This window comes from Mytilus galloprovincialis, chromosome 8 (genome assembly GCF_965363235.1).
Source record: "Mytilus galloprovincialis chromosome 8, xbMytGall1.hap1.1, whole genome shotgun sequence".
Taxonomy (NCBI): Eukaryota; Metazoa; Mollusca; class Bivalvia; order Mytilida; family Mytilidae; genus Mytilus; species Mytilus galloprovincialis.
In genome coordinates, this window is record NC_134845.1 from 69,920,249 (window position 1) to 69,992,337 (window position 72,089).

Here is a 72,089-nt window from a genome sequence, read left to right on the forward strand (position 1 = left end):
CGCTTTTGCCATTCAAATTAAAAGTTCTTCGGTCAACGCTTTAATTTCCACCTCCATAAATTTATAAAAAGAAGCTATCAATTCTTAAATATATGTCTCTGTTTAAATGGGTTGTATTTATATTAAAAAATAAGTCAATACTCATAAAATAAGTAGATGTGATATGATTGTCATTATGGCGACTATCCAATAGATTCCAAATAAAGCGGATTTAAGCATTTAAAGGTCATCATATACGGCCTTTAACAATGCGAAAATCACATGCCCTAAAGTTAGTTATAAAAGGCCCCGTGTAACAATGGTCGGATTTATGACAAAACGATAAATGAAAAACGAATATGACAGACAGCAACATACAACTACTAAATTTCAGGCTCCTGACTAGGAACTGGCATATATATAGATTTTAATTCCTAAAAAGGAAGGTATCTATGATCTTTTAACGCGGCTAGTTGCCATTCAGTCGGAAAACAAATTGCCAAACGATAAATCTGTAAACACGAACAAGTTGTCGTATCCTAGGCCAAAATGCGATTCTCAGTACAAAATGCTGTCACTATCATAGTCTCAAAAAAAAGTTAGGAAAAAGAATAAAAACCGTCGAATACATGTGTCTGGGAAGCGGGACGTCGGAGGGCGATCAACTGCGAAATTTCTGGTTCAATGTGCACATTTTTAACGTATAGCACAACATCTCGTCTTTGTTTGATAATTGTTAAGATAAAATATAAAGCAATATCCATCTCAACATTGTTTCATTATCGGTTAATCTCATCACAACGGTATAAATGTTTTAAATTAAAGGATTCCATACCTTGAGTTTATTTTCATCTCCTTTCTCTCCGTTTCGTAGATTCTCAAATCTGCAAAGCGATCAAGGGAATATTTTGTGATAACTTTAACTAGCTAATATGCAATGTAGGGTTAATTTCGAGTAAAGTTGATTGTTCCATGTTTGATTTTTGATGTATTTTTTTGTTTGTTCATAAGGCCGAAAGTATCTTTCTATCTTAAGTCATTGGTTATTTTCGTACAAATTGAAATGACCATCAAATGACAGACTGCAATTAACAGGACCCCAAGTTCATGGCTTGAGACAGGGTTAAAAAGCCAAAATATCCATTTGTATATATTTCAAGGAAGAAATTAATTCGTAAATACCATTCTCAGTCGAATCAAGGACTTCCGAGACACGACTATTTTATGTCATTAATAAGTTGATAAACTCAGTTACTCGTTCTTTTATATAATTTGTTGTTATACTGATATTTAATAAACATCTCAATAATTTGTTATTATACTGATTATCAATAAAGGTCACAACATTCCTTTTAATTCATATATATTATGCCATAAATCGTTGTAAACTTTCATTCCTACTAGTCTGCCATCGCATGTCAATTAAAAAGTGGTATTCAGTTATTATGAACATGGAATTTTTGAACCATATATATCCAAACTTGTACTTTATATATCAATTTGAACAATTGTCTTGTGTTTGATAATCCTGCAAACAAACCCCTATTTTCATGCTTCATTGTATTTTCCTTAGCCGTTGCAACCAAGGCATCGTTATGCTAGCTGCGGACTGTAGCTCTTATATATATATATATAGATCCTATATGATATTTTTTCACTATTTGCGGATATCATAAAAAATATCATAAGGACATTAGAGCTATGGCTCGACAGCTATCGTTATGTTGACCCAAAAAAATATACAAGTTTGAGTATTTTGTTTGATTTGTTAATTAACAATTGGAAATCTCATTTTTATTTAATTCACATACCACTGTTTAAGAACAATTAAATGTGCAATTGCAATTGAAGAGTTGCTTCAAAATTACTGTGTACATGTATTTCAAACGGAGTTTTTATACACTATCCAACATAAATGATCATGATGCCTAATCATATTCCTGACAGTGTAATTTCCTTAAGGTGTAAATATGTAATACGACCAATCACAGTACGTCACATCCGAAAGAGGGTCGAAAAATACTCTTGAATCTGATATATATATAGTTGTAGGAAATTAATTCTACATTCATTGCATGAAAAAAGTCATTAACATACATCTAGCTTGGTGTTTCAAAGCACCATTTTGTTTTTATTTGGCGTTTCTATGGAATATTTTGGAAACTTGAGGTTACATGGTTACTAAAGCTTTTATACACAGGAAAACAAAAACTTAAGGTTGAACATTTGATTAGTTAACTTCCAGTGATGGTTATTTTCTTAAAGCAATGCAATGTTAACTTAGATGAAATTTTGTCTATATTACTGGACAGGATAAAACAAAACTCATACCAATTATTTCTTTATTTGAAACAAACATAAATTCTGCACAATTTTTTGAAAAATGAACATTTAACAAAGACTAATTGGGGACATCAATGGTAATAATACACCTTAAGACATGTCAATTTCTAAAGGAAAACTCCATACTAAAATTTACGATAAAATAAACGAAGAGGGATGCCCTATTTTTAATTTTCCTTTTGTTAGACGGCGATGTTGCTTTGGCTCCTTCATACAGTCTTTCATATCCCAACTCGTTCGTTATGCCCGTGTGTGAAATGAAGTCAAAGATTTAAACGAACGGAATCAGTGCATTACTGGCAAATCATTAAGTCAGGGATTTCGTTATTATGAATTACTTAAAACTTATGCAATGACTCTAATTGTATGTCCGTCTTTTATTATTATTCTGTACATGTATCCTTTAGAAAATATATTCCTCTTCGAACTGATTTCAAAGATAATTAAAATATTTACTATCAACCATAACTAACGATGAATGAATTCGGAAATGGACATCTTGTGATGATAATGAAACTGCAATATAGTGATAATGTTTATTTCAATTTTAAATTCGTTGTATCAACAGTATGATATAGTCACGATTTATTCAGATAATAAATTATATGATCAATGTTTCCCAAGTAACAAAACGATTCGAATATGTTGTTAAATCTTCGAAACTTCATATTCTTATCATAGTTAATGTAAAATACGTTTCATTTGCAAACTGCAAAACCAATAGTTAATTGTATCATAATATCAGTGAAAATTATGTCTTATATAACGACAGCAGCAACTTTTGCACTTTTTATACATTTTGTGGCAAGCTTTGAATTGATTTCACAAACATTTGACAAAGAAACAGACACACGAATTATTTCAAGTGGAGCATCAATGGTGACAACAAAAGCGAAATCTGGATTCGAATGTGCTATCACGTGTACAAATGATGATAACTGCTGTTCCTGTAGCTATAACAAAGACTTGGAACAATGTCAGCTTTCTTGTTCATGCAGTCCTTCAATGGAACTCCATAACGGAACATTTACATTTATAAAGACTCCTCAACCAGGTATTGATTTTACAAATTATTTCAATTTGAGTATATATGTTTGAAACTGCACTTTAAACTAATTCTTCTATTTATATCTATATTTATCTTTAAATCGCTTATTTGACCGTCGACAGTCTTCGTAGGTCAGCTAAATAGTTAATTTGATGGCGTCTAGACTAAACGATACACGAAAGGATGATACATATTATCGAGCCCATTTTTTGAAGAAAAAAAAATTTCGACTTTTTATAATAAGAATGAACGTTTTACTATGAAATAAATCAAATATGAGAATTTGAGTCAAATCGGTGATAATGAATTTGACAGCCAATGACCTTTAACCAAACTCAATATTAAATCAAGGGTTTCATCATTTTTTAACTATCCCCGGCAAATATTTTGTCATAACTTTTTAAATGTTTTTAACTTATTGACTTACAAAGAAAACTTAAACATGAAAAAGAAAAAGATAAGGCATACAACAAGAACTAACGATAGTTCATTTGTTTTGTCCGTTGTATTTTTGTCATGCGTAAATAAGCCTCTTTATACAAATTGTTTTGGAATTCATCAGGGTAATTTTCGGTTACTAGAAATCGATACAAGCGTGATTACCAGCATATGTTTTAATAAAGGAAATGATTAAGGAACTACAATTAAAATTTTCTCAGGCAAAGATTACCGTTGATTAAGTTATCTTTTAGATCATTTTTGGTTGTATGGTTACTAATATGTCTTTGTATTCATTCATTTATGATTTACAAATGTTCAGATTTAAGCGTTCGTGATAAAGTTAAATCAAGCATGATGTTTCAGACATTTATAAAGATCGATTTCCCTTTCAGTGCAAAATAATGCATTTATTTAAACAATTTACTGTACACAATGTTTATTCATATTTCAATTAGCTGTAAATTAAACCTTGATTGTTTTAATACCAATTCAGATTGTCTCTTTCTTGTAAAAGTTTTACTTTAATTTTGCCTTCCATAACACGGTCTTATTTATATGAAAAACAAATTAAATGAAAATACCAAACTCAAAGTCATAAACATTAATGTTTGGTACATCATACAGACAATGGTAGACTAAACCTTCCACCTGTATGAAAGTTGTTTACAGTTCCGTTATATTGGCAAAATTGGCTGAGAAACCTAAAACCTGAATTGTTTTTTTTTAGTTTTTTTTTTTATAGCAAACACGAATAAGAAAATTTATTTTTATATAGGACGTTTTTCATTCTTAACGAAAATAATTCTAGCCAAAGAAAAGAGAGTTTTAGATAACAATATATTTTACTTCTCATATTTTATAATATACTACAACGATTTATTATTTATTTTTTGATTTGGTTAAGGTTCATCATAACCTTTTGGCTAAAATGGCCGTATTTACACCCCAAATTTTACTCTGAGTACAGACTAACCTATACACCTGCAACAGTTTTAAGGGATGGCAGGAACTAGATATATAAATTTTAAATGCATTTTATGTTTCAGAAAATTATAAACTTTTCTAGATTTTGCTATCCATTTTTTTTCGTTCCTGCAGAAGGTGCAAAAATTAACTAAGTCGTGAAAACGATTGAGAAGCTCCCCTCATATAATCAATGTTGTGAGTAGTATTGATTTAAATGGACAATAGATGGACAATAGACACCTGTAAACAATAGGTGATTTAACAGGTTTAAACTGTGTAACTGAGTGGACCGTATCAAATGAAACTCGGGTGTTTGTTTATTTTGCTATCTTCTGCAGACTGGAAAAAAATGGACATCAAAATCCAGGTAAGTTTTTAATTTTCTGAAATGTAGACTTCATATAACTTTTATATATCTAGTTCCTGCCATGCCTTAAAACTTTCCTGGATGTACCAGTTTGTCTGTACTCATAGTAATTTTTTAGTTGTAAACACGGCCATATTTTTCAATTCCTTATGATGAACCTTAATTGATTGATTGACTTATTATCTGTTTGTTAATTAATTAATTTACTCGTAATTTACGTCTTGTTTTAGTAAAAGAAAAATCGGAAACAGAATTCGTTGTCAATTTTTGAATGACTTAAACGGAACAATATTTTGTCAAAATGTGATATTGTTTCAACTTTATTGGTGATGCACTATATCACATGGTCACATTTTCTAAGTTACCAGCAGTCTTTATTTACAGATGACCTTTAATTTTATTACACATTTTCATACCTATCAAGAACTTTTCCACACAAAGCAACCGCAACATGGCATGCCATCAAATGAAACTTTAGTGACACATTCGTATGCGCATTATTTATTAAATACATTGGAAATTGTGTTTAGATAGCTCTGATAACCAAATATCAACATTAAAACAAATATGTAATATGTATATACTGTTCCTAGAAACTGTCGTTGAGATGGATGTAAAAAGAGAATAAACAACAAAACAAGCGTATTATAATGCTTTAATTCCAAGAAATAGTTTTCAGTGTTCCAGTAACGGACTGTAGTGAATTGCCAGCTGGAACAAAAAGTGGAGTGTATTGTATCCAGCCTGAAAAGGGATATGAAATTGCTGTTTACTGTGACATGGACATTGATGATGGGGGATGGACTGTAAGTTATTTAAAAGTAGAATTTGGTGCGACTGTCTCATACAAGTGAGAGGTTTAGCTAGCTATAAAACAAGGTTTAATCCACCATTTTCTATTTAAAAAATGCCTGTACCAAGTCAGGAATTTGACAGTTGTTGTCCATTCGTTTGATGTGTTTGAGGTTTTGATTTGGCATTTGATGCTCCGTTTTGAATTTTCCTCGGAGATCAGTATTTTTGTGATTTTACTTTTTGTTATATCTTGCTTGAAAAGAATAGAAACCACATATAAAAAAATGTTCTGGGTTTAATTAACAGACATATTATGCACGATTGTTTTTACAATTTTGAAATATCTTATTTTTTGTTTTAGAATACCACATTTATGAAGATTTTTTTTTGCAAATTTTTAATGTTTTTTTTTTTTAATTTAAAGCAGTTACTGTAACGATTGGTGGATATTTGGTACTACGCAATTTTATGAACATGGGGGTTGTGTTTTACGTTTATTTTTCTCCCTGTTTTTTTCTACATTTTTCATAAACGTTCTCATATTCAAAAAGAATTGAGTAAGATCACAAACTTTAAGTTTAAATATTGGGTAGAAAATTATGTTTCAGTTTGATTTAACAACATATCTTTGTACTAGAGTTTATCTATTATATACACAGACTGTAAGTTAAAGAGCAAAACCAAATTGAATATAGTAATGTTTAAAAGTCAGGAAAATGGCAATTATTATCTAACAGTTCGTTTGCTTGTGTGTTGCATTGTCGTTTTTTTTTTGTTGCACTTCAGTGTATCTGTTGTTTCGTTGTTTTCCTCTTATATTTGATGTGATTCCCTCAGTTTTTGTTTGTAACCCGGATTTGTTTTCTCTCAATCGATTTATATGACTTTCGAACAGCGGTATACTACTGTTGCCTTTTTTAAAATGCTACTTGAGGCAATTATTATTATGTCAGAGGTAAATTGTATAACAAAATGAATAAAGATCTCCTAAACTGATGTCTTAGTCTGGCGTCTATTCAAAGACTAGCCTTGAAATAAAATTTCGAATTAACACAGAAATACCTGAAAACGAAAAGTTAGACTAAGCTATTCCGAAATTTCTCTCTTAAAACGTATTATAATTTGTTAATTTTCAAAACAGATTTAACTTGCATTTTCTTATTATTAATTAAACAGGTAGTATTTATTTGGTCTATGAAATATTGTTTAAATATCTTACTTTATCAGACAATCCAGAGAAGATATGACGGCACTGTGGACTTCTATCGGTATTGGGAGGATTACAGATCTGGATTTGGAGACATAGCTGGTGAACATTGGCTTGGTATGTGACTTAACATAAAATTATTACCCCTTTAACCCGAATAGTCAATGTTTGGCTATGTAGATGTCTTTTTAGCACTCAGCAGCTGCATATTTTGAGACATTTTAGATGAAACTCATGCAAACCATTGCTAAGTTAAAGCATACTGATAATATCTGATTAACAAATTTTTCCAATCCGCAATACAAAATCAAAAACAAGTCTCCAAATACATTACGTCTCAAACTATGTTTGAACTGATGATTGAGATTATATATAAAATAAAGGACTTATTATAATTAGTATACAATGTGTGTTCATTAAACCTTTTTCAGATAACAAGTGCCACAAACTGTGTGGGAAGCAATATTTACCAAAAAGACACGTTTTTGAAAAGAAATCAATAGAAATACTAAAACAAAACGAACATTAAATTCCGCCAGTATTAGGTATAATTGAGAATGGAAATGGGGAATGTGTCAAAGAGATAACAACCCGACCAAAGAGCAGATACAAAAACGAAGGTCACCAATGGGTCTTCAATGCAGCGAAAAATCTCGCACCCGGAGGCGTGCTTCAGCTGGCCCTTAAACAAAAATGTATACTAGTTCATTGATAATGGACGTCATACAAAACTCTTAACATATTTACAATGACAAGTAATGAAATAGAATCTCTCATTTCATTTAAACATCATAAGGGTTTCGAAGATTTTTCTTCATGCAAATTCTTTGATTCAAGGTATACATGTCTGTATTTTCTCTAAAAAAAATATACAGAGATGAAGTTTAATACTTATTTTAACTGAAACTTTACTTTTAATAAAAAAAAAACATAGATTGGTTTTTTAATTTCATTAAAAATAATTACTGAGAATGTCTTTCCAAACTATATAATAAACACATGAAACAAACAGCTTAATTTGGGTAAAATGGGTAACAGATTGATTGTAACACCAATTAATTAGTGTTTTGTGACAATGTAATGCTTTTCTAATATCAATCTCTTTATGCAGGAAAATGTATGAACTTAAACGAAACTAAATAAGAACTTAATCAGATATCCAGTGTTGTCATGTTCATTTATAATTGTAATTGGTCTATTTTATTAAACTCTATCTGGGGCAATTAGGCTTTATCTCTGAATTCCCTCTTGTTTAAATGTTAAAATAGATAGAAAATAGAAAATAGATATTTAAATTATAATTTTCTTAGTTAATCAACAAATTTTAAATTCATTATTAATTAAAACATCTCAAACAATCTGCTAATGACATATAGAATGTGAAAAAAGTAATGCCATGTAATGCAATAAATTACTCAACTTTTGCTCAAATAATGCATTAAATTGCAATTACATGTAATGCAAATTTACTGCATGACACATTACAACTACAATTAATTACAATCTAGCATTACCCAATGTCTGGTCTAATCTGTAGGAAATTGGTGTCCAGTTCAAAGGTACAAAGTATGTCTAGTTGCAAAGTTTTCGTAAATGAGTATCTATGCATTTTTTCAGGGAATGATAATTTGAATGTCATTCTTCGACAAGGATATTACGAAGTGCGATTTGACCTTGAAGACTTTACAGGGGATACATCGTATGCTATGTATGATACATTGCATGTTGGGGATGAGAGTACAAACTTTCGTATCTTTCTGGCGGGTTACACTAATGGAACAGCAGGTAAAACAGATTAAAACCAATACTTTCCCCTGTACAGGACTGCCCCATATACCCTTTTATCACATATCTTCCATAACTTAATACCTAGTTTTATTGTTGAATACCAAAAAACTGAAATGATCTTATACTATTTTAAATGAATCTGATAATCTATTAAAACGAAAATATGAATTAGGAAATATTTATCTCTATGTATAGAAAATATAAACCAATTTATAATTGGAGATTTAATCATTCAAGAAAAAATTAGATTTAATAACGTTTCATTTCGATTCGATGTGGTATCTATAGAAATGTAATTTTTTGTTGAAAGATTAAATGTGCAAACATTTCTAAAAAATAATGATTATACCTGTATTTTCAGCTAATGTATGAACATTTTTTCCTAAATCTGTGACATTGCTCATTTACCGTATTTCGACCGAAAGTGAGGTTACATTTAGTGTTTATTTCGTTATTATATCAACATGATTTTTCAAAAACCAAAAAAAGGCAACAGTAGTATACCGTTTATAAAAACTGTATAAGAGTATTTATACATCGGTTTCTTCTATATGTTAATAATTATCTTTTGATGTAACATGTCTTCTGATTGGCTGAACATTTTTTTTCCCATCAACTCATAGACATAATTTTGTGACCGTGACAAAACGTTTCTTTCATAATTACCTCCTTTGAAATTGAATGTATATCTTATTAAAAAAAGACTGATAATCGAATGAACCCAAAAGATGCAGCACACTTTTTAAAAAAATCGCTACGCCGGTATTAAATTTGCACCACACTTTTTTTACATTTTTTTTTCACAGACAGGAAAATTTTTACAGTCATTCGTAAAAACAAACAAAGGAAATATGGCTTTATTTTACTATAACGTGTATTTATATAAACATGATAAAGGGACGAATTCAGGCAATGCACTTAATATACAGATAAAATTGTGAATGGAAATGGGGAATGTGTCAAAGAGACAACAACTCGACCATAGAACAGACAACAGCAGAAGGTCACCAACAGGTCTTCAATGCAGCAAAAAATTCCCGCACCAGAGGCGTCCTTCAACTGGCCCCTAAACAAACATATATACTAGTTCAGTGATAATGAACGCCATATTAAACTCCAAATTATACACAAGAAACTAAAATTAAAAATCATACAAGACTAACAAAGGCCAGAGGCTCCTGATTTGGGACAGGCGCGAAAATGCGGCGGGGTTAAACATGAGATCTCAACCCTCCCCCTATACCTCTAGCCAATGTATAAAAGTAAACGCATAACAATACGCACATTAAAATTCAGTTCAAGAGAAGTCCGAGTCTAATGTCAGAAGATGTATCAAAAGAAAATAAACAAAATGACAATACTACATAAATAACAACAGAATACTAGTAGTTAACTGACATGCCAGCTCCAGACTTCAATGAAACTGATTGAAAGATTAAGTCTTCATCATATGAATATCAGGCACAATCCCTTCCGTGAGGGGTTTAGTAACATACCATGATAGCATATATGAGAAAAACATAACCCGTGTCATGCCAACAACTGATTTTTAAATAAATGTGTTTAGATCCGATGCAAAGACCCTATAAGTGAATCAATATTAAAACCAAAATATGCAGAGACTTGAATACACTAATACTGACTAATTTGAACAGAAAGAATAACCAATAATAACTTTTGAAATAAATCTTTATACAGTTACAATTACCGTTTTGATATAATGAATGTATATAAACAGTTTCAAATATATATTATACATTATTGTTGCATAAATACTTTTAAGTTAACTATACTGGAAGCCTTTACTTTCAAATATACGGTTTTGAGACTTTCCACGTTATGAGCAATCAACCTGAACGCATCAGGCACATACAAGTCTGATATAATGATTTTTATTTGTTTTTTTTTTGTTTGGCTCGTCATAATATTGCAGATTAAGTAATACAAAAAGTGTTGAATAACGATGTATCCGGTTAATCATGCTAACATGTTACTTGTTGCAAAGAATACCACTCAAGCGGATGCTAGGGGCCTTCTTAAACTTGCAGCGAGCTGAGAGTTTGTTTGCATCATGCTGAATGTCTCGATGTGATTTTGAGATAAAGAACAGCAATTTAAGCGTTGTTCCTTTGCTCTTTCTGTTTTTTTCTTCTGTTGTGTATATAGTAATGTTGTGTTCTGGTTAGTTATCCCATAACTTTGTTTTTCGATTTGCAGGTAATGCAATGGCGGATTTGAACCCTTTATTGAATCATATGTTTACAACTCGTGACAGGGACAACGATTTTAGCTCGGACTTCAACTGTGGTATTAAAACAGAAAGTGGTTGGTGGCATAATGAATGTACATCTGCCAATATCAATGGTGATTATGGAGGGATGTATAATAGTACTACGAAAATGCATTGGAAAACATGGAAACCAAATGCGCTAAAACAAACAAGAATGATGATCAAACCAAGTAGAGTTATAGGATAAAATGTTTAGCCTTCAATTTGATTGGTTAGTAATTGTGTTTTTTATTGCAGATATCTGTCATAATTATTCATTTGATATTGCATTTTTATTCAAATAGACCGATTCATATATTCAAACTTTCTCCTGACAGTGTGTGATATTTCTGTTTATAATCAAGCAATAAAACTCACTGAATTATGAATTTATGCTTTGATTTAAGAATTTATTTTTTGCAAAACTAGAACAGTGATATGGAATCATTGTTACGACTTCCTGGGAATTCGAAATTTCTTCACAAGCGATCTTTTACGGTAAATTATTGAGAAGGATTTATCTTTTTTGTATACTTATCTGACTTTTCATACTGAAGATATTCTTCGTATCTGTTTACAGATAGTTTTAGTACTTGTGTAACAGTTGTATTGTATTCTCTCTCTCTCTCTCTCTCCCCGTATGTATATTTTTTCTTTATATTGGGTATGTTGAATAACTTGCAAGAAAAGTTCACTACATGTCAATAAGACAGCAACATAACGCCAAAACAAATGATAACTAGATGTCAGTATGACTAATTTATATAGAACATATTCAATAGAGCAGTGTTGGTTCATTAAAATTATAACATGAACTCATAGAATGAGTTATATTATGTAAACGATACATCGCTCACCATTGTGTCTATTATTTGAACTCTTGTTGATACGTCTTTCCGAAGTTTTGTATACTAGTAATCAATTAAGCCCTTTTGGTATGGGCATCAAATCACCACATTACTATCTTGACAGATTGACAAGAAAAGGTCAAAAGTAAGAATTCTAGAGATAGTGGATTCAAATGATGAAATTATATCTTTAAACAAAATCGCATGCACTTCAGCATGTTCAGGATACAGGCGCTGATCACGAACTTGAAGCGGGGGGGGGGGATGTTTACTACACTACAGAACTTGAGTTTTCTTGTTATACCAAACCATATGTTGCTCAATAAATGGCACACTTTTTGTTCATCCGGCATATGGTAACTCTAAATAGACTTTTGATTAGTTTAATTGTTTAATCACAGATCGTATCTTCCCGTTTTGCAATTGCTTTATCACCCCTTGCATCTATTCCAGCGTCTTATCACGTGTGTTGGTAAAGTTTTATGATCTTAATAAAGCTGTTTGGTGGTATTTTTTGTTTGTTTGTGAGATTAACATTCACCGTTTGCTTTACACAATTCTGAACGTGTTTTTTTTTAACAAACTGTCCTGGGTTGTCGTCAGTAGCGAACAACACGCAATATTTGCACTAAATTTCGTCCTTTGAAGTTGAATAGACAATGCGTGGGAAATAGTGCAGACACGCATATTAGAAGCATCTTTATAACCCGTACATTTCACATTTATGAAAATGGAAAAGAACTAGGTGGATTCCAGTTTTCATTTAGAATGCTATACATGTGAGCACTAGGTACAGATGTGGAAATACAGTTTGCAATATCCTTAGATTCAGCAAGTGTCATTTTCTAAAAAGAAATCTTATATATGATAGGGTGAAAAAGTATTTTTCTTCAAATCAAGCTAACAAAAAACGTCGTTTTTATCATAAAACCAACAAAGTAATAGAATATAGTGATACCTGCCTTTGATTGTCTTAAGTAAATCCTTTGATCCTTTAATTATCAAGTTACCCTCATGTCTATGTCATTATGGCCGTGTTCACACCGAACGCCATGTACAGTAAACTTGTTTACAATTAGTTTAATGTACTGGACATTGGTTTCACATTAAATTTGTTCACATCTATACACCTTGTTTAATTACCTGTACATAAGATTTGTTCACACTTGTAAACTCTATGTCATTTAAATGTTCATTACGTAGAACCGAATGCAAAGTTTTCGGACATCTTTTCTAGCAGTAAGGGAACGACCATTTGACTGGGGGGGAGAGGGGGGGGGGGGGGTCGATGGAAATATTCTAAACCCCAATTGGATAAAAATGTTAAATGTTGAAAAAAAAAATTGATTACCAGCATCGAAAAAAAACCCGGAATAAAACGTTTGCGCGGAAAAATTTCTGGCTCATATAAATTAACAAAATCCCCCCCCCCCTCCCTCCCTTTTTTTTAAGTTTAGTGGTTGCTTCTTTATGAACGCCATTTTGATGATTTGAAGTAGTTTAAAAATAGTAAAGATGTCTCGATTAAGCATTAGAAAACGTAGGCTGCAGCAGCATGCTTACAGGCGAAGAATATATATTTTTATTCTCATAAAGCCAATGCATTACATCGGTACATAGAATGAAGGAGAAGAAGGAATGATATATTAGGGATCACTATATTCCTATCTTTTCTTTTTGTTTCAAATGGTATTTATTCTCCAAGGAGTATTTGGCAAAGGGAGGGGGTAATGTTTTTTTTTAGTTTTAAGGGTAATTTAACGGATCCGAGATACATGTACTAGACAAACAATACATTTACCTCACACTTTTTAAGTAATGCGTTTATGAGTGAATCGTTGTTTGAGTAAAAACCAGTGGCAAACATTTCTGTGCAAGTCAAGTCGATTCGGAAAGACCTTAATTTTCAAATGAGTTATGTGTTCGGCAATGATGCTGCTTTGAGTCTTGATAAGGGCTTAATAAAGCTACGTTAAGTTTAAAAAAAATATATATCAAGTTCAGACAAATATTTCTGTAAAGAACTTTATCAATAATTGTTATAAATATCAATTTTATTCAAACATTGTTTCTTCCTTTAATATACACGGTGAAACTAATGTTTTAAATGCCTAGTTTTGTGTACACTTAATCTACACAAGGCCTACATCGAGTATCGACTGCATGTAGACAAAACATGTTTTACACTACATGTAAGCATTGTGTTTTATCAATGGGAACGTAATTTTGTTTAGTTTACGTGTGAGTTACACTTACACAACACCGAGTTTATGTCAATGTGAACACGGCCTATGACATGTGTATATTTAAAGGAGTGTAGCGACAACACTATTCCGTGCTAGATATTCAATTAAGAATTGAATGCTTCTTTTTGTAAATTTATTGGGTGTAAAAGCGTTGACCGAAGTACATTTTGTATGAAGCGCGGAAACGCTTCATTCTAAAAATGTACGCACGGTCAACGCTTTTACAACCCTATAAAGTTACAAAAAGAAGCATTCAATACTTATAATTACATTTTTTAGCTATGATCACGAAAACACGAATTTTATATATTTTATTATTTAATTCACCTGTGCACTTTATTGTTTGAGTGTCACGGAATATAAGTTCCTGCATAATATAAGTTCCAAATGGAAAAAATATTACAGTATATGTTCCTAACGGAATAAATAGTATAAAATATTTGTTCCAACAGGAATAGGTATTCTGACATTGTTTATAACAAAGTTTCCAGTGGAACTTCTGTTAGGCGGAACAAATATACATTGACAGGAGCACGTTTTATTAGAATGAAAAGTTGTATTGAGCAATGCAACTGCTTACGGAATAATACATGATGTGCAGTTAGCCAATCAGAATAAAATATTATAATGAAACATACATCTAATGTAATTATTTTATAGTAAAGATAACATTAAAACAAGAAATGTTTAATACAAAAATTATTTTAAGATTTTCAAACCTCCCTATATCAGCTAGTGGGATAGTGTATTGAACTAAACATTCCATTTGATAACTATAAATTTGATTGTATATTATCCGTATTTAAAAAACTGAGGCACATTTGAACTTAATAAAATTGAGAATTGAGTCTTAGTAAATGAAATACGTATGTCACTAAATGTCTAGCTAGAAATCCAATTTTTACACACATATTCATTTGTTTTGAAATACCTTGAGAAGTCAATAATATATATAAAAACAAACCAAACACAAAATAAAAATCCGTACTGGTTACAAAAATATCAACAATGGTCTAATCGTCATCACGAGATGTTTGACCGTTATGGAACATTGACTTCACTTACGACGACGGATATGTTCTAATCCCCTCGAGCTCCCCTTTGGTAAAAATGTGACCAACCGACAGGTTCATACTTGCACGAGGAACATGACGGATGCCTACCCATTTATATCACGTTTCCGAGCTAACCTCTGGGTTTTTTGTTGTTGCTCAACCTTTAGTTTTCTATGTTGATTTTATGTTTACTGGCATTTTCGACTTCTAAGTTTAAATATACGTTGACATGTTTCGCCTTTCTTCAGAATACATATCAGATAAAAAGGAAAGGATAATCTACAGAAAAGATACAAAAAGAAGGAATCGACATAGCTGTATTTCTAATTATGAATCTATAACTAATTCCTCTACACCATGCGACAACCAACTTATGTCATACAAGTTTTAAATACTATATAAATGTGGAAGCCTCTATCAAGGGTCTAGTGTAGTATAAAATATGTATTTCCAAATAATTCTGTCGATAGGTGATTGCTATATTTGATTTTGTATAAATTGATAGGTTTAATACAAGATAGTTAAATAATTCTGGTAGTCATTGAAAATGTTTCTATATTGATATCGCACTTTGGTGGAATTAGAACATGATTTTTTCAAAGAATTTATACAAATATTTAGGAATTTTTGTTAATAAAAAATAACGTAACATGTGTGTTTCTTTTCTTTCATTCTTATTTAGTGTTTATGAGGTGTCAAAAACTGTCAGCTGCAAGCTTAAGCTTGTTTTAACGGGGAAACTCGAAATACAATTAAGACTTTAACTGATTATACTTTTCTATCCAGCATTCAAATCGGACTTAAACGTCACATTCGTCTCAACTTGGCCGATTCTGTACCCTCATCTAACCTCGTCCGTAATATATAGTTTTCAATTACTGATATCCTGTAAAGGAAGGGAATACAGTGTTAAAAATATTAGCACTAGCAGTAAATAGTTCAGCCTCCGGCTAAGAAATGTAAGGCGTTGACACATATCACATACCATATTACAGCCGAGGGATAGAAGGAGAGTAGCGGATTCTACCGCGGATTGCCGAATGTAAAACGTACCTTCCTGATAACTTATGATTACCAAAAAAATTTACAAACATTCGATTTTCTACGTTAAAAGATGGAAGATACAGTTATACACTTTGTGAATGTGTTTACTTCTTTATATTATGATGATCGAATTTACATAAATAGTAAAAAATCTCGCGAATTTAATATCGTGTAAGGGCAACGAAATGAAAATATGTAAAACAATTTAAAACAAATCCAACTGCTTGATTAGTATACAAAATTAAAAACAAATATGGTATCCAGCAGGAAACGACAAAGTAAACACAGAATAACAGCGACTAACTTCTTCAGAATGTGGCGGGGAAACATTTTTTGCAAGCAGACTACCTTGGAGGGTAATGGTATGGCACAACATAAAACAAACTGTAAAAAATCAATTTGAAAAGACTTGGTACAAATCACACATCAACAATTAAGAAACAACTACCTCTCTAGGGGAACCCCCAACTACAGACAGATAGTTCGACGGAAATAACAAGTAAACATAAACAAGACCAAGTATCAAATTCATATTGTAATTAAAGACGCCATAGACAATCTGTACCATAGGTGTTTACAGGTGGAATATATATTTTGTTATGATATCGAAACATTAAATGTCAGTGTTGTAAAATCAATTTTCAAAGTATTTCTTTCGACATAACATTGATAACCTCTGAAAATAAGTTTATCTTACGGATCTATATTATTTTTTCATGGCTTATATCAAAATAACGACATCAGCCTATAAATAAGGATGCGATATCTTGTTTGTTAATACAGTGTAACCTGCCAAATCCGACACATGAGTATTCCAAACATCCTGCTTTAACCGAAACATTTTATGGTCCTAAATTAGCCCCATCCTTGCAGCAAAACCTGAGTATTCAAACACCCTGCTTAATCCGTCTTTTTTTCTGATCCCCAAGTGTATCGGATAAGGCAAGTTCCACTGTTTTATTACAGATGCAGCAAAACTTCATGTTCAATTTTTTGTTAAAAAATGAGAAAAACTCTTTATAAACGAAAAACACTTATAAACCACATAAACAGACGACAATCACTGAACATCCGATTCCTGACTTAGGACAGGTGCAAACAATTGCAGCATATTATTAGCTACATATATAGTGTGTTAGTGACCTAATATGATATATACAGGGTCAGTAAATTCCATGTGGGGTGAGAGCGAAGGGAATTTACTTACCCTGTATATATCATATTAGATCACTAGCACACTACGTAACGAATTTATCTTACCGACTATCTTTATTTGTTGAATTTAGACTAAAGTTGTCTTATTTGCTATCATAACATATCTTCCTATTTCTGTATTAAAGTGTTCAAGTGTTCAATTTTAAGAACCTTCTTCAATTGGTCTGCACTAAAAAACTAATGTAAACGATAAATATCTATATTATCAACAAACTTGATATAATAATATTAAACAGAACTTTCAATACTTTTAAATAATCAAACAGTGCCTAAGTCGTAAATCTACTACTAACCGTTTATTGAAATAATCACCGCCTCCCTACTTACCTCATATGGACGAGATCGGTTTTAACCAATGATATTCCCTAGAAATGTATAGGAGGTAAGATAAATATATGAATATATATATCTGTTCTCTACAGTTCATTCATCCGGTTTTCTCTTTCAAAATACATAAAGGTAATGTTTATTGTATGTTCTTTAGTCAAATGTTGTTCTTTAAAGAATATAATTTGAGGAGGATATTATTCGGGTTATTCTGAAAATATTATTTTATATAATATCGAACACATTCATGTTTTAATAAGTATCGTTAATGACAAAAACATTGATATCACGATATCAGATTATCAATAACATCTTATCAAATATGCAATCGCACATGTTAGTCGTTACGGAGATGTATAATGCATACAGTGTTTGAATAATAGTATTTTATTTTTGTCGCATCATAAGTAATTAAAAGATGTGATGTGATATGATTGCTAATAACACAAAATCAACAAGAATTTATATAACGTAGATGTTTGCATGCGAAAGTTTCTATACGGGCTTGATTAGTAAAACACACACCGTAAGGTCATTACGATAGGCCCTGATGTAATGCAATGTGAAACAAGTCAACGAGAAAACTTCAATTTTGTTCATGTTTGGCTTTATAACTATTTGATCTGCGCGTCACTGATGAGTATTATGTGGACAATACGCGCGTTTGGCGTATTAAATCATAATCCACTTACCTTTGATAACTACTTACGATCAAATACATCACAATACAATAAAAAAAAAAAAATATGAAAGACATGAAGCGACAGCAACGAGTGAATTGCAGACTCTTGACTTAAGCACGGTAGAAATCCCGGTACAGTACGAATGTAGAAGGGTAAAACATGTTTGTGAGCTCTGAACCTTTCTTATCTAAACCAGTGGTCCAACAAGCATTAGAACTAAATTAATTTATTGGTAAGGCGCACACACAAAAACGAATACAAGCCAGTATTTACAAAGTAGCGACGTAAGAGTACTCACAGCTACTGAATCTTGTTTAAATAAAAATCCAATTATAAATTTGATGAGTTCATACTATAAGCTGTGTGATTGGCTATTATTTTATTTAATCAAAATTTTTAAAATTGCATAATGTTTTCCGATGAGACTTTAAAAAATTAAAACACAAAATTACACGAATACCTATATTTCTTTGGAATGTTAAATAAATCAACTTTTCAGCCTTTTAGAAATCAATTTGTTGTTCTACTGAAAATCGATAAAGGTCCAGGTACTGTTTCATGCCATATAACTCATACGATAAATCTCCGTAAATTGTTAATGTAAATAACAGTGTTAATAAGTTTTATAAATATAACATTTTTGTATTAATGTATTAAAACTTGTCATTCATATTAATTAAAAAAAAAACAATGTTTGGTCCATTTATTTTTTTCACTATTTTTCTTGATTAATATTTTTTCCATAGCCGTTGCACTCAATATTGTGAATCTGAGAAAGAAAAACAATGGGGTAATTGTTTTTTAATTGAGTAAATGCTTTTTTTAAATTGGAAATTTATAATCTTTTTTCAATTTATATACTACTGTTAAGAATGGCATAATAAAAAATCATGTAGGTACCACGTTCTGACTACGGAGCTGATGTAAACCATCAAATGTATCTGCAAACTACAAAATAGAAATAAAACTTTATAACTGTTCTAGGTAGAGTGGAAATTTATTCTGCACACAGTAATGGCCACTCTTTATACATGTTTTAATATCTATTTCATTTTTTTAACAATAAAACTTATGCTATTTTATATATATAAAAAAAAATGTTTTACTTTCTGTTTGTGATCTGAATCCTATGGTTATGTGTTACATAAATAATCTTATTGCACGTTCGCCTTTTGATTGTTATTCTCTACATGTGTCATTTAGACTGAAGTTGTACTGCTCTTCAAATGGATTTTATTGATATTCAATATATTTAATAGTACCAACAATAGCGATACATTATTTGGAAATGGGCATCTTGTGATGCAATATAGTTATAATCATTGGCTATTTTATTCTGAAGATGTTGTATCAATATTATATTATAATATAGACACAATTTATTCAGATAATCAATTATACGATCAATGTTTTACATGTATCTCCGTTAAAGTTTGATTCGTATCCATTGCAAACTCCATTAAATTAGTTTATCATATCGGAATTTAGATAAAAACTATGTTGTATATTACAACAATAACAGCAATTTTTGCACTTTTTATGCATTTCATAGCAAATTTTGCTTTGCAATCACAAACATTTAACAAACAAACAGACACGCGTATAGTTTCAAGTGGAGCATCAATGGTGACAACAAAAGTGGAATTTGGATTCGAATGTGCTATCATGTGTACAAATGACAATAGCTGTTGTTCCAGTAGCTTCGACAAATACTTAAAACAATGTCAGCTTTCATGTTTATGCAATCCTACAGTGGAACACCATAACGGATCATTTTCATTTATAAAGACTCTGAAATCAGGTATAGATTTGACAAATATTTTCAATTTAAGTTAGTACGTTTACAATAGTTATTAAAGGTACGAGGATTATAATTTAGTACTGCACTATAAGTTTGTAAAATTAAATTGGATTCAACATTAATTTTCATTTTGACGTGCAAACAAACTGGATTGTATTTTATCACTGTACGATGTCTGAGGCTAGAAATACAACCTAACAGGCATAAGATAATGCAAATTTGCAAATCTAATGCATCGTAACGTATTACATTTTTTCTAATAAATTGCAAGAAATGTGTAATGCAGCAATTTTTGCATTACATGTCATTGAAATTTAATGCATAACTTGAGAAAAAATTGTGTAACGTCATGCATTCCATTGCATTACATGGCATTACTTTTTTCACATACAATATATTTTTCAAAGATTATTGAAGATTCAGCTAAAGCCGAATTTAAGATTTTTGGATTAATTAAGAACATAATCATTTGGATATTTCTTTTTTTAATCTGAAAGATATAACTATATTATAGTGTTTTATTGTTGTTAACACATCAATGAATACCTTGTCATGATTAAATAACAGGTACTTGACCATTGTCATAAACACTAATTAGTTTGTTTGACAATCAATCTTTTCAACATTTTTTCAACATTTTGACACTTAAATTAAGCTGTTTGTTTATTATATAATTGGAAAATATTAAACTTCATCTATATTATTTCTGTGTTTTTTTATACCTTGAAACCCTTATGATTTTAAAATGTAATTGTTGTATTGAAAAACTCTTTACTTGATACTTAAATTTAATAGGTATACGGAACAGTTATTGTATAGGCTAGATTGTTTTGTGACTTCATGTTGTTTTTCAAAATGTTTGATTTTTTCACTTAATTAATAACATTTCCAAATGTCATGTCTAATTCAATGCATTACTTTGCAAAAGTAATTGTAATATAATGCATTCCTTTGATAAATGCATGTAATTGTAATTGTAATTTAATGCATGCTTTTGTAAAAGTAATTGTAATTTAATGCATGTTTTTGTAAAAGTGATTGTAATATGATGTATAACATTGCAATGTAGTTCGCCCCATGCCTGAAAACTAGACACTATTTTTCACGTACTCGCAAAATTATTGGCATAACAAAACATCATATCACCTGAGCTCATAATTCATACATTATCGGCCAAGAAAGAATAAGATTGAAACTCTCAGACAGTATTTTCCCGCTAGACTACGAAACGCGAAGACACTATATCATGTATATATCTTATTTGTTTTCCATTTTTTCATAACATTTGTTTTTAAGTATTTTCCACGTTTGTTGCATAACCAAACTTGATAGTTAAACAAAAGTTTCATAATTTTTAAATTATCCTCAAAAAATATTTTTTTATAACTTGTTAAAAGTGATTCTCTTATGTCTTGAAAACAAACTTAAAATGTTAAAAGGAAAAGGCATGCACCACGACCTAACGATATGTCCTTTTTTCTTGTCGTTTGTCTATATTTTTTTTGGTTGAAATAAACCTTTTTATTTCTAAATCATTTGGGAATTCAATCAATTTTCGGGTACACATAATCGATACTGATGTGATATTTCTATGTAATATTTTCTCTAAATATATTAAAATTATTGGAAAACACCGTTTATAAATTCTCTCAGGTAAAGTTTGCCGTTGATTAATTGATATTTGTATATCACTTTTGTTTCTATAGTTTTTAGAATTCTTTGTTTTTATTCATATGTGACGTACCAATGCTCAGAATTAAGCATTCGAAATAAAGGTAAATTCAGTATGATGCTTCAGACATTCATAAGGCTATACTCACATTTTAGTGCGAAACAATGCATTGATTGATTGATTGATTGATTTATGTATTTACATTAAATTTTCAATTTTTTATTTTTTATTTATCTAATCTTTTATTTATCTAATTTCTTATTTATCCATGTATATATATATATATATATATATATATATATATATATATATATATATATATATATATATATATATATATATATATATTATTTTTCTATGACTGTATCTTACATTAATTTGTAGGATCCTTTACTATAGATAATTTAGCTGATCTGTAAAAATAACATATCTTCATGCCTTATATTTCATGTACTTTAGTATGACGCTAGATTAAAACTGACGTGGAAAGGTAACACCGGGCCACATAAAGCTTCATTTTTATGAAGCCAATCTAGTCGTGTGGTCTAGAGAGACGGCTACAGTGCATGCGATTTGGTGTCATGATATCACAGTAGCATGGGTTCGAATCCCGGTGAGGGAAGAACAAACATCTGCGAAAGCAAATTTACAGATCTAACATTGTTGGGTTGATGTTTAGACGAGTTGTATATACATAATGTACACAGCAATTTACCATCACTACTGGTGATTCGATGGATAAATGTGTAGAGTTGTCACTGGCTCAGACGTACTTATATGCATACGGGGTATACATCTCCCAATTGATACGATATTCCCGTGCTTGTCACAAAAAAGCTATTTTACGACGCCATCACGAGCTAGTTGGTTGACTGTTATGAAATGACCGTTTCACAAATGATATCGGATATGTTCCTTACGTCGTAACTACAACCCCCTTCCCGTTCATGAATGTTACCTACCGAATTAGACTATTTACCGGATTTGTTATCTCATAAACAACACGACGGGTGCCAAATGTAGAGCAGGATCTGCTTACCCTTTCGGAGCACCTGAGATCACCCCTAGTTTTTTGGTGGGGTTCGTGTTGTTTATTCTTTGGTTTTCTGTGTTGTGTCGTGTGTGCCTTTGTTTGTTTGTCTTTTTTCATTTTTTGACCATGGCGTTGTCAGTCTGTTTTAGAGTTATGAGTTTGACTGTCCCTTTGGTATCATTTGTCCGTCTTTTATATATAGTGAAACCTGTAAAATAGATTTGCGACTGTAAATGGTACCTGTAATGTACTACTAGACATTTAAGACTAGTTTTTGTGAAACAAACCTTAATCATTGTTGGATTGTGTTGGATTTTGTCGGTTTTATGAAATGTTACTGGCTGTTTTCTGTTGTACTTCAGTTTTATCATGTATATCTTTTATATAGTCATTTTATAAAATTTACTGTTTGCAAAAGTATTAATTATTCTAAATAACAGGGATGTTCTGGTACAGAAAACCCTGGCCGTTTTTGGCACAACTTTTGCGAACGTTTGGTCCTCGATGCTGTTCAACTTTTGAACTTTTGTATCTGGGCGTCACTAGTAAGTCTTTCTTGTGTGGACAAAACGCACTTCTTGCGTATTAAATTTTAAACCTTGGTGCCTTTTGTTAGCTATTATTCGTGTGTTTCTTTGTCAATTATGTTCTCCTAATAATTTGTATTGTAGACCTGTTATGTTGTGTTGTCATTTTAATGTTATATTTAACATGGCCATAAAAGAGGGAGGGTTGACATGCCACAAAACCAGGTTCAATCCACCATTTTCTTTGCTTTTAAAAAAAAATGTCCTGTACCAAGTCAGGAATATGGTCATTGTTATATTTTAGTTCGTTTCTGAGTGTGTTTAATTTTGATGTTGTGTTTCTTTTGTGTCGTTTGTTTCTTCTTATATTTGATTGTGAATTTACATTATTATAAGACGTGTCACGGTACTTTTCTATCCCAAATTCATGTATTTAGTTTTGATGTTATATTTGTTATTCTCATCGGACTTTGTCTAATGCTTAGTTCGTTTCTGTGTGTATTACAATTTTATGTTCTGTCGTCATTCTCTTATATTTAATGCGTCTCCCTCGGTTTTGGTTTGTGACCCGGATTTGTTCGTTTTTTTCTATCGGTTTATGAGTTTTGAACATTGGTGAACTACTGTTGCCTTTATTAATCTTTAATGACTACAGCGGAAACGGTCTATGTCACAGTTAATATTGTTTTAACTTTATTTGTGACACTATTTAAAAAAACAGACACATTCTAAGCAACCTAGAGTCTTTTTTTCTACAATTCATTTTCATAGCTATATAATCTATTCATCTAAAGCAACTGCAAAACTTCATGCATTAAATAAAAGTATAATGAATCATTACGACATTGTTATGAACTTTATTTATAATAACAAAATAAAACATTGAGATTAGACAATTCTGAAGACCATGTATAGACAAAAACATAAAATGTACACTTCCTAGCAACTGTCTTTGAAATGGATATGTAAAATGAATACACAAACAAAACAAGCATATCGTAATATTTTAATTCCAAAATATAGTTTTCAGTATTCCAAAAAGGGACTGCACTTATACCACATCCTCTCATTTCTGCTCTCTTTACCAAAATTGAAGCAAAATATCAAAAGTCGAACTGGATGTATAAAGCAAGTTATTAATTTCTTAGCTTTTTTATTTTTTTCTAGAATACCACATGTATTCGGCGAACTTCTTGTTCTTTTCATGGGTTTATTTCTTTGCTTGAGTGATGGATGTATATTAGAAACTTCTCTAGAAAAAGTCAAATTCATATTCACTGAAATTGGGGTTGTTGATTTGAAATGTTTGGTACTTTTTCTGTTTGTTTCCTTTTGTTCTGTATATAGAGCATTTGCATACATGGTCTCAGATATAAAAAGAAAACTTAATGAAATGTCACAAAGTTCACAAATTGAGGATATATTTAAGTTTCTGTTTGAAAAAAAACCCACAGCGTTGACATTATCAAATGCGACCACTGTACGTATTTCCGTTACTAATTGTTACCAGTACATATTTAAAACTACAAAAAAATCAGAAAAAAAAAATCAATGTTTAAACTGGTATTCAATTATAAATATTTCATATATCACATGTAACTGTACTACAATAGGTATAAAGATCAATTAAATTGCCTCTAATAATTGTGGCTAGCCGAAGACTACTACTGCAATCAAAGATCGAATTAAAAAGAAATATTAGAAAAAGAATTATGTAAGATTAGGAAATTCCAAATTTTTTTTATTGATTTCTGCCTAAATTATTTGACTGTTTAAGTCACTTGTTATTGTTTGCAAATTTCTATCTCATAATACTAGTTTATGTTTCTAGTGTACAATGAACGAAAAGGTACCGGAGTAGACATACAAATCAAAGTTCAGTTTAAAATATAGATCGTTGAAAACGGAAACACATTACAATAAAAAGACACAATACAAAAATAGAACTGGTCAATGATTACATATAAATTTAAGAAATATTTTAAAAACCATTATAATTTGTTAATATTCAAAACAGAATTAATTGTTTCTATCTATATTCAATTGATCAAATACAATAACTTTGTATATAATTATTCATCTTTCATAGCTTTGCCTTTAGTTTATCATCTTGCATAGCATTGCCTATAGTTTATCCGTTGAGATATAATTATTGCCTATAGTTATAATCGCATTTTATCAGACAATCCAGAGAAGATATGACGGCACTGTGGACTTCTATCGGTATTGGGAGGATTACAAATCTGGATTCGGGGACATAGATGGTGAACACTGGCTTGGTATGTACCTAAACTTTATTATCATCTAAATGGTTAACGAATGGCTATGTTTGACATCTTCCTGCACTCAACAGTAGCATGGTCTGACAAACTTGATTTTTATGCAAACCATTGCTATGTTTTGGTAGCAAACGTACAAGGATTGATACAAACATACATGGCCGTTATTAAATATATAGTTGATTCAGCTGTATCTGCCACTTTGTTTCATTAACTGAATGATGATATTCATACCTTTTTTTACAAGCTGAAGCACAGTTGAAGGTAGTGCTAGTAACACTGTCAGTATAAATTGTTCCTGTCGTACCAGGACTTAATTAATGTACAAAGTCGTTTTCTTTAATTGAAAATGCTCATCGCAAACCAAACTATTAATGATTGCTACAATTAAAAGCATGCATGTCTAAACTGTTTTCAAATTGTTGTCCAACTCACAGGTACATACTGTATCAAGCAGCAGCAACGTTTTCATCAAGGAAATTATTTTCATTTTTTCTTCTTCAGGAAATGATAATTTGCATTTCATTTTACGACAAGGCTCCTACAGAGTCCGATTTGACCTTGAAGACTTTACAGGGGATACATCGTATGCTATTTATGATACCATATATGTTGGGGATGAGAGTACAAATTACACACTAAGCATCACTGGTTACAATGGAATCGCAGGTAATATCTGCTACAGTGGATTCATTATTATCTTACCTTCTATACATTTCTAGGAATATGATTGGTTAAAAGCGTCCTCTTCAATTTGGAAACCGTGTATGTTGAATAGTAGGTTATTTGGAAGGCGGGGCTTTTTCATACACGGTTAGTAGTGGTGTTACGGCCCTTTAGAAAAACAAAACAGTACTGAGAAAAAATCAACTAACGAAGAAAGTGATGATAAAGTGAAATTAATTCATAAAGCACATTTGAATCTAACAACTTGTCATTGTTGGTATCTGTTTTTGTAGGATCAAAAGAAGTAGTTTTTTTATCATGTTAATGCTAACTGTATTAAAGACTTGCTCCTTTTGATAGGTTTCTAGTCAAACTTTTACACGTTAAGATAGTCGGTAAAATCTACTTGTAGTTCCAATTACTGTATATTGTATACAAATTTATGTACACAGTTTCAAATATACATTAAACATTATTGTTGCTCTGAGATATCCAGGCTATGGTTAATCCACAAGAGTCCTTCGAACACATAGAATGATGACAGAATGATTTTAATATTCTTTTTTGCTCGTCCAAATTATTGCAGGTTTATTGATGTGAATAGTGTTAAATAATGGTGTTACCTATCTTTTAACATGCCTTGCAGGTCATGCAATGAAGGATTGGCATCCAAATGAATTGGATGGTATGATGTTTACTACACGTGACAGGGACAACGATATTAGCCCCACAAACTGTGGTTTTAAAAAACAAAGTGGGTGGTGGTATGCGGCATGTTCCTATTCCAATATCAATGGTGGTTATGGAGAACTGTATGATACAATCGCGAACATATATTGGAAAACATGGAAACCAAATGCACTAAAAAAGACAAGAATGATGATCAAACCAAATTAAACAGGCGAAATTGGAATATTTGGTACTAAGAAAACAAACTTGAAGCATCACACATTTTTCCAAACAGAATATGTTTAGATTTCATTTGGATATATTTGTATTGGCGTTACACATGGTAGAAGTCTGTTCATAATCTATCATTATGTGTAGAGAATTTGTTTCAGGCAAGATTGACTGAACCAAGTATTTTAACTATTCCAAATGTAATATTCTGTTAAGTATCAAATGATAGAACTCACTGACCGTTATTTTACGCAGATGTAAAAGTTAAGTTGTGATAAATGACCAAATCAGAATTGATATATGACATTTATGTTACTACGTCTTGGCGAGGGTATCACCAGCCCAGTAGTCAACACTTCGGTGTTGACATGAATATCAATAATGTGGTCATTTTTATAAATTTCCTGTTTACAAAAATTTGAATTTTTCGAAAAATTAAGGATTTTCTTATCCCAGGCATAGATTACCTCAGCCGTATTTGGCACAACTTTTTGAAATTTTGGATCCTCAATGCTCTTCAACTTTGCACTTGTTTGGCTTTATAAATATTTTGATATGAGCGTCACTGATGAGTCTTATGTAGACGAAACGCGCGTCTGGCGTACTAAATTATAATCCTGGTACCTTTGATAACTATTTGGAATAAATATATGATTTTACTAATCATATTGAGTACCATTGTTATCAATATCGATGACAAAAAAGGAAATTGCAGAGGAGAAACACTCATTTAGTTTGATAACATATAAAGTCTTTTAAGTGACATTCATATTTCGTTGATAGTAAAAAAAATCAATAATAAGTTTTTGTTAGATAATCATGGAACCTTGGAAAAAATGGACTTAACAATGCATCGTTTAGTTAAACAAATATCTTTAATTTCCACTTTTAAACAAAAGCCTGTTCAAATAATCATGATGATACTGAAAAGATTCTGAACATATTTTTATGTTTTCTTGGACAAACCCAAGTAAGAAATGACCACATAAAAGGAACATACATAGAACCATATAAATATTACATGCATGCACGTTCTCGGATACCATATCTCATACTACAATCACATCATTCAGAAATGCATCTAATGGGGTCCTCTTCTTATTTTGAGATTTTGCTGCTATCCAAGTTCAAATTTTGACTTATTTTATTGGAATAATTTGGCAATCCTTCAAATCTTTTGCTTCTTCTGTAATTCAGTGGTTGTTGTTCGTGCTGAATTACATATTTGTTTTACTTTCATTTTTTCGTACATTAATTATGCCATTAGTTTTTTTTTTATCTTAATCATGTGTTAATTGATTTAAAGTGGTCATTTCAGGCCCTTTTTAAAAGTTGGCTATACGGTATTGTCTTTGTTCATTATTTAAGATTGTCGGGTGTCCTATATTTATAAATTTGGTCTTTTTGTCTCATTGGCAATCATACCATATCTTTATACTTATTTCTAGTGACTGTATAATGAAAAGCATCATGATCCCATATGATATATATAAATTGTTGAGTTAGATTACTGACAAATGAAAAATACATTGTGTATAAAAATAATAATATAACATCTACACACGCTTAAAAAAAAAACACGTGTCTCATGTCTATCTCTAGATTAGCCTTCCGTGACAAGGTAACACTACGACTATTGAAGTTATATTTTTATATAGCGGATGTGGTCGAGTGGTCTAGAGCGCTGGACATGAGGCTAAGCGATTGGTGCTGTAGTGTATCAAAGGTGTGAGTTCGAATCCCGCTGAGGGACGAACAAAAAATTGTCAGTAGAAAATCTAACTCTAACACTGTTTGGAGTAATTTTCAGACTTATATATTAACAACAGTTTACAACACAACAAAATAGAAAACTAAAAACTGAAAAACACTCCCCCTCCCCCATTCAGAACCGTAGATGATCTATTGTGCTCAATATTATCCCATACAACGCATGGTATGATATTAATCATTCGTTACAAGAACACATGTATAATATAGTTGAATGTGTAAGTTTTTACGAACATGGTATCGGTAATCGAGTCAGATGGCATACCTTAATTGGAATATGTAATACCTATATAATATTGATATATCTTTTTTGTTATTCTACCGATCGAGATAAAAATATGAAGGATTTATATCTTTTGATTGACACATGTAAATTAATGTTTGCCATCAAATCAGGTCCTGTCAAAATTTGTAATTTAATTAATTTTTTTCAAAGGAAGTGCGTTTGGTTCATTGGTTGGACGTTTTTGTCGATAGAACAACCTTTAATTTGTCGTGTAAAATCTACTCATTTGTCTACATTCGGGTTGATTTCTATAAAGGACAGTCACCTGGTAATATTACCGAAACCGTATTAATTAAATTAACTATTATAATGATGTATTATTATGATAAACGATAAAAATGAAAAAAAAAAACCAAAAAAAAATCGTACATGAAATAGAAACCTGACGTTATAAAAACCAACATACTTCCAGAGATCGCTCAATTACGAATGAGTGTAGGTAATCCAACATATCGAACAGCAATAGTTTAAATATCTCAAACACAAACACAACAGGAACAAAATGACAACAAATAAATACATGCTCAATGGTAACATATGAACGTTGTGGATATATTGGTTTTATGCAAATTTGTCGTAAATAACTGCAAAAAATGATCAACCCTTTACGTTATAAGCAGTGTAGTTAACCAGTTATGTTTTAAACAGTAAATTATGAAACTGGTCTAACCATGAAAGGATACAAAATACAGTGATCGTAAACACTACTTTTCTTATAGCTTTATCAAAAGTCAATCTAGCTTCAAAGAAAGATTTTAAATCAAAGTTTCTAATTTGTTTCCATTTTATATCTTATCACTGTTAACGAATCAGGTTGTGATTTAACTTCAATATTACATCACTGTTTTCTGATGCAAATCAGCAGTGTTTTGACAACTCGTGATCGTGGACCCAAATTGTAAACCTTCTCCACTTATTAAAGTTTAATGTTTTATTATATTTTCGTAGAATGAAGCGGATTCATTATGGTATACACGAGGTATCCTTGTTTTTAAATAGAAAACTAAAAATGGAGTAACACTCACTAATTAGAAATGGTCTGAACTAGGTTTAGTAAGAAAATAAGATGTATGGTTTGTCTATATAGTTAAAATACATCTGTTTCGGGAAGTATTTAGGCATTACAAAAATATGGTTTGATATGATTCAATGACGTAACGATGTTTCGTTCAACTATTTGAAGAGGAGGTTAATATCCTTATCAAATTGGATCTACGTGAGCTGTACTTACTACATTTAAGTAAATTTAAATTCTATGCTCTTAATATAAAGAAATTTGCCGTTCTTCGTCTACTAATTTTTACTTTATTTTTTTATTTATGTATGTATAGTTCATAGTTTAACTTTTCGATATAGCAAAGCTTCACATTGTATGTATATGTTGTTTTGATGTATAAAAACATGTTTAAATGTATTTTTTTATAAGAACTGTTGATATTGGTTGTCATATATCATGGAAGCTGAGGATGGTATGACTCTCACGCAAAATAATAATTATATTCGGAAACATGATGGAAACATATGGGAGCAAGTTTATAGATTTTGATTTTTTCAAAGTCTTGTATTGATTTTTGCTATAAATCGTTATACAACATTCTATTCATTCAGTAAGATTTGAAGTTGCAATTGCAAATATTGATGACATGAAGGATATCTAACATGTCTATAATTAAGCATAAATTGTTTCAATACCTCACCAGGGAATTGCAACAGATAAATTAATCCTCATAAAACAATAAAATAGGAAAGTAATGCTGTATACTTTAATGTCACTCATTAACAAATACAGGTGTAGATTTTGAAAAAAATTGAAGGAAGACAGATGAATTGATACACACATAAATTTATTTTAAAGGTACCAGGTTTATAATTTGATACGACAGACGTGTGTTTCGTCTACATAAGACTCATCATTAGCGATCAGAATAAAAGAGTTAGAAAGTCAAACAAACATATAGGTGAAGAGCATTTTATAACCTAAAATATTAGAACGTTGGGCCATATACGGCTAAGGTAATCTATGCCTGGGATAAGAAAATCCTTATTTATTTGAATAATTCATATGTTTACGGACAGTTAATTTATAAAAATGACCATATAATTGATATACAAATTGCAGACTTCTAGGCTGGTGGTACCTTCATGGACAAAACTTCCACCAGCAGTGTCATCAACCAAGTTGTGTAAATAGTTAAAAAGTTAAAAAAAAAAAAGGTTCCTGGCTTATAGTCTACATAAGACTCATCAGTTAAGCTCAGATCAAAAAAGTTAGAAAGCCAAGCAAGAATAAAGTTGAAGAGCATTGAGGACTCAAAATTCCAAAGGTTGTGTCAAATACGGATAAGGTAATCTATATAAAAAAGAAGATGTGGTATGAATGCCTATGTGAAAAATTTCTATTAGAAATCAAATGACACAGAAATGTACAACTATTGGTCACCTTACGGCCTTCAACAAAGACCATACCGTATAGTCATCTATAAAAGGTCCTGAAATGAAAAATGTAATACAATTCAAACGAGAAAAATAACGACCTAAATTATTTACAGTAAAAGAACGAAAAACACATATGTAACAAATCAACAAACGCAAACCACGGAATAATGTCCTCCTGAGATGGGATAGACGTATACATACATAATAATGGCGAGGTGTACCATGCTAGCAGGATCCCAACCCTCCCCTAAACAAGGACAGTGGTGTACCAGTACAACATGAGAATGAACTATAAAAATCGGTCGAAAAAGGCTTAACTAGGCAGATGAATACAAAAACACGAAGTTGAAGTGACCGGGCATTTGTATATCCCAAAATCTAAAAGACACTAAGTACTGATTTGAAATTATGCATCTAAGACTAAATAATCAATCAGCACACATCCAACATCCAATGGATTTAGTGTAAGAGGACATAAATAGTCTTCGGACATCGTGGACGACAACGATGTGGTACCAATATACGACCGTTTTCTTTTTTAGATAAACTATAGGTTGGTGTAAATAAAAGAAAGTTTTATCATATTTTGATGCTTTTTTGTGTCAAATTTACCATGTTGTCAATTTTGTAAAGGAGTAGGTCCAGTAAGACCTCTTTTCGACCCCAAAATATAGCAGTTTTAGAAATTGTTTTACAAATTGTGAAAATGTAAACTTTAAGTTATTTATTGGAAAGTAGAATGCTTCGTTACATAAATATGGGCTGTTTTTGGACATTACAATGCACCTATATCGGGTACTAGCATCATTAAGTCATGCTAAATTTACTGAAATCTTCACTATTTTAGCATTTTAGTTGAATTTTATGCCTGGAATACGAAATCTTAAGTCATGCAATATTCACGCTTTTCATAACAAACAAAACATTTGAAAGTATGAACACTGTTTTTATTTTTATGAATTTTCAAAAGATAAAATTCAAATAATTGAAAAATTGCTATATCAAATTATTCATTGATCAATTAGGTTAATATTTAATCACTGTTGAAATAAAAATATTTCAAGGATCATAAATCATGACTTGTTATACGACTGCATGACTCAAAAGACATGAGTACTATGAATTTGATGCAGACCCTTAGTAAGTTAAATGAGGTCTAACTGCATTATTCTTAACACTTTTTTAGACTCATTTGTACAACTTTTTCATTGGAGAATTATTTAACAATATATTTGCATTTAACCAGACATTAAAAGTTAAATGGAGACACGTTTTCCAAATCTGTTCAATAAAAATCTACATGGCATTGATATTGGACTATTCTCATTTTACATTAGCTGTCACGATCAGTTAACAGCGAAGGCAAAATGGGAATACACATTGCTATTGTAATGCATGCAACCAAGAGAAATTTAAATTAAAATTGATAATCCTTTATAAAAGAGATTGACCAAAGGGGGCTTAAAAACCCTTCTACAAAACACAGTTTTTGTTCATTACAGAATGATATATCTGCCAGGTCTAGTCTTTATCATCCATAAAACGTGATAATGTGAGTTCTACTGATTCACTGAATGCAAATATGACAAACTTATTGGCATTACAACAATAAAAACTTATAAACAAAATTTCAAAAGTGGCAGGACTTACAAACAAATCGACCTCGACACCTTAACGAAGATGCCGAAAAAAAAACCCACATAAAACGAAGCAAACTGAAATTTTCAATAAATAAATTCATCAAAGATACACGGATTAAATTTTTATTTTTACGCCAGACGTGCGTTTTTCACATGCAAAATGAAATAATACAAAAACGAAAACAAAATCCTGTAAAATTTAATTATTAAACTGAAATAAAAACAAGCAAATAAAAAGAAAAATGAAAATTTTGACAACATATCATCAGGTAACGAAGGATTCTAAAGAACTACCTGCTGAGATTATATCCTGGTAACTAATGCGCACACGTTTATAAATGTTCAAGTCTTGTAAAAATATTAAAGGACAACAAAAATTATAAATACTACAATCGGCCTTTTAGAGGTTAACAGATTTACCTAAATTTTAAGATTTCAATAGATATTAGATGTGGTATGAGTGCCAATGAAAAACTGTCCATCTAGGTCACAATCTGTAAAAGTAAACCATTGTAGTTCAAAGCTCGGCCTTCAACAAAGAGGCTTGATTTACACCGAACAGCAAGTTATAAAGGGTCTCAAAAATGACTAAGTGTAAAACCATTCGAACAGGAAAACCAATGATATAATTAATATACTAGATAACCCTTTAAACCACTGGTCGTTAAAACAGCAAAGATTAACCCACATCATTTTTCATTTTTTTTTTTAAAGATATTCGATAATGGGAAATGAAGATTTTGGCAAGCCTTCTTAATCCATGTTATATCTAGTACCCAGATTATTTACAAACGATTATAGAAAGTCTTTTAGTCTAACAACAGGCTAACAAAAGGTGTATGATGTAGATTTGTTAGTCTTCATTCGGATACACATTGTTTTTATTTATATTTCGTTGTGAACGGCTGTTTATTTATTTTATTCTTAAGTGTCACTAACAAGTCTTTTTAGACGAAATGCTCAATTTTGATCCCCGATTTTATGATAAGTTTTTATGTCGATAAAATTTACCTATAATTTTACTTTCAACAAAATATGGATTTTTTCGACATATGTTTGTCATTAATATAGTTTATACAATCATTTCAAGGGAATTTCGGTTTATTTTGGGCTTGCTTGTACGATGAAAATGAAGTCTTTTGTTTTAGTGCTCTGTATTTTGTTCTCTGGTGTGTTTTCTAAAAATGCTTTAAAAAGAAATGAACCTGAGAAAAATCAGAAAAGCAATCCACTGATTTGGCTAATTTTACAACAAAATGAACAATTACATGCATTAAGAGCTCGTTTGGTTAAGCTCCGAGATATAGCACATGAAAGCCAAAAAGACATGATTTCTCTGAAAAGAGACATGGTGGCTTTAAAATCTAGATTCGGGAATTTTGCCATTGATAGAAATGATAAATCACTTGATGAAATAAATTCTAAAGTTATTGCAGTCGCCAACAAAAAGAAAATTGACAATTTAACTACACAATTAGAAAAGTTCCACAACGGCAAATTAGAAAAGCAAATTAAGCAGCAGGTGTTATCACAGATGGAAAGATTCAACAGTTACAAAGGTAACTTAGGTAAGTTGTAAATACTGTTTAATACGAGGGTTTTTCAATACCTTTTACTTGACTATCCATGAAGGTCTTGCTTGGTCGGTTTAACTTACAATCAGCTAATACATGTAATAGAACAACTTATTTTATGATTGAAGGCTTTTTGCATGTGTTTGATGTTTATTTTGATAATGAATAAGATTAAAACGCAATGTTGACTGCTGAACTTCTTCTATTGACATTTTTACCTGTTATGTCTGTTTGTGTTGTTCACATATCGATGTCAGTCTAAGGGAATTTACTGTCATACTTATGAGAGGTTTGGCTAGCTATAAAATCAGGTTTAATCCACCATTTCTACACAAGGAAATGTCTGTACCAAGTCCGGAATATGCGTTTTTTATATTTATTTGAATTGTTTGAGATTTTAATTTTGACATTTAATTAGGGACTTTCTGTTTTGAATTTTCCTAAGAGTTCAGTATTGTTGTGATTTAGCTTTATGACAGGAAGCTTAACTTTTACAAGTTTAGTTGATAAGTCGTCTCAGTTTTGCAAAATTTTAAACATTTCAAAATTGATATGGTAGATCTAATTTAATCATTAGATATTTACTTTCTGATAACAGTTTTAATTAACCCATCTCGACTTAGCTTTCACTTCTGACATCCCGATGAACAGTCAATGGAAACAAAGTACTTACAATGTTATATGTCATAGTAATAATAAATACCTATCAATATCATATGTCTACCCTACCATATTTGCATTTAATATATGATAAATATTTGATTAATTTCAATGTATCTAACTTATTCATAACCACTATAATTTGTTTACTTACAAAAAAAACCCAAAAACCCACTTAAAATAAATCAACCAGGTAGCATTGGTTGTTTTTTTATTAATTGGGATCGTTCGCTTTATAATTCAGAGTAACTTGTCATTTGGTGTGTGTTTGCAATTTTGCACGGTTCTTTTCAGGTTGAAAAAAGGTTAAATGTTTTAACTATAGAATCAACATTCTGTTTGTTTTCTCGTTAGAAATGTTTCACGTTGTGTTATTCTTTGCCTTTTAAATCTTATTATATGAATTGTTTTGCTCAATGTTGATTGCCATTTTGTCATTTGCTGCTTGGTGTTTGTTGTCTTTCTTGCAGTAGTGCCACATCTCCATATATTTATTTTAAGTAATCCTTGGCCTTTTTAACTTTTTTGGATTCGAGAGTCACTGATGAGTCTTTTGTAGACGAAACGCGCGTCTGGCGTATATACTAAATTTAGTCCTAGTATCTATGATGAGTTTATTTACAGGTGGAGGAGATACATATGTTCGGTGGGGGAGAACAACCTGTCCAGCGAAAAATGGCACTACACTTGTGTATGCTGGTAAGTACGCATATTTCAGTCGTCGTACAATATTGATAATGATCATAAAAATGTCAGTGCGTCACTACGTGTAGATTTTGTTGAAATCACATAAATACTAAATGTTTTTCTAACAGAAGAAAATTTCCTTGAAAGTTGTTCGTGGGCAATAATTTTCATTTAATTTTTTTTTTTTTTTAGTGTCTTTGTGCAAATCGCATTACATAATCAATTACATTATATATTGACAATTCAGTTTGAAACTCAACATATAGGCACATCGAAATAACCAAAAGGAAATCGAAAACAATCGATTATCAATCTGTTCTATGTTCTTTCTAAATTTAAAACCAATGATGAAGAATGTAATGATGTGGAAAACAAACTTCTGTAGAATTTATTTTATGTTTAAATGTTTGTCACATTTGTTATAGTATCACTTTAAGGAACTGTCAATTTTATTTGTATGATTTTGCTCATGAATCATGTGATACAGTATTTGTAAAATACATGTTTTTTTTCCATTTTCAACATAGGATATGTAATATCATTGTAAATGGAACTTGCCATCTTTTGTCTATAGTTAGCTGTTATTATGATGCCAGTCTTTACTTGTTGATAGTTGTCCCTTTCGCCATCATACCTCATCTCCTTACTTTTATAATGGTAGGGTTTATGAAAGTCAGACAGGATTTATCTTAAAAGTCAGCTTAAACCAGTCGCGATTTATTGTTTTGCTAAGTAAAGGCAACAGTACTATACCGCTGTTTGAAAGTCATAAATTGATTGAGAAAAAAACAAACAAATCCGAGTTACAAACTAAAACCGAGAGAAACACATCAACTATAACATGTATAAGAGGGGGGAAATTTGGAACAAATAATTGCATAATATATTAAGTGATATGTGTACATTTTTTAAATGTATATAATGAATACCTTATAATCGACAAATATTTCATTCAATTATGAGTGAACGTAAGTTTTTGCTGCTTATTAATTTTTTGTGGTTTTGTTGCCGAAGTTTACCGATCATGATAAAAAGTCGACACAGAATCAGGCATGTCAAACAAGAGAGATAATTGAGCACTTTGTATTTGCTTTTTAGACAGTTCTACCCTAGAACTGATCCTGACAGTTCTACCTAAAACTGATTTAGCCAGTTCTAGCTAGAACTGATTCTGACAGTTCTACTTAGAACAGTTCTATGGTAGAACTGTTCTAGGTAGAACTGTTCTATGACAGGTTAGAACAGTTCTATGACAGATTATTTGTATGTGTTCATGAATATCCGACAGGATGTACCAACAAAACGAGATTCCAGTTATTGTATTATAAGGAAATTTTTATAATCAATTTACAATATACAATTTACACTGATATACATGTTCATAGTCATCAGTGTACGGTTTTATATATGTAAATAACGATTCAATACTTTATAACATGCATAATCACAAAAAAAGTTTTAGATTTTGTAGTACATTTATCAAAATTGTGAACAGAAATGGAGAACATGTCAAAGAGACAATTACCAGACCAAAGAGCAGACAACAGCCGAAGGTCACCAATAGGTCATCAACGCAGCGAGAGAATCCGCCATCCGGAGGTGGTCCCTAGCTGGTCCCTAAATACAATTGTGTTATAGTTCAGTGAAAACGGACGTCACATTAATCTCCAAAACAAATAAATTAACTAAACCTAAAAAAACATACAAGACTAATAAAGGTCAGAGGCTCCTCACTTGGGACAGGCATAAAGATGTGATCGTGACCTTGATAGTTTATCAACACAGAACCATAGAGCACGTAAAATATACAGGTGATCATCAAGCAAATGTGTACATAGTGTCCCTGCGTAACTTGTTTCACATGTACTAACCTTTTTTCATCACGGGTTTACCTCGCATTTGTTCTGTGCGATTGACGAAGTTAAAACAAAATATATCATGGCTCATTACACTGTATTCAGAAAAGCAGTCGACGAATATGAGGACTGGAAAACTATATATTTCTGAAGGATTGCGCAAGACGAATGATTTTCTTTGCAATGTTTTTCACCCATGTTTTATAGTAAAACATTGCCAACAGTAATAAGCATATTCTTCTTTTCCAATTTAAAGTATATGATCTTAATGAAACACATTTTCATAGTTCATTGAAATATAGACTTCATGAAATGTATAGTCAATCTGTAATACGTTGCCTATTATATGAAAACGGGGATTTCTTATCATGTAGATTACCTTGAATGATAGTATTGATAATGACAAATATCAGATAACTTATCAATTATTCAGACATAAAGTAATTAAGTTACCGTGTTTCTATTTTTGTTTACTTACAGGTCACGCAGGTGGTGGTCATTACACTCATGTAGGGGCACCTGCAGAACCAGTATGTCTACCAACAAACCCTAATTTCTTAAAAACATCTGGTAGCAATAACGCTTACATATACGGAATGGAATACGAATCCGATACCCTCGGTACGAAAGCTATTAATAACGATGTACCATGCAGTGTATGTCATGTTCAATTCGGAACAACAATTATGATACCTGGAAAAACAACATGCAATAAAGGCTGGACATTAGAGTATGCAGGAAATTTAGCTGCAGGTGGTGCAGGACAGGCTGCCGCCTCTACCTATTTATGTATCGATATGACCCCTGACTACATTCACCATGGAAGTGCTGACTACAATGGTAAGCTGTTGTATGATGTAGTCGGCCAGTGTGGATCTCTGCCGTGTCCTCCTTATCGTGAAGGATACCCTTTAACATGTGCTGTGTGTTCTAAATGAAGTTTCAACATTTTGAATGATACTATTCTTTATAACACATCGGTGATACCACTTAGAAGAATTGATTTACAAAGCTATTTCATACCCAACCATCTTTCTAGAAGTGATTTTAATAAAGCAGTAAACTAATTTTACACGTACGAACTGTTATATAAAATCTATATGTAAAAGAATATCAATATAATTCAAACAAAACTATGTATTACAACACATAAAACGTTAAATTAAACAGCTACATTACTTTTCTGTGGTTTTTGTTTTGTTAATTTGTTAATTGAGTTGATTTTGGGTGTTTTTATTTATTCATTGTTTTATTTTATTTTTATTTTTATTTTTATTTATTTTATTTTTTTAGGGGGGGGGGGGTAGCCGTAATGATTAGACTAAACGGAAATGTAAACTGTATATAACAGAATGCCATGGAAGTTTCATATGATGTAGCAACAATCTCTCCTCAGTCGGAAACCAGGTTGAACTAGAACAAAAGAATCGAAGCTCTTTGTAAGAGAAGGCGATAAATGTTTACTGTATTGTTTACTATAGTGACAAAATTTTTAAAAGTTAATAGAAACAAAAAAAATTGCAATTTTCTTCTCAATTACGAGGTGTTTTCTTTTAAAAACACCATTTGCATAAGTTTTCAATTTATCTAGTACATAGTTAAGCAGAACAATTAGATATCAAGTCGACGACATGGGTATCTTTCAAGTTGGATGAAGAAAATGCATAACCTTCGATTTTTATGAAAAAATTACCACAGACGGAAAACATATCAATCTATTAGTTCAGTAATTTTCGTGTCTGCCCTTCCATTATGTGACTGAAGAAAAAAATCCAAAAAATGGGTAACAATTGTATCGAAAAGAGAAAATCGAGTGCACTTTTTTATGCTAGGGCGTGTTTGAGTTCAGTATTTTGTCTTGATATCGTACAAAGTAAGAATATTTCATACATCGTCTCGCTTCAGATTCTATCATTTTATATATTAAAGCTACAGGTTGACTTTATAACACAAAAAAATCACAGTACTAAAAGATGAAATATATGGGTCAAGTGAAATACCTATCTAATGAGTCACAAAAACAGAGAAGGTGTGTTCGAATAGCTATTTTCTAACTGAAAGTACTTGACGACAGTCTTTCAAGTTGGATGGTGAAAATGCATATCTTCGAAAAATTCTATTTTTTTGTTTGTGATTACTAGGGTTAATAGTCTTCATACACTAAAAAAATCTAGTCTGCCCTTCCACGAAATATCTAATTAGAATTTTTTTAAATGTTTATGAATTTTCGAAAATTCCACCTGACAACCGATCAGACAATAGTTTAAAGTTCAATCAATGCAGACAAGATTATTAACCGATGCTCATCAGCTAGTTGATACATTTGTCTTTTAAAATACAACTGACATAAAAGGATCGTAATGGTGCAATGTGGATAAATTTATCGGTTTCCAAGAGCAATATTGGTAGCGCGTCATCCCTACAATGGCTTCCATTTATACGATTGTGAAAATGAACTGGCGTAATGGGGAGATAATTTTGACGAAGTAGACTCCTGACTGTCCTTCCTTAGGATGTCATTGATTTCAACCAAACAACCAGGTTTCTACTTGTGTACTGTGTTATTTCATGATGCTACTGGAGTAAAAAATACATTCCTTTCATCCACATGAGTTAAGACCTTGTGGGGTTCAGGTTGATATTGTTTCATTTTTGTTGTTGTATATCAAAAGAAATGTTTTTTTCTCACTGTTTATGATTATCCTTTTGATAATGATCTTGTATAACGTTCGTCTGGGTAAACTTTCCTTTTAATCTTTCAAGTTTTGACAAGTAATACATTTACTATATTTACCATAACTGACAATGATGTCATTTGGTAACTACAGTACACGAGATACAGAAAAGAAAAGACTGAAGAACATAAACCTTTACAAAATTGGGATAATCTGAGGTGTTTCGGAAGGATAAGCAGATCAACCTCCACTTGTTGCACCCATCGTGTTGTTCATATAAGTTCAAACCCAGTTATAAGTCTTATTTTGTAGATCACATTCGGGAGAAGGGGAATATAATTTTATTTACGATATTAGGAACATATACGTCGCAATCTAAAAACAGATATTCGATAACTGCCAACCAACTGGTGTCCGTAAAATTATCAAAGGGATTATTTAAACTTCACCACTTGGAACATGTGGAACTCTTGGTTGTTTATCTCCCTTTTTAGAAGCAATCCTCTATCACGGATATCATACAGGCCCTTGAATATCATTTCAAGTGTGAGATATTATTAGTTACATAATGTGCTAGTTACCTAATACGGTATATATGGGGTCAGTAAATTTCATATGGGGTTAGAGCGAAGCATGAATCCCCATATGTAATTTACTGACCCCATATATACCGTATTAGGTCACTAACACACTATGTAACGAATTTATCTTACCGACTATCTTAACGGTTAAAATGTAGACAAGTGACCTTTCAAAATGAGCAAGTTTTCAATACTGTTTGCATTAATAAACTACTCCCGCTGAGCATGGCCTACACAAACAGATGCAAACAATAACAACTTGTTAAGTTTAAATGTGTTTTATGCATTTATTTCAATATTAATCATCAATTTCGTCGTCTGTTGAAACCTTTACGATTTTTTCTCAGTGCCGTTTTGTTTTTATAAAGGGACGTAACAGCACTACTAACCGTGTATGAAATAAGCCCCGCCTCCCTACTAACCTTATATTAAATATACACGGTGTGCACGCCAATGCTTTTAACCAATCCCATTCCTAGAAATGTATAGGAGGTAGGATAAATTTTTCGTATGCAAGTTCTGTTAGAATGTTTCTATATATTCTATATATGAATTGAAGGTGTTTTTTTTAGGAGAACCTCCATTTGGTTATGGCGTAAAGAAGGACATTTAACACAATAAATCGGTACAAATTTAATGTGAGAGTTTGTCTGTCCAATGTCCTATAATAGGTACAATGTAGTAAAACATACAAATAAACACTAAACTTATTCGCCCATCCTACAACTATGAAAAATGCAACATATAAAAATAACTATATCAAAATTAAGTGAAAGGTCACCTAAACAATAAACAGGAAACCGCTAAAGACATACTTGAAATCCAAACCGATACTGCTAAATGCCCAGTTGTTGTAGTTGTAGGTTGTAGTAAGAAAACAAGAACTGATTCCAACAGAAAGCAGAGAAAATTGTTTACCTTATAATCGTCATTGACTTGATCAGATGATAATATTAATACTAAAAATTTAGGCTCAAGATAAATCTAAGCTAATTTTTGAAATAAAAAGCTAAGATGTCAAATATTTCAACTCTGTTTTATAATGTGTTATTATTATTTTCGTGGTAGCTCCATATGTTTTCAACAATGATCATCTTTCAATTGATACCTATATGACTTAAGGTGGTAGACCTTGGTTCAGGGAGATAACTCTTTAATTCAGTTAAGCGTTTGTAAAAGTCAAGTTCATCAATGTATTTTAAGCATTTACCTGAAACAGATTGAAAAAAATCTATGTAACCTAGAAGCTTAAAATATATTTTTGAAAATGGTTGACACAAACGTACTGATGATTTTAAGAGTAATTTCCCTTAACCTAGGTCTACCTCCTTAAATGACTTATTCTACATAGATATAATAACATGTAGTATGAATGTCAATGGTGCATCTCTCAATCCAAGTCAAAAGTTGTAAAATGTAAACCATTATAGACAAAAGTACGGCTTTCAATACGGCCACCTTAGTGTTAAACAATTCAAACAGTAAAACCAACGTCTAATCTAAAGAAAAACAAGAAACGAGAAACACCACATTGACTAATGAACTACATCAACAAACGATCACTGATCAACAGGTTTCCACTTTCTGACTCTCGACAGGTGCAAATAAATGGAGCGGGTTTAAACGTTTGAGCCTTCACCATCACCTGAAACAGTAGTATAACATTCCAACGCAGAAAGACACGCTATAAAATATTAATTAAATTGCTCAACTAAATCAAAAAGAAATATTAACTAAAAAAGGTAAAGTCACACTGAACGAATAATTTTCATTTTTGACGCTATGTAAATAAAACAATGTCAAAAAGACAACTATAACCTGGGATGTAATGGTGTTAGATATAACAACGTACAAAGTTGACTGTATTATCATTGTGTAGTAAAGAGTACAGATAAAGTTATTACAAAATATTTTTTTTGTTCAAAGTACGAGAACAAAAGTGAAAATGTATCGGAATACACAAGACTTATTAAATGTGGTAAAAAAGTGAAACATTGAATAATAAATTTTTATTATAAATTGTGTCAAAAGGTCAAATTAAATAGTTAAATAGTAACACCTATGAGTAAGAAATATTTTGTTTTGAATATGTACTACTTTCCAAATGTTCTAATGCTCGGGTCCCGATTCGTTAATGTAACATCTAACAAATGGATATAAGAAGATGTGGCAACAGTGCTAATAAGACAATTCTCCATTCATGTCACAATTCTTAAAAGAAAAACCCTCATAGGTCAAAGTACGGTCTTCAACACGGAGACTTGGCTCACACCGAACAGTAAGTCAATTTATCAAGAGTGATTTTGCAAAGAATTTGGCAATAACCGGTTCTATGAACCATCATGATTTTTTTGCTTTTTTTGCATGGTCTTGGAGGCCTCACTGTGACTTTGAGATGAATAACAGCAATGCGAGCGCTGTTCCTTTTTTCTGCGTGTTTTTGTTGTTGTGCATGTACTGATTATATGTCATGGAAATTCCTTACCATTTTGTTTTTCTATTCGACCACAATTATGTCCTTTTCGTCAAGAAACTAGAGATAGTGTAACACTTCCTTTATCACAATTTCAAGGACTGAATTCGGTTTAATTAAAAACTATATGGTGAGGAGATTGAAATTTGTTTTTTTTCTAAAGCAATCAAATTCAAATGTTTTAATTTATTCAAACTGTTGATAAGATGAAATCTTTTAAAGACAAACTTATCATTTCTTTTTATATTATCCTCGTGAAATTAAATATTGTAATATCATGAAAATTACAAATTTCTAATCTCATAACGAAAATGATTTTTCAGAAGTGAATTCAACAGTTTTTTGATACATTTATCAAACCAATAAACGTATTTTGCAAAATCTATTTTTTCAGCTTAAAATGAAAAATGTTTGGCGTAAATATACACGGTCTGTGAGTACATGGTTTGTATAAAATACACATGGTTTTGGCAATCGTTTGAACAATTAAGAAATATTCGAATGTTTATTAGAATAGAACAATATTTTCAAAACAATTTACTAGTTATTAGAACTTTTCATGTCTTTGTTCACTCATTTTTGTCTATCGTTTTCCTTTTTTAAATGTAGTTTATAGTTTACTTTACGATAATCTGTATTCTGTGTATATTCTAACATTTATTGATTTTTGTTTTTTAGTTTTACCAATAACTATCGGATGCAATGCTTCTTAGAATTGTTGATATTGGTTGTCATATGTCATCAAATTTATGGATGATATTACTTATTATTACTCTCACGCAAAATGATAATTATATGTTGAAACATCATAGATACACGAGAGTACGTTAACATATTATGGATTTTTGCTTATGCTTGTATTTATTTTTTCTATTGATCGATTACCACAGTCTTTCCTGTCCATAAACATTTGAAGTTGCAATGTCAGATGCAATATAGATGACGTGATGCTCAAGTTTAAATTTCAAGTGGCTATTTTTATATAAAAAAAACAATCCTTGGGTATGTGCACATGAACATATTTATTTAACAGTAACTAACTAATGCGGTGAACTTTAAAGTCTTTCATAAAAATATTCATATGAAGTAAAACAGTTTAAGAATGACAATCAAATTGAAATAGACATATAATGCGTATTGGCACAACTTTTGGGGATTATTTGGTTCTCAATGCTTTTTAACTTCATTGTTGGTTGGCTTTCTAACTATTTTGATCTGCGTGTCTCATGTAGACGAAACGAGCGTCTGGCGTATAAAATTATAAGACTGGTACTTTTGATAAATATTTATAACAGTTTAAAATAACACGTTAATTTAAACAATTATATCAAGTTATACATGTTATAAATATGATTAGTTTTTTTGGCAAATGTCACATACTGTAGCAGCATACGACACCCTGAAAAGTAATCTCTTTCAAAGAGAGGGGTAAATGCATGTATTTAAGCATCTTTATTCACCTAGAATTCTCTTGTAATCATCTGGTATGACTTTAAACCGGTTTTTTTTAATTTGAGTTTCTACAGTCAACTTAAAGGTGATTTGATGAGTTAGCTAGAAGAGTCTAAGTACTATACTTTTCTTTAAAAAAGATCACAGTCTTTATCCGTGTTCTCATTTGCCTAAACTCATTGTTGAAAAGAAGAAATATTCAATTCGACCAAAAGGAAGCATGAATATAGCTTCTATCAACCAGGCTTTTTCTTACAAAAATTGAAACTTCAAACATGCTTAGTACTTTTTTCTGATGTCCGTGCCTATATCAATTATATAGGCTTATCTTGGTGATATTTCGTTTGTTATTGATAATGTTGTTGGTATTTGTTCTGAATGTCCTTTCAAAGTGTTGTTGAAATAGATTTTAATTCTTTTTCAGACATACATTGTAGGATATAACATTTTGGTAAAATTTTCATCCACATTATTTGAATTAATATCATTAATTTTATATATATCTAATTTTGTTATATTGCGGACATTCAATCAAGAAATGTATCTCATTTTCAATTTTTCCTGTGCAAAATTTACCAAATCTCTCATTATAGGGTATTTTTGGTCTTGAATACCTACCAGTTTCTATTGCTAATTAGTGTGCACTTATTCTTAATTTAGTGAGTTTTTTTCTAAGGTCTTTAGGAATATTAAAGTTTAAATATTCTTGTTGTTTAAATTTAGTATAAATTTTACTAAAAAATAAAGGTTTACCACAGTTTCCATCTTTTATCTTCAATAGTTCAAAAATAATCTTATTTTTGTAGAAATCTTCTAGTTTCTGTTTAAAATTACTATTACAAATAGCTAATTAATCTGAGTCAAAGACATATATCGTGGATGTATAAGAGCATTTTTTTTTTAATTTGCTGTGCTATAAAAATGTTGGAAATTTCAACTTCATAAGCTAGTAAAGCTTGTTAAGAAGAAAATACGGGTTGAAAATTTCATTGGTTAACTGCCGGTGATGGTTATCAAATTATATGTTATGAAATGTTGGGTCCTCAATGCTCTTCAACTTTGTACTTGTTTGGCTTTATAACTATTGTGATCAGAGCTTCACTGGTGAGTCTTATGTAGACGAAACGCGCTTCTGGCGTACTAAATTATAATCCTAGTACCTTTGATAACTTTTATATGGAATTATATGTGAAATTTCACTGTAGTACTGGACAAGATCAAACTTCTTTATTTGAAACAAAGACTTATAGATGGAAATAAATAGTGGTACAGGTATGTTTCCTTCACTCCGACCGTTAAAACATGTGGCCAACATTGCTATGATAAAGTTCTGTTGATTTTTATTCGAATACATATTTTCAATTTTTTTTTCTCAATTTGTTGTAAAAGTGGCATATTTTGTCGACAAAATTTACACTTCATAGACTACCTACAAAATGTGTGGTTTTTTTTACATGTGTTAGTAATCAAACCTTTACGAAATCAACTCGTGATGGCGTCCGTAAAATTTACGAAGAGATGATTTCAACTTCATCATTTGGAACTCTTGATTTAATAGCTTCCTTGTGAGCAACAACCCTTTATCAAGAATATCATGATAGGAAATGCAATCACCGGAATATCGTATCAATTGGGAGATATATACCCCAAATGGAAAGTTCACTATTGGAAAGCTGAAATCATCTCTTGTGTCGTAAAGTTTTGTTTTCAAACGACCCTCATTGTCAATTTCTAGATGTAAGTCAAGATATGAGACCGACTTAACTGTATCTGTTGTATCCTTTAAACTTTAGTTCAATGGGATAGATGCGTTCGACATAGTCACCAAATTTTGAATTATTTAGTGAAAGAACATCATCTATATAGCGGAAAGTAGAGTTAAAGGATATTGCTAACTTCTTATCTTTCTTCCTTAGAAGTTCCTGTATGATATTCAGCCTCATAATAATAAAGAAAGAAGTCGGGAAGAAGAGGGACACAATTCGTTCCCATTGGAATGCCGATAGTCTGTTGAAAAACACGTCCTCCGAATGTCACAAGTGTTAGATAATACAAAAATTAAGATTTCAGGTAAAATCTAAACTGTGTGCATGCTAAATATCAAAAACTGCTAAAATACCTAATAGGAACAATTTGACATTAGTATATTTGTTACATAAAATAAATAATGTCACATGATTTATGACAACTTTTGTGACCAATTTTTACTGTAAAGGGTATGATTTCTAAAAATAAAATGTCACATGCCTGTCAGTAATATGTATAAAACCACTAATTCATAGCCCCACTGCTTTCTATGTTAAATTCTGCAATTTCAAGCATTGATGGCTACTTTGTCTTAAGATCAAATAAAGTGGCAGTTATTTCATGTCCAAACTGTACCTTATCCTGACTTGTACTGCAAAACTCAACATACCTTTAATTGCATATTACAGCGTACTGGTTCCCTGACGTTTGATAGTACAAAAACAGGAACTTTTCATCTGAACAACAGGTCAAATGTGCTCTTCTATCAAAAATTCAAATAAATCTTTCAACAAGGGTTCTACAGTGCTCCGAAGTCCCCAAGCGTTCTTTTAATACCACAACTAACCAAATATACCTGCAATTGACAAAGGTACAGCTATGCGTAGGAACTATTTTGTTTAAAATATGTACTGTTTACCTCAGTTTCAGTTTGTAACCCGGATTTGTTTTCGCTGAATTTATTTATGACCTTCGAACAGCGGTATACAACTGTTGCCTTTATTTAAAACAAGTCTACATTTGTTGGTTGCTTTAACACTCCAAAATAAAATAAGTTGATTTACAAATAGTCTGCCATGTTCAAATTAAAGTTGTCCAACAACATCTACCAACTAATTACGGACTGTAACCGTAGTTTTTTGTTGTTGTTTGCTGTCTTTCAAAATTCAAGGATATTGGGCAAATTGCATCCTAGTTATTATTATAGTAAAAGATTGAATAAAAATTTAAATGTAAAAAAATCACGAAGATTTTACTTTTCTTTGATACGCCAAAAATATATGAAGTATTCATTAATGATCATCAGTTCATGTGAACTTGAGATCTAACTTAATGTAAAAGGTATCCTAATTCTATCTTATTTTTGAAAGTCGTTTTAGAAATTTAAATGTGACGTCACTTTGTGTGTTGAACTGGCTTTGGCTAACTCGGCTGTGTACTTTCATGTGCTGGTATTTATGTTATTTCATGTAATGCATCCGTTTTTATTCCGTAGTTAGTCGCCACTTCGGTTTTATCATGTATATCTATTATATAGTCATTTTATAAAATTTGCTGTTTGCAAAAGTATGAGTTTTTCTAAAAAAAAAATAAGGATGTTCTTATCTCAGGCAGAAAACCTTAACCATATTGGTCACAACTTTTTGGAACTTTTGGTCCTCAGTGCTCTTCAACTTTGTACTTGTTTTAGTTTTCAAACTTTCTTCATCTGAGCGTCACTGGTTAGTCTTGTGTGGACGAAACGCATGTTGGCTTATCAAATTTTAAACCTGGTACCTTTTGTTAGCTATTATTCGTGTGTTTCTCTGTCTTATAATTTCTCCCATTTATTTGTATTGTAGTCCTGTCATGTAATGTTGTCATTTTAATGTTATATTTAACATTGCCATTAAAGCGACAGGTTTAACATGCCACAAAACCAGGTTCAACCCATAATTTTTTTTCTTAAAATGTCCTGTACCAACTCAGGAAAATGGCCATTCTTATATTATAGTTCGTTTCTGTGTGTGTTACGTTTTAATGTTTTGTTTCTGTTGTGTCGCAATTCTCTTATATTTGATGCGTTTCCCTCGGTTTTAGTTTTTAACCCGGATTTGTTTTTTTTTCTCAATCGATTTATGAATTTTGAACAGCGGTATACTACTGTTGTCTGTATAAATGATGACCTTGCCTGAAACAATTACAAATAAAAGACTTGTCAATTGTTCCTCCTCTTAATTTTTTTTCTTAAATTTATACTACGGATTTTATAGGCGATTACCTTTAGTGCACTACTAACATACACGTGATACTTTCTATTGATTTTATCAACATATGGTTGTCAGTGATATTTTAGAGATTCATTTTTCAGTGACTTTTTGTGCATAGCGGATCAGGTGCTCGTAGAGCAAAAATGCAGTTGTTTGTGCTAGTGGTCTGTATTTTATATTCTGCTGTTTCTTCTGAGCCTGTATCTAAAAGAAGTGCCAATGAAGGGAAGGACAGTCCATTGATTTGGTTAATACTAAAACAGTTAAGTTCTTTAGGAGCACGGATAGAGAAACTCCAAGATATTGCCATTGAAAATCAAAAAAACATTGTTTCTCTAAAATCAAACAACGGAAATAGTGGCAATAATAAGGATGACAAATCGCTCGATGACGTAAATTTTAAAGTTATCGCAGTCAAAAAGAAGATCGATCATCTGATGAAAAAAGGAGATTTAGACAAAAGCAAACTAGAAAAGCAAATTGATCAGATAAAAAGAGCCTACAGTTATATGGGTAAGTTGATACTATATAAATAACACATAACTGAGAAGATGATAAATCAGATTGGTACCCAGGGAAGAAATAGTCAACTGCGGCAAAGCAAACGTTGAAAATGCTTTTTCGAGGGGTACCAATCTGTTCTATCCCCCTCTCAGCTATGTGTTATTTAAATCATTATACTGAATGTCCTGTCAATATTGTCTTTTACAGAAGAATTTTATTCAAAAGTATTTTCTATGACGTCACGTACATAACAACGTTGCGGGTATTAGAAAAATCAACAGAGGTAAAGCAAGATGTTTTATTAGTTTTTTTTTAATTTTTACAGTCAAATTATAGAACCTGAGCTAAAACATAGACCTTAAAGCATTGTCTTTAATAACTTGATGCATATTCAATTCATTGTCCTTTAAATTATAGATTTTGATTGGTATGAACGAGAGGGTTACATTAAAAAAAGGTCACCCACTCAGCCATTTGATAAGAGTACATTAACACCCTCGTATTAGCGAATCATAACATTTAAATGACAGTTTAATATTTATCTATAAACTCATAGAACATCCTGAAATGGCCGTTAGGTCTTGGTTGACCTTAAAGATAATTCTATATCAAGAATTAAAATGCATACATTCCAATTGTTTTAGTTTCTCTTCATAATTATCTTTCAATAAAAAAAGTTTTATCAGAACCGCGGTCTCACTAGCAGGATAAGAACCTCGTTCCACGTTTTTTCCGATTTTTTGGTTTTGACTCTTTTCCAAGTGTTTTTATTGTTATCATCAATGGTTATTCTTCAAATTAGATTGTATGGTTTATTGTTCCTGATTATATATCGCCCTACTTTTAAACGATAATAATAGATTCCTCGTTTTTCCTTCCAATGTAGCTTCCATAGGATAGTACTGTTATTAACATTGAATAAATTTAACAAATCCCCCTCTCCAGAAAAACAACATTTCATTCGAAATTTGGATTGGATTTATTTTTTATTTTTTTAAGTATTTCCAGAATTGTAATAACGTCTAATGCATTTTCGTCCGTATATGGCATACGTTTACTTGAACGTCCATACCTCTTTTTTGCTTCTGAAAATATGCCAGAAAGCTCCCGTTATTAAGTTCAAAAAATGGAAAACAACACGTTTTATATTTATTTCGTCCGAAGTGCTTTTCTGGATTTACCTTCATCGGGAACGTGCAAAGCCAAACATTTGAAATCCAAAAATGTATAAGTACCGAAAATCGTTCAAGAGCTATATGTCAAAAATACCTAAAATAAAAAGCCAAATTCTTCTAAAGCCAACTTTGCAAGAGGGAGTTGAAACCTTATAGTTTCATTATAATTTCAAAATTTATAAACGGACAATTTTAGTAAAGTTTGTTAAATCATGTCAGTACCGAAGTAATGACAACTGAGCTGATGATACCCTCGGGGACTGATTGTCCACAAGCAGACGTATCGACCCAGTGATGTTAAAAATGGAAAACAACACGTTTAATATTTATTGCGTCCGAAGTGCTTTAATTCAGCTACAAAATGTACGCAAATAGAACAAAAAAGTGTTTACCTTAAGTCCTTAGAAAAAAATATTCAAATTCTTAAATTTCTTTCCATTTTCATGCATGTACACATAATTGGTTTTTTTTTTCCATTTGTTTTAAGAAACTAGACACAATAGCCATACATAAACAACTCTGGTCTCACACTAGAAGCCAATAAATGTTCTCCTCCTTTTTAAATATGATTTGGATTCGATACAACGTGAAAAAATATGACATATTTCACATTTCCATTTTTAACTTTATTTCGTACATCGATTGTTGTCATATGGATCAACTTGTCAATCTATGTATGCTTGCAATGTTTTAAGTCTCTAAGGAAGAAAATAGTTAAATCAAATTGTTAATCAGACTTCATTTTCTGTTCAATAGCTACCTATAACATGTATTAGTTTTGTATTTTCGTCGTTGCTGAAAACCTGATGCTTTAATATTCATGTCACATCTACATTTACCTATATTTATTATAAAATTATATTTTACAGGTGGAGGTCATACGTATGTTCGTTGGGGAAGAACAACTTGACCATCAATTAGTGGAACTAAACTTGTATATTCTGGTATGTGCACATATAAGTTTCAGTAACGTTTATCCCACGAGGACGCGGTGTGTCAGTGAAACATCACTCCGATGGCCGGATGGGATAACTAATTTACATCCCAGCTGTTTTAAATAAGATTAAAAACCATTTACAATTTATAAAATTTAGTTTAGAACGCCACACAACCATTATAATATACTTTATATATTACTATACAATGATGTATACCCTTTATGACCCCGAACACGATGAGTAGATATGAAACAATGTCAACTCGCCCCACTGGCCAATCGGCCCACACTAGATAGCCACTTTATAAAAAAAAATCGCCCCACTCTTGTTTACTGACTCGCCCCACTTTTGAAAAAGTATAAAAACAAATTGAACAATCAGTCTGACAACTCACTTATTAACGAAAAGGGTTTAAACCCCACTGAATAAAGGTGTGCCAACTCGCCCCACTTATAGAAATATCTTGCTTCCTTTAAGTATCTTATATTACTGATAGTTTGTATCCAGTTATCCTGGTGTAGAGGTATGTGTTGCGGGTTGATATTCTTAGAGTCTTGAGTTCGAATCCCAGCAAACACACTGTATTTTTTCTACGTCAATTTTGATAGAAAGTCATTTCCGTATGATTAATTATAAGTTTTATAGTAGATTTGACATTCCCGCCAAAATGTTACAGAACAAAGGAAAGTATGCAAAAAAAAAGATGCTCAAGCTGGGGTGGTCTGGTAGGGGTGATCCGACTTAGATCATACATGTTAGAACAAAGGAGCTGGGATGTAACTCGCATTATAATATAGTTCAGGTCGAATGAATATTACGATAAACAAATAGGCTTATGCCTTATTTTTAAATAAAATCACAACTGTTTGTGTCGATTAAAGAATTCATATATCATCGATCATGTATATCAATAAAACAATTATAATCCATTGTTGAAAATGGTATGATGACTTCTGAATTTAAATTGTATTTCTTAGAAGGGCACTAGCTGTCAAATCAATGTTCATCGATTTGACTCAAATTCTTATATTTGATTTTAAAAAATGTATAACCATGTAAAACATTTATCCAAATTTCAAAAAAGTCTGGAATAAACAATTTTAAGGGCATTGGCTCGATTAAATGTAGATTCATTTCGTGTGTATATTAGTCTTGACGCCATCGAATTAACTATTGAGTTAACCTCCGAACACCTCCGATGATCATATTAGCGATATAAACATAAATATAGATATAAATAATAATTAAACTCGTGCATTTGATTTTTCTAGGTCTGTTTGTTTCATTTTCAAGATGACAATACATTTTAATCATCGTTTTTACCTGTATATGATTTTTTTTTTGTAGATCAAAACGTCAATCAAATGATTTACCTTTGTTTCACCTGTTGACATTCTTTTCGTTTAAATAACTTCATATTTTAATCCTGGTATATATGAGTTTATTCATGCGTTATCCATCTCTAGCTGAGGGGTTAAATTGAAAATCACATGATAACGGATTAAATGAAGTAGCTAGATTTATTCACTTGCAAGTGAATAATTCATCATCAATCTTTCTTAGCTTTTAAAAATTGACAAAAATTGAAGCATATTGGCTTCTAAAAGAGATTTATAATGTCACTCTTTAAATTTCATTAATGATTAAAAAAAAATACAACTGTTGTATTGTAACGTGTTTGGCTTATGAAGTATACGTCACTGACTCCGAGGTTCCAACTGATTTGACAAACAATTACATTATAACCATTCAACCACTATTAAACTTAAGAACAAGCTTAAAAAATCCTAGGTTCCTGAAACACCTAGTGCTGAGACACCAAGTTCTAAAACTACTAGTCACTAGTCTCTGAAGCACCTAGATCCTGAGACAACTAGTTTTGAAGCACTTAGTCTCCGGAGCACCTGAGTCACCAGATTATTACAAGCTATCTGTTCAATGGACTGCGACCGTTCCCGAGGGAAATTACAGTTTCGGAACAACCCGGTAGCTTGCAATAATTGTAAACACTTAGTCTCCGAAGCATCAAAGTCAAAGGCGATTACAAACTACCTGTTCGAGGGACTGCGACCATTCCTGAGGGAAATTACAGTATCGGAACAACTCGGTAGCTTGCACCAATCGTAAAGACTTTAAAAACAGCTTGCTTCAAAACCACAAGCTTTCAACTCAAACTAGGTTTACAAACTCCTCAATTCTAACATCTTTATTTGCTGGTATTTTCTTCCCGGTGTTTAACCATCAACGGCCAAATAACAAATGAACGACCTTGCAACAACAAATGGATGTTTTTAACGACCTTGACTGGCTATACAGCCCTTGCACGATGAATAGGTGTCTTTATATATCAAGAGCGTGGACCTCGAAGAGAGCACTCTAGCAACAATTAACGCGTCTCATAACAACCAATGATAACAGAATTTTTCGTTAACAAATTGTTCAAACGGATAATTTATTATAGATTACAATTCAACGATAAATTACAAATACTGTATTATGCCTAAACTGCATTTTTTGTCACAGTATTTAAAATTTATACATTTCGTGTTGTTTCGTCTCATAGAATTTGTATCATAAAGGGCGCTGCAATTTAATTTGGTGGCTATGATGAAATTAGAAAAAAAGACAGGACAGAGTTATGAGTGAACAAAACAGCATTAGCAACTTTGCAAAAAAAAGAAGGATATCAATTTTCGTATACAATGTCACGATTCCTTGTCGCTATTTAGTCCAATCCGGGAAAACAGTCATTTACAAAACTTCCTGTTTGGGTCGTGCAGCCGAAAATGGAGGTCATCAGTAGTGAGCTGAGGGAGGAAAAACTTTCGAAAGCGACCATTAAGAAACTTTGATACAGCATATGATCCACTTTTTCAAAATTAAGATTAAAGTAAAAAGAATATTTTGTTTGAAGTATTTACCGTTGTTTAAACAGGTCTCACTAAAAATTATCATGCATGGTGCATTGTTTAAACAGGGTCCCAGATAGCTTCAACTGGATGAAAAAGTTGTGTAATTTTAGAACTCATCCGGAATGAAATAAATAGCGATAAGGTGTATAAGGAAGGACCGAATAGAGTGAAAAATTGCCGTTTTGATGTTGGTGATGGTTTTCTCCTATTTCATGATCGTAGTTCACTATAGTTATAAAGTGAACTGTCGGATTGTTTGTCAGTTTGATGCATGTGGTTTTTGCCAACATACTAAGTCTAGTGATTTTATCGATTGTATATGTAATTCATGTGTGTGTAAGTACTCTCTTGTTTACTTATAGGATACACTGGTGGTGGTTATTACAATCATGCAGGAAGACCTGCAGAACCTGTATGTCTACCAACTAACCCTAATTTCATGAAAACATCTGGAAGCAATGCTGCTTACATATATGGAGCAGAATATGAGACCAATTTCTTTCGTTGGAATTCTGTCCAGCAGGATGTTCCATGCAGTGTCTGTCATGTGCAAAAAGGAACTACAATTATGATACCAGGAAAGACAAGATGCCATAAAGGGTGGAAATTACAGTATAAAGGAACTCTATCAGCAGGTGGTGCTGGACACCCAGGCGCCTCCACCTATTTATGTGTAGATTTTCACCCACAATATATGCACAGTGGAAATGCCGACAGCGATGGATATTTGTTGTATGAAGTTGTTGCACAATGTGGAGCCCTGCCATGTCCACCTTATCGTCAGTTATACCCTTTAACGTGTGCCGTGTGTTCTAAATGAAAAATAAAATTTGACATTTAAAATATTGTTTTATTAGCAGCCATTCTTTTCAAAACTTCTGGGAGGTTCCACTGGCAAGAATTCATTTAAAACGAATATGTTATTTTCAGTTAAGTAGTACATTAATGATTTTACTGATATAGTTTAAACCGAATGATCTATTTTATCAGCAAAATTTATATATTTTTGTAGCAAGTTGATGTCATCTCTGCGAAAGTTTTACTGTCTCCATCATGATTTTGTTTGGCGGTAAAGGAACATATCTGAATCACAGAATTTGTTTGTCGAAGATTCAACTTATCCTTCCTCCTAGCATCGCCGACTGCAATTAAGCACCCATACTTTTAGTCATTAAAATAGATGTCACACGTACGTAAAGTAAGAACCACACAACTATTTATACACACAAGTTTAGTCATAGTGATGTTCGGGCTGCTCTAGATGCTCTAGGTACTCGGTTAATCATATTTTGCAACGTGTTGTATTTCCATAGATCATGCTCTAATGCAGATTTTGTTATTGAACACTTTCCGTTTAATCAGTCAAGTTCGTAAAAGGTTTAGCTTGTTCAAATAAAGCGAGATGATGACTTAACGTATGTCAAACAACATATACTTATCTACGTTTTCGCCTTCCTTATCGGTTTTGAACAGTCACGAGTGTCTCTTTTTGAACATGAGCTGCTGTCCCTTCCAGATTCTTATCTGGTTGGTGTTGGACTGTGGGGACACATTCCTTAAATAAATTGCTTCGCTGAGCGCAGCTGGATTCGACCACAGAGGTCCAACCCTGAACAGTTGGGACAAAAATAAACACAATTTTCGCGCTTGATACAGGTCTGAATTTGGATTGTAATTAAATATTTGACACATAATAGGTTTCTGATAATGATTTTCTTATCCCAGGCATAGATTACCGTAGCCGTATTTGGCACAACTTTTTGGAATTTTGGATCCTCAATGCTCTTCAACTTTGCACTTGTTTGGCTTTAGAAATATTTTGATTTGAGTGTCACTGATGAGTCTTACGTAGACGAAACGCGCGTCTGGCGTACTAAATTATAATCTTGGTACCTTTGATTACTATCTGACACAGCATTACAGTAGTCAAAGAACTTGAAATTGATTATATGATTTGAATTTATAATAATTTTTTGGCTTTTGTGCAATACACTTATCTGTTACTAATTGCCCCCCCCCCCCCCCCCCACACAAAAAATAACACCCTTTTTTTACTTTTATGCAATACACAATACTGATGCATATTGACACCCCCTCCCCACGCTCATTTTTAATTGAAGATTGATTTTTTTTTCTGAAATCTGAAATGAGAACCCCCCCCCCCCCCCAAAAAAAAAAAAAACAACAACAAAATCACCTCCACTCCCCATTTGAAAAAAATCTTTCCCTCAAGATATACTAATCATCTCAATTCAAATTTTCAATGGAGTTTGCACCATAGTTAAATATTTCATAAAAGTCTTAAAATATTAATATTAATTAATATTCCTTAATCCGCATTTTTAATAATAGTAACTTCTATAAATAAATTGACAGCTAATCAGTCGGAAACCAGGTTGAAATAGAACAAAAGAATCGAAGCTCTTTGTTAGAGAAGGCGATAAATGTTTACTGTATTGTTTACTATAGTGACAAAATTTTAAAAGTTAATAGAAACAAACAAAATTGCAATTTTCTTCTCAATTACGAGGTGTTTTATTTTAAAAACACCATTTGCATAAGTTTTCAATTTATTTAGTTCATAGTTGAGCAGAACAATTAGATATCAAGTCGACGACATGGGTATCTTTCAAGTTGGATGACAAAAATGCATAACCTCCGATTTTTTGGAAAAAATTACCACGGACGGAAACCATATCAATCTATTACTTCAGTAATTTTCGTGTCTGCCCTTCCATTATGTGACTGAAGAAAAAATTCCAAAAATGGGTAACAATTGTATCGAAAAGAGAAAATCGAGTGCACCGTTTTATGTTAGTGCGTGTTTGAGTTGAGTATTTTGTCTTGATATCGTACAAAGCAAGAATATTTCATACATCGTCTCGCTTCAAATTCTATCATTTTTATACATTTAAGCTACAGGTTGACGTTATAACACAACAAAATCACAGTACTAAAAGATGAAATATATAGGTCAAGTGAAATACCTATCTAATGAGTCACAAAAACAGAGAAGGTGTGTTCGAATAGCTATTTTTTTACTGAAAGTACTTGATGACAGTCTTTCAAGTTGGATGATGAAAATCATTGAAAATGCATATCTTCGAAAAATTCCAATTTTTTGTGTGTGATAACTAGAGTTTATAGTCTTCATACACTAAAAAAATCTAGTCTGCCCTTCCACAAAATATTTATTTAGAATTTTTTTAAATGTTTATGAATTTTCGAAAATTACACCTGACAACCGATCAGACAATAGTTTTAAGTTGAATCAATGCAGACAAGATTATTAACTGATGCTCATTAGCTAGTTACATTTGTCTTTAAAAATACAACTGACATATAAGGATCGTAATGGTGCAATATAGATAAATTTATCGGTTTCCAAGAGCAAAATTGGTAGCGCGTCATGCCTACAATGGCTTCCATTTCTACGATTGTGAAAATGAACTGGCGTATTGGGGACATAATTTAAAAGCAGTGTAAGGGAGGTAATCCAAAATGTTGTGCTTGTAGTAGCTCCCTTACACTGCTTTTGAATCAATCTAATTAAAATATTGATCTCATTATGTAGTATAAAGAAATCAGATACCAACATATTTTAATAAGATTGCTTTTGAATTGTTTTAAGCAGAGACATATAATACATATATGTCTCTGTCTTAAGTAATTGTCCATTCACCAGGAAACCCTTGTTTCCCGCTTCCCCCCCCCCCCCCCCCCCCCCATAATTCATTTATCTAGCAGCTGTGATCTTGTCTGTTGAACTTGATAATGTTTGGTTTCAATTTTTCATCCTCAATTTATCAAGCATTACTATTCGTAAATTATTTTGATATACGGTCGCTGGGCTTCTAAAATGTTGTAAATTACAAAATTTTCAAGAAAAAAATATCTCACAAACAGGCTTTGAAAATTTTGGCAAAATGCATGCTTCCAAAATGTCGTATGTGAACTTGAACATTTTTGTAAATAGCAGTGAAATAAAAACTTTGACATGTCTGGATTATCAAAGAACTTAAATTATTTTCACAGAAATAAAACAATGTACAATTATTTTTTCCCAAAGCCATTCTACAACGATTTTCAAGTTTTCATACAACATTTTGGAAGCACAATTTACAAACAACTGACATTGGCAATTTTGTAATATGTCTTATTTCACACATTTTGATTGGTCTTACTGTATGCTATTTTGTAATACCAAAGATTTCCTCCCGCCCAGACCATTGATGTCAAAAAGTATTTTTAGCCAAAAAATCATATACCACATTTCAGAAGCCCAGCGACGATACGAATAACAAATTCAATAAGGTTCCCCTTATCTGCCATTGGCATAAAGTTATATTGAACTTCTATGAACTTCAATGGATCTACCCCTTTTGCAAATCTTACATATGCATACACTAACTTTTTCTTTGAACTTGTTTTCATTTGTTCAGTTGATTGTGTGCGTTTGATTTTGTCAAATTTTCATGACTCCCCCTTTTTTGAATTGGCTTTGGAATTCGGAATTTTTGTTATATTTTTGAAAATGTTTTATAACATTATTCGTGTGTATAAATGTATTTCTTATATTCTATCTCATCTCATAATTTTTATGCATATTTATGTTAATTTTGGTTTATTTTTTATTTCACTTCTCTGTAACCTATTTAAGGTAGCACAATACAAAGATTTTTTTACTTCCAATCACTAACCTTTAAAATGGTGTAACTTTCTTATGAATGCATAAAAAATAATAAAAGAGGTATATATAGATAGATAAAAGATTAATATTTTAAATTGATGCAATATTTATATTATGCAATTATTATGTAATCAATTATTACATAATTAGTGGCAAAATCTCTGTCAGTTAACTTGAATGAATTTAGCTCTATCGTCTCTTTAAGTATACAGAAAATTTTAAGGAAATCTTAATTAAGACATCATGGGCTTCAAAAGAGTGTCTCAAATTGTCCCTATGGTATTCCATTCTCTCACAAATCTTTAATTAGTGTAAACACCCTTACCACATAAAAGAAGATAATGTTCAATTAGGTGTAAAATTTGGTCTATACATTCTATCTGAAATCTGAGACACCCTTTTGTAGATAATGGCCATAGGAACAGCCTATAATAAAATAAACCCTCTAGGAATACCTATGCAGAAGCTAATTTCAATTGAAAGTGGAAAGTTGGTGAAAAATATTTTAGACACAGTTAACATTATAATTGGTTACATAATTGTTGCATAATACTAACATTGCATTAATTTGAAAGAGTGATCTGTTATCTATCCATAACTACCACTTTTATAAATTTCCAAGCATTATTAAGAAAGTTACAGCATTCTAAAACTTGGGAGTAAGAGTTATAAAATCTTTGTATTGTGCTACCTTAATGAGAACAAACTATCTATCTGTCTAGAAATTCCTTATAAGGAAAATAAACACCATCAAGAAATAGTTTTTGACCCACAGAATGACAGACAAAAAAAACTTTTATGCTGTTAATAATAATTAAACAAGAATGCACATTCTGAAATGTCTCGCCTTCTTTTCTAACAATTGATATTATGTTCAGACAGTCCTAAATATAAAGCTTTACTACAACTATCACATAAACTTAACATGATAAAAGAAAATGAGGTCAAGGTCATATAAACCAAAAGAGAAATACATGTACACTTTACAATCGTTCAATACACCACATATAGTTGACCTATGGATTATAGTTACTAAGAAACTGACTAAACCATTAAGTTAATCATTGACCAATGAACCATTAATAAAAATCAATTCAAGGTCAGATGAACCATGCCAGGCAGACATGTACACCTTACAATAAATATATGCATTAAATATAGTCGACCCATTGCTTATAGTATCTAAGAAACAAACTTAACCATGAAAAACTTAACATTGACAAATGAACCACCAAAATGAGTTCAATGTCAGATGATACCTGCCAGACAGACATATACAGCTTACAATCCTTCCATACAACAAAAATAGTTGACCTATTTCTTATAGTTTAAGAAAAATAGACCAAAACTCAAAAACTTTACACTGAGCTATGAACCGTGAAAATGGGGTCATGTCAAATTAAACCTGCGAGTCTTACATGTACATCATGAAATATTTGCATACACCAAATATAATTGACCTATTGCATAAAGAATAAAAAAGACCAAAACTCAAAAACTTAACTTTGACCACTAAACCATGAAAATGAGGTCAAGGTCAGATGAAACCTGCCAGATGGACATGTACACCTTACAATCCTTCCATACACCAAATATAGTAGACCTATTGCATACAGTATAAGAAAACAGACCAAAACACAAAAACTAACCTAAAACCACCGAACCATAGTAGAGGTCAAGGTCAAATAACACCTGGCAGTTGGGCATGCACACCTTACAATCCTTCCATACACCAAATATAGTAGACCTATTGCTTACAGTATCTGAGATAAGGACTTGACCACAAAAACTTGACATTGTTCACTGATCCATGAAATGAGGTCGAGGTCAAGTGAAAACTGTCTGACAGGCATAAGGACCTTGCAAGTTATGCACATACCAAATATAGTTATCCTATTACTCATAATCAGAAAGAAATTAATATTACAAAAAATCCTACTTTTTATAAGTAGTCACTGAACCATGAAAAAAAGGTCAAGGATAATGGACATGTGACAGACGGAACTACATAGCCCCTTCCCCCTCTGCCAGATCACTATTCCTATGTCTAGCTTTCTGCAACATAAGTTGCAGGCTCGACAAAAACAAACAAATAATAATTTCAGGTACATCTATACAACTCAGTTTATTTAAATCATGACACTACTGCTGTACAGACTACTGGGGGGAATACTTTACGTCACTTTCAGTAACCTTGCAATTGGCTAAACAGATATAAAAAATAAAATTGAGAATGGAAATGGGGAATTTGTCAAAGAGACAACAACCCGACCAAAGAAATAACAACAGCAGAAGGTCACTAACAGGTCTTCAATGTATCGAGAAATTCCCGCACCCGCATATGTCTGTTTTTATGGTGGAGGAAATGGGATTACATGGGGAGGATTGTTGACTTATGTCAGGAAAACTAGCAATCATTGTCAATTGAGATCAAAGTCGAACATAGATAGACTTAACTTGTGGGCTGATACTCTACCAGCACCTGTATCAACCCGTTGGTTTACAACTGATATGGTTTTCATGTACACATCCCATGTTTAACAATAAGTTTCAAGGTCAGGCTTCAGCATGTCAGAGAAATATGTGCCCTTCATAACGTTTCTATACACCATCATGTACCACTTGCAGTAGGTGACAAACCATTTTAACTTTAGCAGTGGTATACATCATACTATATATTGGTTCAAAGTTATTTCTTCGTATTAGTCATCAATTTGGCATTATACGAAATAAACAAAATAAAAATTTAGCACATTTATTTTATAAATATTGTATCACATAACATAATTTATTTCAAACATCAAACAAACAAAATTAAGCAACTTGTTTTAAAATTTACAATTCTTAAAAAATGTCAACATAAAGAAAAGGGACAACAAATTTAACATGAGTAAAACATGATCTACAAAAAAATATCACAGTCAGCTTTAATTTTCCACAACCTCTTGTCCTCTGTATTATGCCATCCTAGTCAGGTTACTCCAAAAACATTTCAGTCGGTTTTGACATGGTTTGAAATTGTCTGTTTCAGAAACAAACACACTGATTTAAGCCCAAAACAATATGTGCATGCCTGTACCAAGCCATATTATCTGAAAAATGTGTTTGTTGCTACTACTTTCATTGAGTGTTTTATCTGAGGGTTGGTGTTGTAATGTCTATTGTACAAATCAATATTTTGGGTATTTTTTGGTTTTCTCCTCATGATTTATACATCAACAAGGACAACTAGATAAACCCTGATGAATGTTGTCCCCTAATAGACAATCTTACTTCATGTGAGATCTTATATTACTAAATAAAGACAACAGTAGTATACCGCTGTTCAAACTCATAAATCCATGGACAAAAAAAAAATCGGGGTAACAAACTAAAACTGAGGGAAACGCATAAATATAAGAGGAGAACAACGACACAACACTACAATGTAATTAACACACACAGAAACGGACCAAGCATCAGACAAAATCCCACGAGAATAACAAATATAACATCAAAACCAAATACATAAATTTAGGATAGACAAGTACCGTGACACGTCTTATCGCAATGTCAATTTACACTAAAAAATAAGCGAAAACAAACGACGCAACGTTAAATTGTAACACACACAGAAACGAACTATAATATAACAATGGCCATATTCCTGACTTGGTACAGGACATTTTTAAAGGCAAAAATGGTGGGTTGAACCTGGTTTTGTGGCATGCCAAACCTCGCACTTTAATAAATTATAAAACGTGTTGTTTTATATTTTTACGTCACTGGGTCGTTACCTCTGCTGGTGGACTATCAGTCCCGAGGGTATCATCAGCTCAGTAGTCAGTGCTTCGGTACTGACATGATTAAACAAACTTTACTAAAATTGTCCGTTTATAAATTTTGAAATTATTATGAAACTAAGGTTTCAACTCCCTCAGGCAAAGTTGGCTTTAGATAAATTTGGCTATTTATTTTAGGTATTTTTAAAATATAGCTCTTCAACGATTTTCGGTACTTATACATCTTCGGATTTCAAATGTTTGGCTTTGAGCGTTCCTGATGAAGGTAAATCCAGAAAAGCGCTTCGGACGCAATAAATTATTAAACGTGTTGTTTTATATTTTTAATGGCAATGTTAAATATAACATAGAAAGGACAACATAATATTACAGGACTACAATACAAATAAATAGGAAAACGTATTAGACAAAGAAACACATGATTAATGAATAACAAAAAGCATCAGGTTTACAATTTAATACGCCAAAAACGCGCCTCGTCCACACAAGACTCACCAGTGACGCCCAGATATAAAAGATCGAAAGCGAAAAAAGTACAAAGTTGTACAGCACTGAAGATCAAAAGTTGAAAAAGGTTGTGTCAAATACGGCTAAGTTTTTATGCTTGGGATAAGAACATCCTTATTATTTAGAACAATTAATGCTATTGCAAACAGTAAATTTTATCAAATGAATATAACAGATAAACATAATGAAACTGAAGTATTAACTCATTACATAAAACAAACACGAATACATAATGAATGACCAACACAGAATAGACACACCGACTCAGTCCAGGCCTCAACGCAGTAAATTATGAAAATGACGTCACATACGATGGTGAAAAGGCATTAAAAATTACGTCACATACGATATAACATATTACAATGCTATAAGATTTGTCCCTGATGGGATTTATAATATTTAATTAACCATATGATACAAGTAAAAAAAACCATTTGTATTCCTAGTAGATACAATAGTGTCTTGGGTTGCTTTCTTAAATAAGCAAACCTTGAAACTCTTTTAGTTTATGTGTAAAACTAACAAAATAAATATTCAATTTTAAATTGAATCAGTAATTTCTTGTTTAACTTTGATGTTAGTCACTGACAGTAATGACATGTTTAGAAGTACCCAAGTATTGTATGCAAAATCCAGAATGACCTTTTTCATGTGTACTAGTATTCACAATCATTTGTATTGTGTAAACTATCTTATTGGTAATATTTGATATGCAGATATTCTGATCTAGGTAATCTACGTGTGATGTGACAAATAGAAAACATGAATGATGAGAAAATGGAATAGATAATTAACTAAAGGCAAAAGTAAACTGTATTTCATAATTCAAAAGATGTCAAATTTCTTCCGCAAACTGTTTGAAAATATTTGCCCAAACTCAATTAAAACATGAAAAAACATTCAATGTGTTAGATGCACAAAAGTGAAAAATAAATTATTTCTTTCAAAGAAAAAGAAGCATGAATTTTGACCCTATGTACAATAATAAAATTTTAACTAGATAACATTATATATTACATCTCATACATCTGTTAACCTTCAAATAAAATGTAATGATTGTTACAAGTTATATCTTTACCAGAAAATTCAACTAGAGGCTCTTAAGAGCCTGTGTCGCTCACCTTGGTCTATGTACATATTAAACAAAGGACACAGATGGATTCATGACAAAATTGTGTTTTGGTGATGATGATGTGTTTGTAGATCTTACCTTTATTGAACATTCGTGCTACTTACAATGCTCTCTATCTATATAAACTTGGCCCTTTAGATACAGAGGAAAATATTTTGTAAAAATTAACAAAAATTTACCAAATGAATGAAAATTGTTAAAAATTGACTATAAAAGGCAATAACTCCCTAAGGGGTCAACTGACCATTGTGGTCATGTTGACTTATTACTAGATCTTACTTTGCTGAACATTATTGCTTCTCACAGTTTGTCTCTATCTATAATAGTATTCAAAATAATATCCAAAAACCAAACATTTCTTTTAAAATTACCAACTAGGGGGCAGCAACCCAACAACCAGTTGTCCAATTCTTCTGAAAATTTCATAACAGATAGATATTGATCTGATTAACAAATTAACCCGGTCAGATGTGCTCTAAATGCTTTGGTTTCAGAGTTATAAGCCAAAATCTACATTTTACCCCTATGTTCTATTTTAGCCATGGTGGCCATCTTGATTGGTTGGCTGGGTCACCACAAACATTTGTTAAACTAGATACCCTATTAATGATTGTGGATAAATTTGGTTAAATTTGACCCAGTAATTTCAGAGCAGAAGATTTTTGTAAAAGATTACAAAAATTAACGAAAAGTTGGTAAATACTGACTATAAAGGGAATTTACTCCTTAAGGGGTCAACTGACCATTTTTGTCATGTTAACCTTTTTGAAGATCTTACTTTGCTGAACATTATTGCTGTTGACAGTTTATCTCTATCTAGAAAGACTGGTTACTTATCTTAAAATTATCTGAAAGTTACCAATACACCAACTTGTACACGGAAGGCCAGAACGGTAGCATTTACAGTTACAAACACAGCTAAATTCCTTGCATCCGCATTTCAAAAATCATGACACGAGAATCAGCGGCAACCAACAAAGTCCATTTTGGTTTCCAATTGTCTTTTTTTTTAACCCAACTCCTGTGTTCATGACTTGGTATATGAACCTGTCAAATGCATCAATCCGGACGAGCAAAACATGTCCAACTTGATATACTTCTCAGTTGATGTGCCCCAGAAAACTAAAATCGTTTGCAAAGAAGCAGCGGCCTTATGATACTATTCCGCCTACCACAGTTTATGATAATGATTCTGTGTTAGGCGGAATAGCATCATAAGGCCGCTGCTTCCTTGCAAACGATTTTTATCGTGCCTCCTTTACATCAAACGGTGATGTTTCCGTGCATGATGCAAACAAATACTTCTATGATGTCCATGTCTGTGTCTTCACACAAAATCGGGAAAAAAACGTCCGTGCCATCTGAGAATACTTCCAATGTCTGCCAAGCTGACCACTTCACTTTTCGATGAAGTGCCGACACAGTGGATAACTGGAAGGCATCCGTATTGAAATTGCAAAGAATATTTTCACCTTGAGTAGCATAAGCATTTTTATTAGTCTCTAAAGAAGCAATTCTATCGTCAAGAAACTTGAACAATTCCGTTTTGTTGTCATCTACACGAAGAAAACTACGCCAAACCTTTGGCGTTCTACCAGAACCAAAAACTTTCCGTCTAGCACCAGAACTTTGCATTTTGTTTTCGTCCCAGCCTTTAAATAATTAATTTAGTAAACATCAAATCGATGTTTATACTTGGAGATTTTATGTAAGGCAGTATGATATCATTTGCATAATCATGAAATATATTTGCCCCAAGTGGTGGCAATAAATTAACCATTGCTGCCACACCAACGATAAATGCGTCTGAATTTTGATCAGTTAATGGCAAATCGCAGAATGTTTCAAGTATACCCATTTGCTGCGATTTGATACCTCATCCTGACACAAAGACGGAGGGGCAGTTTTGTTTTCCTGGCTAAAGAAGAAATGAAAAAGTCTAGAAAAGAGATCCCAATCAGTGTTCAGGTTCTCTAGCTTTGTTTTTTGACCAAGAAGTTGCCAGTTTCATTTTACGGCTTTAATATGGAATCGTTCTTTTTCATCTGGTTAAAAAAAACAGATTTCCTTCGATTCATATTTGCTTCAAAAGATCGTACTGTCTGGACCCAATATCTTGTAGTTTATATACACATCTTACCTACTTCTGAATCAACAATTTCCTTAAAAGAGTACATTTTGTACAAATCTGACGACTCTTCTAGAAATGGATTTCCAAACTCGTTCATCACTTTAGAAAGCCTTTAAAGTTTTTTGAAGAAATCTGTTTGTGTTTTCGTAGAGTCGTCATGCCGTCGTTCATCTGTAGAATGACTCAAACCACTGAATTTTTCAAATTCATCTACCGACTGACTTCTGCTCCAGCTACCATCCATCGTCTCGAAAGGATAAACGTATGGTACCAACATCGCCGTTCACGACTCATTCTAATGCAACAACGTTTGTAACGTTCATTTTGATTGGATAACGTCACTTCTTTTTTATGCTATGGGACGTACACGCAAGCGTAGACGGCATATGACAGATTTTAAATACATGTTTAAACGTTGTTTTCTGTCAGTTTCATTAGAATAGAGATAACAATATTGTATTTTAAGCGCCGACGGCATCAATTGGGGATTTGATGGTCGCAAATACCCGTTTACTGTCTCCGCTAACGCGTCGCCAGTAAACTTTATTTGCCACCATCAAATCACCAATTGATGCCGTCGGAGCTTAAAATACAATCAGTTATCTCCTAATTGTTCCGTGTTTGTGCCTGATCATTTGTAATATAAGAAATCAATTTGCTGGTCTTACGTACAGTTACAATTACCATTTACAAATTTCATTGAAACCTGTGAGTGATGTTTGTGAAGGGAATCTATATCTTGCATAATTTACACGATCAAGACCAAGATTTGTATCATGCTTGATATGGACTGTTTGAAAAGTACGATATTTGACTCCTGATATGAGCGTACTACTGAAGGCACATGAAGTTCGTAATTCATAATTGAACGCCAGAAATTAAACTGTGGTCGATATAACTCTCTTTCCTTACACCCGTTAATCACATACTTAAACGTCACAGAGCCATGAACTATTTTTTCTGTGTTTGCGCTTTCATAACGACTGGCATTATCAATTCAAGCAAACCACATGCTGTTATCTGATGCTCGTTTCCATTCCTAATTACATTTGAAAAACATACTCGAAAAACATCTGCCATTCTAGGTGTTGCAATATCGGCTTCAGTGAAGGCATATGTCCATCCACTATCGCGCAATTGATCACTCAGAATTTTAAAGCAAGCCATGGACAATCCACCAAACATAACGATAAACATATGTTCTCTGTACAAATATTGCCACCTTTTTCACCTTATCCATCGAATGCTTTGATCATTGCAACTGAAACAGAAGAGCCTAGATGCTTAGAGGAATGAATGACGACCAAGATATGTTTAAGAATTTCAAATCCTAATCTGTTAGAAGAACTACGATTTCTATCAATGTGCCCCTGTAGTGCGTGTATAGGTACTTTATTCATAAATGGTTTGCGCATGCGCGAAATTGTTAAACGCATGTGTATAATAACCTTTAAACACGTCATCAAACAAATTCATAACATCATTAAAAACTCAAAAGCGCTAAGCATGTAATCAATAGTTCAAATGTTTGTGTGTGAATTTTGTAACATTTTCACGCATGCGCAAACCCAGAACATGTCAAATATTCATTTTTAGTATATTCGTCACTTGTAAAGAAAGTATCCACTTGATAATATTTTTTACTTAAAGAAGGTCAACGAAAATCTTTTCCAGAAAAATAAGTATTTCAATCTTGAAGAAACAGCCATTTTAGAAAAGGTGGTGGCCATCTTGAAAAAAAATAATTTTCTTATGGCCTAAAATGTATATAATAATGATGCTTCGTGCTAATTTTCATGCTTGTATCATCATTTGCACAATTCCATTGATTTTGCTTGCTAATATCTTCCACTATGATGAGAAAAGCTCACTTGGCCCTTTATCCACTTTCGAAATTTCGCCCACAGAGTATTAAATGGTGTTAAAAATGTACCTTTATGCACTTACCAAACTTTGCCCGTGGAGTATTTAATGATGCCACCTTGATCCACTTATCTAGATATCTCTCATATCTCATTACATTGTTGACAACAACCTTCTCTTTGTTACAACCACCTGAATTAAAGCAAAGAGTTCTTGGTAAATTGGTCCAACTATCACCTCAAATATAGCACATATAAGTCATGCGCACTTTTTAGTACGTACACCCAAGTTGTAAAACTTTTCCACTGTTTCAAGTTTGTATTTTTTTTATTATATTTTCACGGTAGGTGATTTCTTTGGGTTTACACCATATGCCCTTTTCATTCAAATACAAATCAAAAGAAAGAGTAACACATTCTAAAAAAGAATATGAAGGGTCTGATCTCTGTTTATTGAGAAAATAAATTGTATGGTTTGTCAATGTACTGTTAAAATAGTTTGAATACATATGTTAATGATTTTTTTTTTAGCAATGTAGATATAATGGATATGGTTTAATGAACTCGCGATGTTTAATTAAATTATTCAAATACAAGACAAAAAATATCTTTACTAAATTGGTAATGTTGAGCTGTACTAACATTATTTAAAGGAGGACTTGCTGTCAAAATTATATTCCCCAATATGACACAAATACTCATATTTGATTTATAACATACTATAACACATTACTTTTTTTTAAATTTAGAAATAAGCCGTCTTCGGTTACTCATTATGTTTTTCACTTTTATTTATATACATAATTTATAGTTTCACTTTATTGCATAATGGATGTTTATTTTGTATATTCATTCATGTATATATTTTTTACTTTTTCGGATTAGAAATAACCATCGAATATATCGTTTTTAGGAATTATTGATATTGGTTGTCATATATCATCAAATCTGAGGGTGGTATTACTCTCACGCAAAATAATAATTATATATGGAAACATAATGTTAAGATTGGGTTAAGTTTACAGATTTTGGATTTTTTAATATACTTGTATTAATTTTTGTTATGATCCGATAAACCATGTTCTGTTTTTCCATAATTATTCCCGGTTGCAATTGCAGATGCAATATAAAAGACGTGAAGGATACTTAACGTGTCTAAAATCAATTCCAAGATTCTATTTCTTAAAGACATCAACCGTGACCATTTACAAAAAAAAATAATGTTCATTATTTAATAAAGTAATAAAGTAATGTAGCGAACATTGTTATCACTCAAAACCAATAGATATAAGAAAATGTGGTATAAGTGTCAATGAGACAACCGTCCATTCAAGTTACAATTGGCTCGCACCGAGCAGCAAGCTATAAAGGGCTCGAAAATTAATAGTGTTGTACCATTCAAACGGAAAAAAACCAACAGTCTAATCTATATAAAAAAAGAAACGAGAAACACTTATGAACCACATCAACAAACGACAACTACTTAAAATTAAATTCCTGACTCAGGACAGATGCAAATAATTGCAACAGGTTTAAACGTTTAAATGGTACCAAACCTTCAACAATATCTGAAACAATTGTGTGACATCACAAACACATAAACAAATACAGATGTACAAAGATCAGTTTTAATGGACAAACAGTGAATTCACAAAAATACTAAACTCCTAGGAAAATTCACAGCGGAAAGTCCTAAATCAAATGACAAAATGAAACGATTATCCACATCAAACGAATAACACAATTTATTAACTATAAAAGTAGTAGATTTAATGTGGTAGATTTGATATAGGATTAATTAAAGGAGTAGGTCCGGTAAGACCCCTTTTTGGCCCCAAAATATAACAGTTTTACAAAATTGTTAAAATGTAAACTTTTAGTTATTTATTGGACAGTTGAATGCTTCTGCCACATGAATATGGGCTGTTTTTGACAATACAATGCACATATATCGGGTTGTAGCGCCATTAAGTCATGCTAAATTACTGAAATCTTCAAAATTCTAGCATTTTAGTTAAATTTTAGACGGTTTCCATGTAAAACGAAAGTGGCCGCATTCGTATGCATCCTTAATATTAAAATGTAAGTTGTATTTTATGATAATACATAACATATATAAAGGTTGTGGATGAACACGGATGCGGCCACTTTCATTTTTGACAAAAACCATCTTTAAAGTGACATTTTTCAGCATATTTGGTAGATTTTTCATATTTGAGCTGGAATCGGATCGTTTTTAATGACTAAATCAGTTAAAATCTTTCACATAAACTAATTGAATCAAGTGAAATAGACACTTAAGTGTTTAAAAAGTGGTCAAAATCTTTCGTCAGATGAAACTGAAATTTGAGGCCAAAATGAGTCCTTACCGGACCTTCTCCTTTCTTTTCGTTGAGACTTGGGTTTTTCCATGTGGTATAGTTATACTATTTTCAAGACTGGTTAGTGAGAGTAGTTGTATAACGAGTTCTTGTTAAATATAGATGGGTAAAATATGCACGTGAAATACTTTGGCGGTTTAAAAGGTGGGGTCCCGTTATATTATATAAAGAAAATTTGTGGGTGTCATTTATCGAAAGTGCTCACAGTGACAGTTTGCAGTTTATTGTGTAATAAGATTGTATATGATCATACTTTGTTTTATATTAGTCCATTTAAATGTATTTGGTAAATGTGTTTGTACTTATATGTTGATTTATAATGTTATTAAACATTGCTTACTAGAAAAGAAGAAGTTACTGCGAACAACCAAACCTATATCTAGAGTTTTGTTTTATTTATTATACCAAAGATTTAGTAAAGAAATGTTTAAATTCGGACGAACATTGTGAGCGAGAATTTGAACACAATGTTTCTAATTGTTAATTGTTAA

The 72,089-nt window shown here is 31.8% G+C and overlaps 2 protein-coding genes and 2 long non-coding RNA genes across 4 annotated transcripts; all 4 read left to right on the forward strand.

The window, feature by feature from the left end:
* The first annotated feature begins 2,880 nt into the window (after positions 1-2,880).
* On the forward strand, positions 2,881-11,596 carry LOC143043499 (fibrinogen-like protein A). Its single transcript, XM_076215784.1, has 5 exons — positions 2,881-3,376; positions 5,817-5,950; positions 7,167-7,263; positions 8,764-8,931; positions 11,152-11,596. The coding sequence occupies exons 1-5, from the start codon at positions 3,076-3,078 to the stop codon at positions 11,409-11,411; spliced, it is 960 nt and encodes a 319-aa protein (XP_076071899.1). The 5' UTR covers positions 2,881-3,075; the 3' UTR covers positions 11,412-11,596.
* Positions 11,597-25,836: 14,240 nt separating this feature from the next.
* Positions 25,837-27,817, forward strand: LOC143043500 (uncharacterized). Its single transcript, XR_012968427.1, has 3 exons — positions 25,837-25,933; positions 26,438-26,602; positions 27,246-27,817. It is a non-coding gene; the product is annotated as an uncharacterized LOC143043500 (long non-coding RNA).
* Positions 27,818-34,727: 6,910 nt separating this feature from the next.
* Positions 34,728-39,592, forward strand: LOC143043501 (uncharacterized). The gene is made up of 3 exons (XM_076215785.1): positions 34,728-35,199; positions 36,490-36,564; positions 38,889-39,592. Exons 1-3 carry the CDS (start codon positions 34,755-34,757, stop codon positions 39,344-39,346), a joined length of 978 nt encoding a protein of 325 aa, XP_076071900.1. The 5' UTR covers positions 34,728-34,754; the 3' UTR covers positions 39,347-39,592.
* Positions 39,593-49,702: 10,110 nt separating this feature from the next.
* On the forward strand, positions 49,703-55,950 carry LOC143042473 (uncharacterized). Its single transcript, XR_012968004.1, has 3 exons — positions 49,703-50,097; positions 52,133-52,207; positions 55,476-55,950. It is a non-coding gene; the product is annotated as an uncharacterized LOC143042473 (long non-coding RNA).
* Positions 55,951-72,089: the final 16,139 nt, after the last annotated feature.

Coding starts and splice junctions, on each gene's coding strand:
- LOC143043499 (XM_076215784.1), top strand. CDS start 3,076: ATGTCTTATATAACGACAGCAGCAACTTTTGCACTTTTTATACATTTT. Junction 5,951..7,166: donor TTGATGATGGGGGATGGACT/GTAAGTTATTTA, acceptor TTACTTTATCAG/ACAATCCAGAGAAGATATGA. Junction 7,264..8,763: donor AGCTGGTGAACATTGGCTTG/GTATGTGACTTA, acceptor GCATTTTTTCAG/GGAATGATAATTTGAATGTC.
- LOC143043501 (XM_076215785.1), top strand. CDS start 34,755: ATGAAAATGAAGTCTTTTGTTTTAGTGCTCTGTATTTTGTTCTCTGGT. Junction 35,200..36,489: donor CAGTTACAAAGGTAACTTAG/GTAAGTTGTAAA, acceptor GTTTATTTACAG/GTGGAGGAGATACATATGTT. Junction 36,565..38,888: donor CACTACACTTGTGTATGCTG/GTAAGTACGCAT, acceptor GTTTACTTACAG/GTCACGCAGGTGGTGGTCAT.